This window comes from Helianthus annuus, chromosome 8 (genome assembly GCF_002127325.2).
Source record: "Helianthus annuus cultivar XRQ/B chromosome 8, HanXRQr2.0-SUNRISE, whole genome shotgun sequence".
Lineage (NCBI taxonomy): Eukaryota > Viridiplantae > Streptophyta > Magnoliopsida > Asterales > Asteraceae > Helianthus > Helianthus annuus.
Window position 1 is genome coordinate 64093267 of NC_035440.2, and position 72089 is coordinate 64165355.

Consider the following 72089-nt stretch of genomic DNA (forward strand, 5'->3'; position numbering starts at 1 on the left):
GGGGGAGACGATGTTAGTAAGTGAGCTCAAAATTTTCAATCAGGCAGGTTCTTGTGTGTTGAACAAAAGATTTTTGTGTGTTAATGATAAGTTGAAAATGCTTAATCTGTGATACAGTTTAACCGATCTCTTGAAAAGAAAATAATTTAGTTAACTTATGTTGAAAAATTCTTATGGTTTCTCGAGATGTTTGTTTTATAGTATACAGATTGAAGCAGTTTGTTGCTGAGAAGTTGCCGTGAAGTGTGAAGATGAGAGTTTGATTGGATGCATGGTAGAACCTCCATTCTATATTGCAGACAAGATTGAAGAGTTTGAAGATTGTTGTGCAAATGCTAAACTGGAGTTTACTCAAACGCTAACGTGTTGAAGATTTGGTGATTGGATGCATCAGCTTAGGGGGAGTCTGTTGCTGACAGAGGCTATTGAAGCTGAAGCTATCCAAAGACCAAAGACAGTGCAAGACTACATGAAGATTGCAAGAAGACTGAAGACAAAGTTTTGACTCAAGACAAAGTTTTTATGAAGCTATTGTCAAGGGGGAGTTTGTTGGTGCATGTTTGTGACAACAACTTAGATTTGGTCTTTGCATATCTTGAAATTAGTTAAACGATAAACGATTAGCGGGTTTAGCTTTGTATTAGTGAGATAATAATGTTTGGGCTAAACTAAACCCAATTGGATGTAGGGGGACGAATTGGGCCTTGCCCATGTAGGAAACCCTAGTCCAATTAGTAAACCTTGTGGTATATAAACAAGGTTAGGCTTTAGGGTTTAGGTTAATCAGTTAATCAGCCAAAACAGTATTTGGAGAGATAGAATTTCGTGATTACTCTAGGGTTTGGACGAAATTCTGGTGGTTAGGGTTTTGATTGATTGTAATACTTTGAGTTTGATAATCAATAGAAACCCGGTTTGATTGAATTGCTGTTTCTGTTCATCTACTTGTGTCTGTTATATTCTGATCAAGAGGATTCCGCACTCTTGATTGGAAAGACAATTCTGTGAAGATCCATATACATCAAAGGGACCTACAAAACCTAGCATATTTTGCGTTGGGTACAAAGTCACCCCGAGGTCCGTTATGCTGGGCCTGGGGCTGGGCTCGCTACACCCAGATAGATCTATCGCTACTGTCCCTCGGTCCTACAATGAGGATTAATAGCCACAAGTTGGGCCTACCCACTCACATGACCTAAGTAGTAACCCTCCTTACGCTAACTGTCACACCCCGACCACGTAAAACAACAAATCGTGGCGGAAACGTCGGGGAGTGTTGTAACAGAATTATTGTTTCACAACCATGGTAATTAAAAGTTATGTTTTATTCATCAAGCAAAGGTTACATAGTCTTAAATTAACTGAAACAAAGTGTTCATCACATAATTAAACTAGTTCCATCTTTATTTTAGTCTCTAAGGCATAGGTCCGCCCTAGTGTGTCACGAACATCCTAAGCAACAGCTCCTGAAAACACATGTGAAAATAGGTACGTCAGCATAAAAATGCCTGTGAGATACATAGGTTTTATGAGAATAGGATTCATGACTTAAGTTTTAAGAAAATGTTTAATAAAATTTTGTCATGAACCTTGTAAATTGTTTTGTTTCGTAAATTATTTGAAAAGCGATAAGATCAGAAGGTGTGTATAAATGAAAGAATAATATATGGTTAAATGAATAACCAAGTAGTATGAGTTTGTATAAAACAGACTACTTTGTAAACCAAAGTCTTGAAAAAAAATATGTTGTTGTGTAAAATGTACAAGTCCAAAAGTAGTCAACAAATGTTATGTATGGTAAGCAAAGTGTCGTCACCTAAACCAAATGTAAAAATGTACAAAACAAAGTATTTTGAATATATCAAAAAGTTATGTTTTGCAAAGTAAATGCATGTTTAATTGATACTAACACTTATGTGGTAAGTTAAACGCATACATTCAAGCCTTGAGACAGACGGATAACCCTAAGTCAAGGTTATCAAAAGAAATGTTTTCGGATTCGGTCATTCCTTACACCCAAACAAACCTAGGATGTCAGGAACGGGATTTGTCAAGTCCTATGGTACCATTACTTACTACCGCGCGGCGTATATAATGTTAATGAACGTATATAAGTCCCGTTTGCACAAACCAAATGTTATACCAAATGTAAGCATGTTATATGAAAACAATGTACTAAGTATGCTAAGTAAACATACATAGCAAGACAATATAATGTAAATCATGTACTATAAGTGTACTAATGAACATAGCAAGTATATGACATGAAAATAGGAAAGCATGAAAGTAACAAGTAGGCACATGTGTTTCACCCCAAAACATTGGAAAACAGTAAGAGAGGGGTCTATGTACTCACAGTAGTGCGTCTTGAATCGAATCTCAAACCCTGTCCGCTACACGACAACCTACAACGTACTAATGTCTATTAGACGAGCGGGTCGTGCCTTGGCTTAGAGTTTAGTATTTTGGGTCACGTTTCTTATATTGTTCCGTGTGGTAATTATTTGTTAAAATAGTTAATGTTTTAACTTAACCATATGACATGTTGGGATATTTGTTAATTCAATGTTCTGGTAAACTTTTGTCTAGAATATATTTACTAAGTGTTGGATTTTCGGAAAATTTCGGCAGAGTATCCTCTGTAAATAGAGGTGTCCATGCTTGAATAGCATATCATTTTCTTTTATATAAAACCAATAGTTCATTTTCAATCACCAAACCGACATATCGACAAACAAAACGTTGCATACATCATTTCAGCTTTATAACTCGAAACCGGACTGTTTTCGAGGATTTTTATAAAATAGTTAACCCTTTCTAAAAATCACCAAATTTTTACAGAATATGACATATGTTCCAAAATTTATTGTGTAAATATATCAAAGTCCAATTCGTTACCCATATTTTATAAAAAATCATTTTCTCGACTGCAATCAGATTTGCTACCTTCTGATCGCAGTTTACGGAAATATTCGCTAAAAATCAACCGTAAGTCCGTTTGACGAAATTCCAGTTGGAGGGTCGTCCTGACAATGGTGTCCATCTACTGTAATAATTCCATGGGTTGATTTTATTCAGGTTTTAAGTTGTGACTCCGAAAAGGTCATACTTTTTCTGCAATAAAAATGCAGCTTGAGCTGCTGTCCAAAAATAACCTTTTAAAAATAGTAAACGGTCTCGAAAAATTATGATTCCAGTGCCATTTGCTTAGTTATTCCAAAACACTCATTTTAGGTTTTAGAAATTCTGTTTTTCGACTTAAAATGACCCCGTTACAGCCTGTTGAAGTTGGCTGGAAATACAATTCAGCAAGCTGTTTACATGGTAGAAGTTACTAAAACGCATCAACGAAGACCCTAACCATGGTTTATTGATGATTTAATGTTCAAACCTCAATCATGCTTTAACCAACCCTAAACCAACCAGATTTCAACTTCTTACAAACTTTTTATATAGGGTTTTTGTGCAGGATTTCATGTTCATCTTTTTAGTGTTCATTTTCTTGTGTTACTTGATTATCGTCATCATAACAAGGAACAAGATGAAACAATGGTGTGAAGGGACTTACTACTAGCACAAGGCTAGGGTAGAAATTCTAGTGTGAAGATGATGGGAAGCTTGAATCACTAGAGAACACCTTGAGATCACCCTTGAATCTTCACACCACTTGAAGGTTGCTAGAAATAGTGATGAACATGAAGAACAAGAGTTTGAAGGTTTGAAGATGGAGAGAGAGAGACGGGGACGGTTGGGAGGGAGGAGAGAGAGAGGTGATTGTTGAGTGAAGTGTTGTGGGGAGTATGGTGGTATTTATAGGCAAAAAAAGGAATCTAACAAGATGTTCCATGATTACAAAAATCTCAAGGAATCCAAGAAAGATCAAATGTAATCATTTCAACATCTATCAAGAAATTTGGTGGGTCCCTCTTGATATGGCTGAAATTTTGATGGGGGAGGGGGTCCATGTGTAAATTTTTATATAAATATGCCATATGTAGGCTAAAACGGGTGTTTAACTAGATACCGGGTATTTTATCTAGCGTTTAAATCCCGATTTATGGCGTTCTAAATTATTTTTATTACTCTACAAAAATAAACCTACCAAAATATTGTTGGAATAAAATTTCAGTTGCCAAGACTGGCTGCGTTGTCTGCGTTTTGCAGTAGAAGCACTGTGTCTCGCAGAAACACGCGGTACGCGCTTAAACTTGAAAAATTAGCGTTTTTAGGCGTTTTAATTCATTTTTCAACACGGACCTGATAAAAATAAAGTTTTTAATCATAACAGAATATTTTTGGGATTTAAATATTATCCGGGCGGTCACCAGCGTTAGTTTCGCAGTTTTGTCGTAAATAGTCCTTTAGTTCAAATGAACATTTTTTTGCCATACAGAATCCTTTGGAACTTATTTCTAAGTTATGTAAAGGATACTTAAGGTATGTTAAGCTTACGTCATAGTTCCGGAGTGTACGTTGCGTTAAACTGATTGCGTTTATGCACCAGTTTTGCATATAACCCTCTAGAAAGCGATTTAAAGCTTGAAATCGGAGTCGAATCAAATTGTAAAATCATCAAACATAAATACACACATAATAACACCAAAGCACATTGTTTTATTGATAATTCACATTGTTTTACATTATACGACGCTTACAGAACACAGTTGTCACACTAACCATACCATGTAAAAAGTACTTGTAATCATAGTAACATGTATTTCACCCCCGCAGTTTAGAAAACTGAAAATAGTTAAGAGAAAAGGGGGATATGAACTCACAGTGGTGCGTCTCTAACAAGTAAATCCCCTGGTCAATCTGCTGTGCGACGACCTACACGTACTAACTTCTATTAGACGGACGGCCGTGCCTTAGCTTAAGGTTTAATGTCTTTGGGAAATAGTTAGACAACTATTTCGTGTGTACACTTCGTAATTATTTTGGTAAATATTTTCCTTCACAAGGATGGGGGCTTTAATACATGTCCGTTTTCTTGTAATTCCGAAAATATATTATTAAGTCACACTTAAAATATATTTTAATTCTTTCTCCAAAATATAAATATTTTTCTCAAAAATATTATATTTTATTCCAAAAAAATTTTCCAAAATAACATCTTTGTCAAAATACACGCTTATGAGTATTTTCCTAAAATGCGTAAGTTACGTTGTAAGATTCGGGTGCTATTAATAATACTGGTGTAACTTAAATATTTATTGTTAAGTCGTTAGAATTATTTTGGAGTCGTTAACATTCGGTAATATTATTTTTACCCTAAAAATAATATTTGTATAGTTCACAAAATAATCATAAAATCTCACAAGTGTTGTTATGAAAAAATATATACAAAATATATATTTATCAACTTCTATTTTGTGAAAATCCCACCTCCGACACTTAGAAATCTTGTGATAAAAATCGTGGCGAAATTAACATGTTTGAAAACAAGTTAAAAATATATTTATAACACTTGTGATAAAATATTTCCAAGTGTTAGATTTTTGGAAAAATTTCGCCAGAGAGAATTTCCCCTGTAACGGGAGGTGGCCACGCTTTCAAGCGTATCATTTTCTTTTATAATTTCAAACAACAATTTTCTCAATCAACAATAAACAATATTTAAACCATCAAACTAGTCAAACTAGAAATAAGTCGCAAAAATACATGACCTTGTGGTTTGAGTAAAATATGTAGTAATTTCCCCATATTTGTAGTAGACCTTTTTATAAAGAAGCTTGGTTTCTTGAGAATCTTGTTTTTAAAGAAAATACATTTCCACAACTTCTTGTCAAAATTTACAAAAATAATTCTTTGTCAAAACTTCTTGTTACACAAGTGTCTACACACTTGTGTGTTCATAAAAATCACCTTTGTTAAGAAAGATCCGGTTTTAAAGATATGATTTCTTTTGACACTTGGTCCTTTGAAAATACCAATTGTACATCCGTAGATCTACTAGTTTACAAGTCTATTTTATAAGAAAAATTATTTTTGCACAAGTTCATGTTTAATATGTTCACCATTTAACCTCTTTCACACTTTAACATACTCTAGGTCATGTTACATGAACATGACTTAGCCGGGTTAGATGACGATCCGAGCTACTACTATCATAAATCAACACTAAATAATCATAATAAAACAAGTCCCACAAGTTTTAAACAATTATCCATTTATTAACTATCATGTTCATTCTTTTACAAGACTTTTAGTAGGTGATTTCGTATGTTCATGATTTCCACCCAACAAAGTTCATATTAACCACTTTAGAATAGATCAAGAAGGCGTTTAGAGTCACTTACTACTAACTCGAGGCTAGGGAAGAAACTAGTCGAAAAATGGGTGGTTAAAAGCAATGTAGTGAGGTCCTATGCAATCCGAGTGCACCGAGCTTCCTTATGCGTGATCCTTCACACTTGTGGATGCTTGGAATGGCTTGATCAATATCGAAAGGTGGTGTGGTGAAGATGGTTGTTTTCGGCCGAAGCCTATCGCAAGGGGAGAGAGAGAGTGAATTTTGTAAAGTGGTTTATGAAAGATAATGAGGGACCTTTGGTGTTATTTATAAACCATTAAGCAAGTTTATCCAATGGAAACTATGCCATCTAGATTTCAAACATAGGGATTATTATAATCAAAAGTTGTAAGTGTTTGTCCCCTTGGGGAGCCGATTTCGTTGGGGGGGGGGGTCTCATGGTTGGTTTCTAACTAAATGGTTAGACATTAGTTGTTAAGTAGGAGGTTAAGACTAGATATTAGCATGTAGTGTCTTGTGGTGGGTGTTAGGGTATTCGGGGACCCTAACTGGCTCACAAAAGGAAAAACAATGTTAATGACAATATTTTTATGTTCCGGGTAAAGTCCGGTTGTTTGGTTGGATAGTGATCCGTTAAAGTGCTTAATAAGCATTTAAAGTGTCGTTATTATTATTTTTAGTGACACAATTTATTCTCGACACTTTGGAAAGTGTCAAGTAATACTTTTCTCATGTTTTAGCACTTTATTAGTTAGCTTAATGCTGAATTTTGTACTTAAAGTACGTTTTAGCACATCCGGTCACTATAATTATCACCTAGTGACACAGTTCTACAACCCTCTTATCCCTACACTCTCTACTAGTGAAGTAAAACTATCTCTGGCTCATACAGGCCTTAGAGGCAGTGTCTGCCTGATGCTTGGCTATGTCAGCATGTTTACTGGGTTATCCGTTCATTGTGCTACTGTGCTTTTGTGCATCAAGTTTGTCACTAGGGTTTTTGTGTAAGTAAATGGAGTGACAGCAAATAAAGTATGAGGCATGGTTATATATATTTCAGAAATCATGTAGAAGTTTATTTACAACTGTAAGCAAGCACAGTAATTGAGCAGTAATTTAATATTAATTAATTCGTACGGATACCTGGTTTGGTGAGGGTTGTCACATTCTCCCCCCGTTAAAGAAATTTCGTCCCCAAAATTTGTGCTACCTTAACTCCTTATGGTCACGTCACACATGTATATATATATATATAAATAACATCGAGGTAGATAGTCATCAAACCAAATCAAACCTTACTCACACTTGGTGGGTCCAAGAATATTTAATAACCCGTACCCTAGGATAAGCAGGTGGGTGCTCATAGCAGTTGATGTCAGAAGTACAAAACGTACTTGACGTATAGCCTAATGTATTCCAGCTAGCAGGGGGTCCACAAGAGAGGAGTTTCTACTAATAAGATCCTCAAACGATCGATCGCAGTATCCAAGCGAGTTTTCACGAAACATAGCACCCGCTATATGAATTCAAAAATCAACAACTCAAATGAAATGGTAAATTGATCTGTCAACTCCCAAGTAGACGAGTGGCAAGGTTCAGTGCGTTGAACACTTTGAATTGCGAGAATACACCGAATGAAATACAAACGAATCTGGTGTATTCTTGCTTTGATTTGTAGTTGCATCGGAAATGTTTAAATGGCAGGTCAAACGAGAAGATATGCAGTTTGGTGTAAAACGGTTGACCATGATTAGTACAATCTGCAAGTTTGTAATGACACCACCAGGTATTGCAACGACATGATTCCATAATAGCGGTGACTGAACAAATTCACCGAGTTTGAGACCAGATGAAGGTGTACCGAAACAAGCCGGAAGATGAAACTAAGTACTGCAAGGCGTTTGATTGATAACGAAAGAATCGTTAGGAGGTACACCATGATATGAAATGAATTTATGTACTTTTGACTCAGCACGCAAGTGTGTTGAGAGTGATTTAATTGTGATAAACAAAACGGATTTAGGGCAAGTTGTCATATAATCAATTAAATCCGTGTACGAAGTGAGTAGTCAGATAAGCGCAAGCTTCAATTCTATGAAAGTATCACTATAAGGTATCGAAATCTATCAACAATTTAATGGAGTCATAGACCAAATATGTCTACTACGACTCGAAACAAAAGAATCTGTGCCAAAGTATTAGAATATGATGCTCTCAATACATCATATGGCGTCTCAAATCAAACATGTGAACTGGATAAGTTCAAGCAGTTGAACTTAGTTTCAACGTAACCCAACAATAAACGTACATATCAACAAGGAAATCTTGGTATGATAGTAAACACGTAACTTTAAAGAAAGTGGTTTCATGAAAGTATGTTGACTTGATAACAACAGAGTCATCAATGACAAAAATGTAGGTTATTTGAATCACAAACTAGTAATTAGCATTGGCAACGTAATATCTGAACTTTAATGGAGCGTTTATTCGAAATGAAACCACATGCGTAGCAAACGGTGCATGGGTTATACATAAGTTTTCAAGTGATGAAGCGATGCGCTTCTACCAAAAGAGAGAAGTGACCAAGTATACGAAGCAAGCGTGTGTTCGCTCTCAGCGAAGGAAAACAACATGATGCAACTACTTGAGGGGAGTAGAAATGCAAATATCTACTTGTGAGAAGTGAAAGTGAAGACTTCGACGGAAGAAAATTTAAGTACTTTCGGTTTCGGTAACTGCAATGACAAGTTGGTCAAGTTAATGATGTTTGATTGAGTTGACAGATGTGGTTCCTAGTTGTAAGGCTTCTAGTTTCTCCGTATTCCACATCTCGTGTATCTAGTTTATACATTGTGTAGGAAGCACCATCTTGTTTATGTCTAAGCACAATCATTGTCCCACAATTTCATCCTGGTATACCCCCTGAATTTCTCCGCTAACGATGTTCGATCGTTGATCAGTCGTGTAGTAGCAGTTGGGTCCTCATAGTCAGTTATGTAAGAGGTCCGTTAATCCTTAGTAAGAGTCACTGACTCTGGTTGGTTAGCTTGGTCGGCTCCTGGTAGTTGATGTTTACTTGGTAATCATCATCCTTCTTTTTGGCGAGCAGATATGGGGTTACCCAACAGGGGATATTTGGTCTGTTATCTTCCTTCTCCATCAACTTTTGAAACTTCACTGTCAACCCTTGCATTTCGGAAGATGTAAGTCGTTGAGGGGTATTGACTGCAGGTGCGACGCCGGGAATTTATCTGATGTGAACGGGATTAGCCGTGGGAGAGAACATTCTGGCAAATCCTCGGGGAAGACCTTAGGGCATTTCCTGGTAATAAGAAGATCTTCGTGCTTTAGTTCTTCGGCTCCTCCTGTCCCCGAAATATGCCAAGAAACAACATATTCTTTACGCAACATCCTCCATGCCTTCAAGCAATTTGTAGTTTGTAGAGGCGTATCTTGCCTCATGAGTCATGATTGCTTCGTCGTTCGACTCCGGGATGCGGATAACGATCTCCACTTGGTTGCTCGACCGCGGGTTCATCCTAGTTACTACGTCGAGGCCGTTAATTAACCAGTCTCATTAAGAGTGGGTCGTCTAACTTACTCTCTACTAAATTAAGTATATTCCTAAATTCATGAGATGCGAGGCTATGGTCGGCACTGTTATCAAATAACATGGATGCAAAATTTTGGGTTGTTAAAGGACGTACCAGCGACCATATCTGGATCCTGGCATGCTTCACTAGCTTCGATGTTCGATGCTCCTTCATGGTCTTGGTTAATCTCCTTTGGGCAATCTTTCCCAAGTTTCCCCATACCACCGCAGTTATAACCTCCCTTTTCTTCCTTTCCTCTTTACGTCTCCTGCCAACACGTTTCCCTGTTGTGTCCCCTTTTACCACAGTTGTCACACTTCCTATTACCGCATTGCCCGTTATGATGGCGCTGGCATTCTTCGCACTTAGGTAGTTTACCCATGTACATCTTTCCCTTTTTGGCCTTATTCTTTTTATTTGCCTGATCACCTCCCTGAAATTCACCGAGCTTTCTTTTGTTCTTCCCAGATGTCTCCACTGGAGTTTCCTTCTTCTCGTCCGGGATTGAAAGTTTCACCAGTCTAAGTGCTTCCTTAGTGAGCTCCAGTCCTATCACATTGGCAATCATGGGTGATGGTGGCGTTGATACCATCATCAAGCTCAAGGCTTGAGGTGTCAGTTCCCAAATAGATTGCTCCATTCTCTTCAACTCGGGTTCCACCAGGTACGAAACGACTCTCGACAAATCGTAAAGCCTTCGCACGTGCTCCACCACATTTGGACCTTCCTTCTATAGTTCCCAGAATTCTAATTCTAGCCTTTGGATATCAATCTGTGAACAATACTCCTTCCGCATTATTTCTTTCAGCTCGCTCCATGACATCGCATATGCTACAGCCTCGCCCAATTCTCGAACTTTACGGTCCCACCATAACAGAGCCCCATCTTGTAGCAATCGAGAAACGTATGGGACTTGTTGCTTTGGCGTACAACCACTCGTTCACACAACGGCATCCACATTCTCAGCCCATTTTACAAAAGCTATGGCACCTCCCGTGCCACCGAAATTCAGGGGTTTGCATTCTAGAAAATGCTGGTAGGTACAACCTGTATTCAAGAATTCATCATTACAATAGAAAATGCTGGTAATGTATTGTATTTGAAGTTTCCCTTTGTTATGTCAGCTCAAGCTTCAAGGTTCCGCGACTCATATCCTTTACTACAGTTAATGTTACAGGTTATGCGGGCGCCGTCCTGGAGCATCTCTACGGGGTGCGGGCATATCCACCTGCGGAGTATCACCGCTTGGGAGCGTGACTGACCAGGATCAAGCCACCAATCATATCGAACAATGTAATTAATGTCAGTTATAATAAATGTAAACCAATCATTCAATACGATTGATGTTTCCAACAAAACATAGTTTATGTAGCGGAAGCGTAACAATGAGAATCCAATGTATTTAAATAGTTCAAGTGTTGTATGTGTAACATAACATCCACGATCCAAGCTCCACAACGACCTGCTCCTCCCTGTGCAAGCTCCATATGTACCTAATGTCCTGCAAGGCATGCAGCAGAGAGTCAACAACTAGTTGAGCGAGTTCACAGTTAACAGTTCAGTAATAGTATAGCGTGAGTAGTAGTATGTTCGTTCGTTATGTCATGTATCGTATTAGTTTCCATCGCGGCCTCCCAGGCAGGTATGCGAAGATATTTGGGGGTGTTCATCCCGTGTATTCTAGACTAGGTGTATCCGTATCGCGGCCTACCAGGCAGGTGTGCGAAGGTTAGTAAATTACAGTTCGCGGCCTTCCAAAGGCAGGTGTGCGAAGTCAGTCATAATATCGCGGCCAACCCTTGGCAGGTGTGCGAAGATCAGTTCAATAAGTGTTACTAGTCTAGTAGTAGTTCTAACAGTGGAGTATGTACCATAGTTCATCAAATCACATCACTAAGTTCCATTATAGACAAGTACCAGTAAATAATCAAATCCCATTCCCACCCTGGGAACCCCATGCATTGGCTGTGTGAACTCACCTTGGTTTGCTCGGTATGCTATGCTCTAGGGTTTATCAAACGTCTAAATCCGTTACACACGACCTAGGATATGTTGCACATAATACGATGTGAGTGTTTGCATCAAATTAGGGTGTGCGAGTGATTGGTAACCAAGCAACTATGTTTAGTGTGTGTATTGTGTACATGATGATATCACATAGAATGGTCACACATGCACGATCATACGATTGCGTTCAATATCATACAATCATATACATAGAATCATATACCACATAAGCAGATAAACAAAGTCGTGCAGTTCACGTTTCACGTAGGTGTCATTTACAGTCCGCACTATCATGGTTGTTCATATTGTACTTGACAGAGTTAGCATACGTAACGAAAGTGATAAATTAACAAACTTAGTAAGTTAACACATTCACAACTCATTAGGGTTTCGTGTTTAACAAAGTTAAACCAGAACCATCATACTAAACAGAGTTTACAACTTAACAGGGTTGCATACGCACCTTCACAGAGTTAACATAACATTAGAATTGATATCAAACTGTGTTTGTTGAATGAACAGAGTTAAGCATATAAATATTACATCAGGCTAGGCATACATTCCAAAGGTCGGACCATTACATGTTACACCAGAATTGGACATAACCCACATTAACAAGTCGAATACAATGTTACACGCTTAAAAAGTCGGACATGGGGGTTTTGGGAGTTTAAACTCGGACCAAAGGGCCTCCCCCCCTCACAAGGTCGGACAAGGGGTATCCCCTTCACAACCTCGGACAAGGGGTATCCCCCTTCACAAACTCGGACACTAGACATGATAAAAAGGTCGGACCAAGGCCTTGTGGCCTTAAACTCGGACCCCATGTGATAAGTAGGAAACTCGGGTCACCTTCAAGTATTAAACTCGGACCACATTAAGTATTAAACTCGGACCACATTCAAGTATTAAACTCAGGCAACATTCAAGCATTAAACTCGGGCAAGATTCAAGCATTAAACTCGGGCAAGATTCAAGTATTAAACTCGGGCTAGTGGCTCCCTTCATAAACTCGGACCAGGTGAGGATGGTTAAAAACTCGGGTACATGAAGCATGTGAAACTCGGATCCTTAATGCATTATTAAAACTCAGACTATTATACACATAAGGGTTACAAACTCAGACATTAACAATACGTTTCACAGAATCAAGAATATCAAATCAGTTACGTTCTATATTATCAAAACCCTAATTCATACACTTCGCAGAACGGCAATTTATCATCAGGCAATCATTCTAACATTCCTTGTATCTTAACATCATGTAAATGATCATTCACTAATCAACATCCTCATCATAATACTCAGAATCAAATCAAAATCACAGGATACTTATATGAAGAATTAGGGTTTCACCAAGAATTACAAGAAACAAGAATTAATAGTAATCAAGCAATCAATAAACATAAATTATTTACCTTGTGTTGATTCTAGAGAAAATGTAGAAACAAAAGTGATGAATGTCTTGTCAATGATTTGGTGATGATTGCTAGGGGATTAGAGGATACAGTACTTTGATTCTTGTGAAAAATGATTAGTGAACAAGGAATTAGGTTTAAGTATGGTTTAGTTTTCACTAATTGCTCTACACACCCTGAATTACTAAATCTTACACAAGTACACCATCTCACATCAATTTCACAGTTTCACCACCAAGTTCATATATTTACCAATTTCACAATTAAGAAACAATCATGCACAATCAAACAATCAAAACATATATACTCTCATGGCAATCAATTATGCAAATAAACGACTAGTCAAAACATGAACGTGCAATGAATGCGAAATAGAATTTTGGAAATTCGAGTTGTCACATCCTGAAAGAAAGTGATAGGCATGATGGCGCAATGGGCGTCGATCTTCACAAGGGAAAGGAGCGATGTTAGTGGTTGCGGGTGTAAAAACGGACATCTCAACAAATGAGGAGATTGCCTGATGTAGGTAGTTATAAGGGGTGCAACGTCTGGTAGACTAAAAAGGAACAGGATCGTGACCACGTAAAGGTATAGGTTCAGCAAGCGCAATATCGAGCTGACCCAATTGGTGTAGCAGCTGGCTCGAGTGCAGACTCCGGGTCATGTAACGGAGTGGAGAGCATCAGCGGTGAGTGTGGGAACAAATGTGCATCCATAGGAACTAAAACAGGGCTGAAACAGGAGCCACAAGGGGGTGTCACAAGAAACTCGAAAGATGGGTAACCATTAGCATCGTCTATCCGCCCACTTCGGGTGTGCGCGTGTCGATGTCCAAAAAGGTGCATGATCGAACTGCACAGGCACAGGGTCAGGAAGAGGGGCAACAACAGGATCAGCAAGAATGTCAGCAATGTGAGGGGCATCAACATGAGCATCAACAGCATGATCATCCCCCAACAGTGGAGCAACAATAGGATGATCGTCAACAGGTACGTCGTCAACCAAGGGAGCAACAACTGGTACATCGGCATGATTAAGGTCATGCTCTGAGGCAAGGACAGGAGCATCAACTGGCTCAGGGGCCACAACAGGCTCCAGATCATCTAACTCCATCTCGAAATCAGCGGGATCAACAAACATAGGGTCAACAGGGGCTACGGGATCCTCCACTGGCTGATCTAAATGAATAAACTCAATGTCATGATCGGGATCAAACCCGGTGGAAAAACAGGATCCGTATCATCATCAATGTCAATACCAAACTCAAAGCTAGGTGCAGGTGCAGGTGCAGCGGATGAGGCCATATTAGGGTCCGTGTCGTGCGAATGATGCTGCATTCCGAGTGCATGTGAAGGTGCAGATGCCACAGACCCAAAGGAATCTAGGACAGGTGAATGGATGGGTGCCTCCTCCGTAGGAGCATCAACGAGAAGTAGGAGATCACCGGTAGCAATAAGGGCCTCGCCCTCCATGTCATCCTCGAGTAGGTCCTCATCAAACAAGTCGACGTCGTCGTCAGCGCCTACATCAAGGGGCATATCAACAATAGGGTAAGCGACAAGGGGTACAGGGGCATGGATCACCGCGAGCGGCGAATCCCCAGCGATAGGGGCCATCAGCGGGCTCGGCGACAACATCGCATAGCGCGAAGGGCTGGAAATCATCCTCATCTGTGCTGGTGGTATCCGAAGTGTGTACCTCACTCTATGACATAATCTCATCGTCCAACACGATCGCTAAAGGATCCAAGGTGTCCGTCACTCCAGTATCTGAAGAGGAAGACATGTCGTCTTGTAACACAAACACACACATGCACAAATAATCAATCATATAGTCAGATAAACATATTAGTCACCAATTAAGTAATCAAATAGTTATCCTAGTCCCACTAGCCTCCCAGCCTCTCAGACTGATCTTCCTAGTCCCACTAGCCTCCCATCCTCCCAGACTGCTCTTCCTAGTCCCACTAGACAACTACCTCGGTCTCCCAGACCGAGCCTCGGCCTCCCAGACCGAGCCTCGGCCTCCCAGACTGAGCCTATAACTATTAAATAAGATGTGCTCAACATTTGTTTGTAAAAACGTTTTGGATCTGGACTTAAGTGGTATGCAATGTAAAAATGTTTTCGTGAGAGCCCTAGTGATCATAGTCTAGACTCGAGAAGGAATCCTAGTTCGCTATGATCAGAGCTCTGATACCAAGCTGTCACACCCTGGCTTTGCGGAAGCGTGGGTTAATTTGGTGTGACTTCTTAATACCATAACTTAATCACAACAAATCTATATGAAAGTAAAACCATGCAGATCATCCATTGATTTAAGTTCTAAAATAAACGTACCACAACATTGTTTTAAAGTGTTGACACATGCAACGGGAATTACAACCTAATAATATAAAAACATTGTTCAGAAATCATATCCACAAACATAAAACAGACGAAGTTTAAGAACTGTGACTCGTCCAGGTAAAAGCCACAACCCCTAAACTTGGATGATCCAATAACTTTTAAGCAGCGTGAAAATGTAGCATACCATGCCAGATCCTTAATTACCTGAAATACATGTAAGTTGGAAAAATCAACAAAAATTGTTGAGGAAGTTCATGTGTAGTGAGTAAGTGAAACCTTTGTAAGTATAAAAATCCTGGTATGTAGCAATTAAGGAAAAGAGATCACCAATGGTTTGCAAGGCCATTGATATATGTGAAGTGCTGTAGGAAGACTCAAACCTAGCATATTTTGCGTTGGGTACAAAGTCACCCCGAGGTCCGTTATGCTGGACCTGGGGCTGGGCTCGCTACACCCAGATTGATCTATCGCTACTGTCCCTCGGTCCTACAATGAGGGTTAATGGCCTCAAGTTGCGCCTACCCACTCACATGATCTAAGTAGTAACCCTCCTTACGCTAACCATACGATGTAAAAAGTACTTGTAATCATAGTAACCTGTATTTCACCCCCGCAGTCTAGAAAACTGAAAATAGTTAAGAGAAAATGGGGACATGAACTCACAGTGGTGCGTCTCTAACAAGAAAATCTCCTGGTCAATCTGCTATGCGACGACCTACACGTACTAACTTCTATTAGACGGACGGCCGTGCCTTAGCTTAAGGTTTAATGTCTTTGGAAAATAGTTAGACAACTATTTCGTGTGTACACTTCGTAATTATTTTGGTAAATATTATCCTTCCTAAGGATTGGGGCTTTAATACATGTGCGTTTTCTTGTAATTCCGAAAATATATTATTAAGTCACACTTAAAATATATTTTAATTCTTTCTCCAAAATATAAATATTTTTCCCAAAAATATTATATTTTATTCCAAAAAAATTTTCCAAAATAATATCCTTTTCAAAATACACGCTTATGAGTATTTTCCAAAAATGCGTAAGTTACGTTGTAAGGTTCGGGTGCTATTAATAATACCGTGTAACTTAAATATTTATTGTGAAGGCGTTAGAATTATTTTGGAGTCGTTAACATTCGGTAATATTATTTTTACCCTAAACATAGTATTTGTATAGTTCACAAAATAATCATAAAATCTCACAAGTGTTGTTATGAAAAAATATATACTAAATATATATTTATCAAGTTTTATTTTGTGAAAATCCCGCCTTCGACACTTAGAAATCTTGTGATAAAAATAGTGGCGAAATTTACATTTTTGAAAACAAGTTAAAAATATATTTATAACACTTGTGATAAAAATATTTCCAAGTGTTAGATTTTTAGAAAAATTTCGCCAGAGTTTCCCCTGTAACGGGAGGTGGCCACGCTTTCTAGCGTATCATTTTCTTTTATAATTTCAAACAACAATTTTCTCAATCAACAATAAACAATATTCAAACCATCAAACTAGTCAAACTAGATATAAGTCGCAAAAATACATGAGCTTGTGGTTTGCGTAAAATATGTAGTAATTTCCCCATATTTGTAGTAGACCTTTTTATAAATAAGCTTGGTTTCTTAAGAATCTCGTTTTTAAAGAAAATACATTTCCACAACTTCTTGTCAAAATTTACAAAAATAATTCTTTGTCAAAACTTCTTGTTACACAAGTGTCTATACTTGTGTGTTCATAAAAATCACCTTTGTTAAGAAAGATCCGGTTTTAAAGATATGATTTCTTTTGACACTTGGTCCTTTGAAAATACCACTTGTACATCCGTAGATCTACTAGTTTACAAGTCTATTTTATAAGAAAAAATGTTTTTGCACAAGTTCATGTTTAATATGTAGTAGTGTTCACCATTTAACCTCTTTTACACTTTAACATACTCTAGGTCATGTTACATGAACATGACTTAGCCGGGTTACATGACGATCTGAGCTACTACTATCATAAATCAACACTAAATAATCATAATAAAACAAGTCCCATAAGTTTTACATAATTATCCATTTATTAACCATGGTGTTCATTCTTTTACAAGACTTTTAGTAGGTTATTTAGTATGTTCATGATTTCCACCCGACAAAGTTCATATTAACCACTTTAGAATAGATCAAGAAGGCGTTTAGAGTCACTTACTACTAGCTCGACGCTAGGGAAGAAACTAGTCAAAAAATGGGTGGTTAAAATCAATGTAGTGAGGTCCTTTGCAATCCAAGTGCACCGAGCTTCCTTATGCGTGATCCTTCACACTTGTGGATGCTTGGAATGGCTTGATCAATATCGAAAGGTGGAGTGGTGAAGATGGTTGTGTTCGGCCGAAGCCTATGGCAAGGGGAGAGAGAGAGTGAATTTTGTAAAGTGGTTTATGAAAGATAATGAGGGACCTTTGGTGTTATTTATAAACCATTAAGCAACTTTATCCAATGGAAACTATGCCATCTAGATTTCAAACATAGGGATTATTATAATCAAAAGTTGTAAATGTTTGTCCCCTTGGGGAGCTGATTTCGTTGGGGTGGGGGTGTCTCATGGTTGGTTTCTAACTAAATGGTTAGACATTAGTTGTTAACTAGGAGGTTAAGACTTGATATTAGCATGTAGTGTCTTGTGGCGGGTGTTAGGGTATTCGGGGACCCTAACTGGCTCAGAAAAGGAAAAACAATGTTAATGACAATATTTTTATGTTCCGGGTAAAGTCCGGTTGTTTGGTTGGATAGTGATCCGTTAAAGTGCTTAATAAGCATTTAAAGTGTCGTTATTATTGTTTTTAGTGACACCATTTATTCCCGACACTTTGGAAAGTGTCTAGTAATACTTTTCTCATGTTTTGGCACTTTATTTGTTAGATTAATGCTGAATTTTTATTTAAAGTGCTGAATTTTGTATTTATAGTACGTTTTAGGCACATCCGGTCACTATAATTATCACCTAGTGACACAGTTCTACAACCCTCTTATCCCTACACTCTCTACTAGTGTAGTAAACTATCTCTGGCTCATACAGGCCTTAGAGGCAGTGTTTGCCTGATGCTTGGCTATGTCGGCACATTTACTGGGTTATCCGTTCATTGTGCTACTGTGCTTTTGTGCATCAAGTTTGTCACTAAGGTTTTTGTGTAAGTAAATAGAGTGACAGCAAATAAAGTATTAGGCATGGTTATATATATTTCAGAAATCATGTAGAAGTTTATTTACAACTGTAAGAAAGCACAGTAATTGAGCAGTAATTAAATGTTAATTAATTCGTACGGATACCTTGTTTGGTGAGGGTTGTCACAGAAGGGTTGCAATTCCCCTCTCGGTTAGGAATTTTACGGTGACCTGACCGACTGAAACATCCATATAGAACACACATTGACTAGGCTTTCCTTTGATTACATCATAGCTGGAACGTGTGTTGATTACTACAAAACTAGGAGGTTGGATCCTTTCCATCCTACCTTCACTGAAACGTACATCAAGGGTCAGTTGCCCTAAGGGCTTGAGAGGTATGTCAGGAATACCTTTTATGGAGATTCCCGAAGGTTGAAGCTTTGAACGTTTCTCATTGCTCAAACGATTGAAGAACCCTTCGAACATAATTTTTATGGCTGCACCGGTGTCTATGTATGCTCTGCTTGTCTTTAATGGACCCACAGTCGCTTCGGCCCCAAGAGGGTTTCAGAGAGGGTTCCTTTCTGTTGGGGGAAACAGACAAACACACTGAAGCTCCCAAGCTTCCAACCATTGTTGTTTGTGGGGAACCTCTCCATTAAAATTCACCATGTTAACTTCCTTGCTCTTTCCCTCGCCATCTTGTCCCTCACCCCCTTTACTAAGTGAGCGGGTTCTCCGGACTTGACGACCTCCTCAATCCTCTTTTTGTGCTAAAAGCAATTGTTAGTATGGTGACCCTTTTCTTTATGGAATTCACAAAACAGGGTGGAATTCTCGTTCCTTTTGCTTTTAGGGAGAGGTTTAGGAGGTCGGAAGCTTCGTTTTACTTCCTCCACATCAATTTTCTTGAGGGGTTTTCGTAATGGCTGTAAAGTTTATGGCCCTCTCCCTGCTTGGAGGGTTCCGAGCTTCAGGCCTTCGTTGTTCTGAACCCTTTTGGCGTCTGTCATAGAAAAGAAAGTTTCCCCTCTTCCTAGCAGGACTGCTGCTTCGCCAGTTAGATCCTTTTTTCCTCTACTCCTTTATGTATACAGCCTCCTCTCCTCTAATGTGGACTTCAACCCTTTCGAGAGCTTCTTCTAAGGTCTTTGGTAGGACTTGTTGAAGTCCCTTGTGAAGTATTTAGAGGTAATGGCATTCATAAAACCAGCCACTCTCATTTTCTGGTCTCCCCCACATATGTTAGACCATCCTTTTTATACCTTTCTATGAACTCTCAAAGGCATTCATCATCTCTTTGTTTTATCTGAAAGATCACCGTGACATCTTTAACGTACCGCCTTTGCTGGGAGAAGTTGGCTAAGAAACCTTTGCTGAGGTCATCGAAGCTTCGAACGCTTCTGGCGGGTAAATCATTTAATCATATTCTGGCCGACCCAATGAGGGTTTGCGTAAACATGAGACAACACTCTGCGTTAAATCATTTAATCAATTCTGGCAGCACCAGTAAAGATCTAGAGATGATCCTCTGGATCTTCAGTCCCATCATATGTTTTGATGTGGGATGGCATTTTGATCTTTGTTTGGAAATCGTAATCATCAATTTGCTGAGAGAAGCATGACAAAAATGGGTGAAGCCTTGAAGGATTTCGGGTGCATCTGGGCAGTTTACCCCTAAAGTGGTGGTCATCACAGCACTTTGTGCCAAGGGAAGCACCGACAAAGCTTGTTAGTACATTCATGTCTATAGCCTTCGTCAATCTGAGCCGTAGCGAGAAACAGAAGAAAGCGAGATTAATATTGTTATAATTAGTGATAACTAGACAAAAGGCAAGGTGGCATAATAGTAATAATGAGAAATCTCATTAAATTCCTTAGACTATAAATAGGGAGCTTTATGTTTAGTTTACAACTTTTGCTACATTTGTCACTTGGAGGTTTCTAGAGCTAGAGAGAGAAACTAGAGAGAGAAAGTGACATCGCGATTCAGGTTCTTGTACGTTTTCAGATTTGATTAATAGAATCACGTTTATATCACGTCACGTGTGTTAGGTCGTGTTCGTGTACGGATTCCGCACGTTATACGTACGTTTCGCAATCGTTTCGGAGTCAAAACCGGTCCTAACAAGTGGTATCAGAGCAGGAGCTCGATTGCACTGATCTTTCACACGATTTCGCACAGGATTACATCAGATTCAGATCCAATTTCATCTTCTTCTTCATCATTTTCACATTTTTCATGGTTTTTACTGATTTTCGTCGAATCGAACAGGTTTTCACGATCCGTTTCAGCTGAAATTTGGATATGCTGTGCGTATATACCTGATCTACAACCCTACCAAGTTTCAGATCGAAACTCCTAGCCGTTTAGGAGAAATCGAAGGATTTCGGTTCGTTTTTGCGTCACAAGTCAGGTCCGCTCGTATGAACTTGCATAGGTTCGCTCCAAAATAAGTGTATGGTCTGCTCATTGATCACTGTTGAGGTTCACTCATAGGGTAACTATTGTGATCCGCTTATAGTGTCATAACAGGTTCGCTTATTGGACAAAATTATAAGGTTCGCTCGTATTGGTCATATTATTAGGTTCGCTCTTTTGGATCATTAGAACCGCTTATGAGTCATCGTCATCATCATTTTGTCTGAACATTGTTGTCGGCAAGTGGAAAGTTTGGCACTATAGGATAAATCGTCATATGATTTGAAATTGATTAATGTTATAATCAACCCACTAAATAAATAGCGGCCCAATGAGAATATTTTGCACTTAATGTAGTTGTCAGCTAAATGAGTTGAACATTGAACGTTGTCGGCCACCTTAAAAAAATCAGAATATTTAGCACTTAAAAACCTTGTCGGTCCTATCATATATTTACAACATAATTGTCGGCCCATGTGAGTAATAATTGTCGGCCTAGTGATTTTTTCGGTCCAATAACTGTTGTCGGTCACTTCAAATAAAGGTCAATCACGTGAATATAATAGGTGGGGCGGCCCAATGAGAGTTCATGTGTAATATAATTTTGTCGCCCATTTAACAAAAGGAAGGGTCCTATTAAAGTTGATTGTTAGCTACCAATCTTCATGTGAGTGTAAAAAAGGCCAAATCAATAAAGGTAAACCAATTAATTGAGGTCCAATAAGCTTGTATTGTGAGCTGTAAAAAGATTTGTATTGAACTTTAAGGCGGATTACATTCAAAGGAAGGCCCAATCATGCATTGCCGTTCATGTTTGTTGGCCCAATCAGCATTTTGTTGCTTCTTGAATTTGAATTGAATTGTCGGCTAGCTTTAATGGCATGTGATTTAGTTTACTATTCAATGTTTGCTGCCCAATGCATGTATATACTATATTAGAAGCGGCCCAATCAACAAGTGGTAGCTAGTGGCTCTATAGAATAACTCGGTTGGGTGTATTAGTTGTTGGCCCTGTAGAAGAATTGTGTGCTTTAATAATTACAGCCATATAACTATTTTTGATTCAGATCATCCATTGGTTCAAATTGTCGGCCCAATTCTAGGTTAAACAAGCGGCCCAAGTCACAGCCCATGATTATTTCTTTTTCTTTAAGACCCAAAATGTTGACAGGATATTGCAGTTCGGGACTCATTTGATCCAGTACATTAGTTTCAGATTGCAAAGTCATTTGAAAGGGTCAAGGTTGTTTGAAAGTGAATTCTGTGTCGTACGATTTAAATCCCAGTTCGAATCAAGTTCAGTTCGCACGGTGTGTCAATCTACAGTTCGCACAGTCTGTCAACCTTCAGTCCGCACAAAAATATTCACCAGTTCGAGTATTTTGTTTCTGTTGTTTGATAGTGTTTGAACTGATAAGTGTTTGTTTGTTTTGTGTGATTCAGGTAATTTGAGATATTCAAAGTGAGAGATTCAAGAAACATTGTGAAGATGTCGGATTTTGGCGAAGAGTTTTACAACACGTTTTATAACGCATCTACTAAAGTGATATCAGAATGTTTGAGTTACGACAATGTGTATGGAAATCATCAGAGACCAACAAAGCTCATGAATATGGAAGATTATCACTGGTGGTATGAAAGATTTGAAAATTGGGTGCAGGCTTATGCGTATGATAGTTCGATTTGTTTAACTTTAGGATATGTAAAACCAACAAATGAAAGACGTGAATTGATCACACTGAAAGATTTCACAGCAGATGATAAGAGAGAACATTCAGCAGAATTGAGAATGAAAACTCTACTTCAACAATCTATCAGAGAGGATATTTTCTCACTGCTAAGGTATGGTGAAACGTCTAAGTCAATCTGGGAAGCATTAAAAGTGAAAGCTGAAGGAGGGAAAGATATCAAGAAAAACAAATTTTCATTGTTGAAAAAGGAGTTTGATATGTTTAGCTGCATGAAGAATGAAACAGTTCGTCAAATGATTGAACGTTTCTGTCACTTAAAGATTGAGCTGGAGAGATTCGAAATTAACAAAGAAAGAGAAGAGATGGTAGATAAACTGGTTGAAGCTTTACCTCATGAAGATGATTGGAAAACATATGTGATCGTGTTGAAAAATGATGCTAATTTTGACAAACTGACTTTGGATCAACTGATAGAGAAGATTGAGGGGCATGATCTGTTAATTCAAAAACAAAACAAGATGTCAAGTTCTAACTATCAACAAAATGTTGGTTTGTACTATCGAAGAGGGTTGTTACAAAACAATGAGTCTTCAAGAATCAATGAGTCTCCAAGAATCAAAACGGGTTTTACGGCAGAAAAGACCAGTGACACATCAAAGAATACCTCTTCAAGTTATGATCCAGGATATCATGCATCATCTGCATCTGGATCATCAAATGCAAATTCCAATTCTGATTGGAAGAACTCTCCATTGCTAAACAATGAATTTGCTCAACAGCATATGAGTTTCTTAGCCTCCATTCTGGTATCTTACGAAGGGTTAATTGTAGGAAAGATCGGAAATCCTAACATGACGAAAGAGGATTACGATCAGGTGGATCTAGAAGAGATGGAACTCATGGATATTCGTTGGTGCATGGCAAGTGTCATTCGAAGAGCACAACGATTCATGGAGATCACTAGCAGAAGATGTTTGGAAGGACCTGAAACGAAGATGGGTTTTGACAAGAACAAAGTAACTTGCTTCAAATGTAAGGAAAAAGGTCACTTCAAAAGAGAATGTCCAAACAACAGAGCTGATGAAAGTGTAAATCCGTTTCGTGAGGATTATTACAAAAAGGCAATATATCACAAGAACACTGATCAGCCAATCACAAAGCAAATTGATGGAGTATCATCCAAAGAAAAGAGAGTTGATTTGTCATATTGTGATCAAAATGTGGATAGTATAGATGATGATTATGAATCTATAGTTCATGGTCTTGATTGGGAAGAACGGTGTAAAGAGGCAAAATCACCTGGTTTCATAATCTATGATGATGAAGGCTATGGTTGGAGTCAACATGACGAAGAGGTTGCTGAAGTGGAAGTTAAAGCAATGATTGTTGAAATAACACTTACTCGTGAAGAAAGACATGCACGTCTAAGATTGGATGATGTATATGATGCTTACAAAGAAGCTACACGAGCAGGCAGGTGGAGCAAAGAAAAAGAATGCTATGTTGATCCTCAAGGAAACCCAACGGTTGATCCGAAGACGGTTGATCTTGATGCATTAGTTGCGGCAATACCTACTGTGAGTGTTTGGTGCAACGGCCTTAGGGAGATTCCGAGGTACAAAGAGCAGGTTGAAGAAGGTATTCGAAAGGTGATATTTGCTAGTCTGGTGAAGAAAAAGAAGAAGACAGTTGAAGAAATTGTGACTGAGAGTGAGAAGATGGTGAATGAATTGAAGAAGGTTGAAGAGAAAGCTGAGGAAGTTGTTGAAGAGAAAACGCAAGTCGTTGAGGAAGATCAGATTCAGAAAGCAGAGGAAACCACAGTGCCAGTCACTCACTGAGGTAATTATTCAAACTGATACTTCTGATAAAATTGATAATGTAGCTGACCATCAATGCCAGAAATGCATGGAAACGTGCAGTTGTTGTATTGAAAAAGATGAAAAAATCAACAACAGAGACATTGAATTCACTAAAATAGAAAAAAATTTCAAAGAAAAATGTCATGAGATGATTGAAAATCAAAAGTTTTTGAAACAAGAAAATGAAAAATTAAAACAAAAATGTGATGATCTTGAAACAGAAAACAAGGTTTTAAAAGAAAAGTGTTCAGTTGATTGCAACGAATGTGTTCCAAAAGACATCAAAATTCAAGAGTTGCAAAAAGAATATGATGTAATGAAATTGTCATATGAAACTGTAAAAGAAGTATATGAAACTTTAAAAAGTAAAGTCAAAAGTCTAGATGATAGATTGTGTGCTTGTCAAAGAAATACTAAATTTCTTGAAGGTAGGTTTGAAGATAAACAAAGAGTGTTAAACCAATATATTGATGATGTTGCTAAGCTTAAACAAGAATTGGCAGACAAAGAAAAGTTGGTCGATAAATTGCAAAGCTATCATTCATCTTCATATATTATATTCTGGAACGTATTTTCAACATCACACCCGATGAGAAAGCGTCTGAAAAAACAAAAAGGGAATAGGGTCTGAATACCATCAAGTTCCACCACCGTTGGAGAATAATTATACATTCTATGATGGCAAAAAAGTGGAAAAAGTAATCAACATGTTTGATCAGTTACCCGATAACATCGATGTGACTTATACCAAATCTGATGATATCAGTGATTCAGAGGTGGTAGGTAAGGTTGTTGAAAGTGTTTTCAAAGAAGAGTCGGTTGATACAGGTAAAACTGAATCACAAGATGAAAATGAAGGAAAATTTCATGATGGATATCTGAAAAACACAAGATCCGAGATAAATTTGAATGATGATTCAAAGGGATTGGTTTATACCATGATTGGATCAGACAAATTATTCTTAGATGTTGTATTCCCGATTCAGAATGTGATTTCAGATAAAGTTGATCAAGTTTTCAAAATGGTTGAGATTGAAAAATCTAAAATTTCGAAGTTTGCTGGTAAAGGTCACAAAACTTTTTATAACAAACCGGGTGTCAAAAAGAAGAACATGAACGCTGGGTTGGGTTATAAGAAGAAACAGAATCGAAAGAAAAATGAAGTGCCAAATTATCAGGCTAAATTGAGTTTTGTTCAAGGAAACAGTTTAGCTGAAGAGAAAGAACTCCAAATGAGACAGTCTAATGTTGAGTTGGAGGCACAAAAGAAAAAGCAACAACCACAGGTCAAAGATGTGTCCATGAGAACATGTTTCAAATGTGATCAAAAAGGACATCTTGCACGCAAGTGTCCAAATCTAAAACCTGTGGATGTTGACGACAAGAAGATTGATGCTGAGAAACAAAAATCTAAGAATGTGAGACAAAGATCAACCAGATTTGATTCAAAACAAACTTGGAGGTACAACACAAACAAGTTTGCTTCGAATCAAAATTGGAAATCAAACCCGAATAGGTTTGATTCAAGACAAAACAGGAATTCTCACACACGCAGATTCAGAACAACACAAAGTTGGAAAACATCAGTTGATATGACAAAACCCCAAGAGTTTTGGAAACCAAAAAATGTTGTTGAAAACCAAAGTGTTCAAAAAGATTCACATTTTTACAAACGTGGTACACCGAAAGGTCAATGGAATGTTAAGAAACATGTTGATTCGGTAAAAGATGAGAAAGCTGAAGTTAAAATTGAGAAAGTTTTTGTGAAAAATGACAATGAATTTCCAGCATTGAATGAAAATTATTGTGTTGAAATGCCTAAGGTCCAACAGACCTGGGCTAAATTGTTCAAGTAATTGAGTTAGTTTAATGTGCAGGTGATCAAGAATTCTGAAGATTGTAAGTTTGGAAATTGGAGCAGCCTGGCACACCAAGAGGAGGAGAAGGCTGCTGGACCCTGGTTTTAGTTTGTTAACATTTGAAAAACCAAAAATATGTTTGTTTTTTAATTTTTGTCAAACATAGAAAATTCCAATAATAAGTGTTGATGGAATACGCCGAAACCCTCACGGCTGAACAAGCATGATTACTGTCACAGACTGAAAAAAGGTTTTCAAACTGTAAAAATCAATGTGTTGTAAATCATGGGGGTAATTACTGCTTTGAGTATAATTCAGTGCATGATTAGCAGAACATGGATGGCGAGACAAAGCTATCAGTATCGGTTTGTCAAATTTCTTTAATGGTTTTGCATTTTAGGGGGAGAAATATTGTTAGAAAATACAAAAACATTAGAAAATTTGAAAAAGCCAAAAACATGATAAAATTAAAAAATTTGCGCTTTGCGTAAAAAGAGGAAATGATAGAACATCAGTAGACAGTTACTGTACGCTAAAGATTTGTATAGTATAAAGTGTTAAACAGTTTTACTGATGATGTGTTGATAGATTTTCACACATTCAGTAGATTTATTTGGGATATAAACCTAAAATTTCAAACTTGTGAAATTCGTGGGGAACACTACTTGGATATATAGGTAACCCCTGAAATCTCGTTTGAAAGGTTTCTTATTCTGATATACTAGGTTTTTCTACTATTTGATGTCTGGGGTATTATTCCGGGACTTCTGCTGAACGGAAGTTCTGACCTAGTCCTTGGATAATACTTTGCCTCAAATGCTTGAAACACAGCATTAGCCCTCAGTTGATTAAACAATAAAATTGATAATCATCTGTTGTAACAAAAGATCCTCTAAAGGGGACATACCGAAAAGTCGAAATTGATATCTCTCTGCGCATACGGAAGTATCGACCTGAGATCCCTCAGTTTTCGCATGTCCTAAATTATGTACAGACATCATTTTAGTACAATCACCTGTGTGTCTTAATTTGAGATTCTGGATACGGAAGTATATTTAAGAGGTGGGACACATGAATGAGCTAAGTTCATAAGACATATAAATAGTATCCTGAATAGATTGAAAATTGTAAGAGAATTTAGAAACAGTCTATGTAAATTGTTTAAGTCTGAGTATGAACTAAAGCTTAACGGTGCTAGTAATTTGTCAAAAACTGATATGATCCTCTCTCGCATACTCAAACAAAAATATTGTCTGTAAATATATTTGTACATATTTCTTTACAGCTTTATATTTTCAGAAAATACAAAAAGATTTTGATTTCTGCTTTATTTTCGATAAACCGATGTCTAACATGCAGAGTTTCAAAATCTGAGAAAGCTGATTGTGTTTCTGAAAATAAAACAAGTTCCTTAATTTGATACTTGAATTAAAATCAAAAATTTTAAAAACAGTTTGTGATATCTCCAAGGTCATTAGCTTGAACTTGGATGATAAACTGTGAGGGAGTTGGATTCTTTAACACTGCCAAATCTATAAAGTTTGTTGATAGGGGGAGTGAATTAGAGAATTTGATTGAATGATCAAAACGTTGTTACTTATAAATGTTTGAGTGTTGCAGATGTTATACCAGACTACGATCCCGAGAGCCGAGTCTAAGGGGGAGTCTGAAGACGAGCTCAATGCAAACAGAAGCGTGCAAAGATCCAGGTATTGTTCCTGGAAGAGCTTGTAACTGGAAAGCCAGGTGTAGATCCTAAAAGCATGGAAGCTTGACGAAAGGGGGAGCCTGATGAAGTGAAGAGTTTACCTAAAGGGGGAGCTGAAGCTAAAAACAGATCCACGGGGATTCTGTTCAAACAAGAGAGAGTCTACGTTGATGAAAACGTGTTAAAGTTTCAAGAAGACTCAAAGAGAGAAAGACAAGACGCTACAAGATTTACTGCGGCAATATCCAAGGGGGAGTCTGTTAGTACATTCATGTCTATAGCCTTCGTCAATCCGAGTCGTAGCGAGAAACAGAAGAAAGCGAGATTAATATTGTTATAATTAGTGATAACTAGACAAAAGGCAAGGTGGCATAATTGTAATAATGAGAAATCACATTAAATGCCTTAGACTATAAATAAGGAGCTTTATGTTTAGTTTACAACTTTTGCTACATTTGTCACTTGTAGGTTTCTAGAGCTAGAGAGAGAAACTAGAGAGAGAAAGTGACATTGTGATTCAGGTTCTTGTACGTTTTCAGATTTGATTAATAGAATCACGTTTATATTACGTCACGTGTGTTAGGTCACGTTCTTGTACGGATTCCGCTCGTTATACGTACGTTTCGCAATCATTTCGGAGTCAAAACCGGTCCTATCAGGAAGGCTTGCTACTGGAGATTGTAGGAGCTGGTCCAAAGTTAGCTCGTGCCCCAAGGGAGCACCGACTGGGAAGAAAAGAGTGGGAACGGTGTTGGATCTGACCTTATGTTCAGATAAGGGTTAGGATTTGGAGGTGGATTGCTAGGACCAGCCTCAATTCGTGACACGGTAGGTTGTGAACTTGCAAAAGGAAGATTAGGAGCCCCAGAAGAAAATGATGGCTCCAGTTCGTCATAATTCAACTGAATCCTTACCCCTTTGTCTCTTTCCTCACTCACGTATTGGTTGAGGAGAGATCTCAACTCTAAGAAGTTGCAAGCAACCCCTTCAGGGAAATGATCAACACGTGAGGGGTGTTAGATATACTGACGTTAGGGCATGGAATCCCTGATGTTGATGGAGTCGGAGTTTTGAAAGTGAGGAACTCAGGAGTGTTTCCTGGTGTCGAGACAAGAGTCTGCACAGCCGTGCGTGTTTGGCTGATGTTTGGGGTAGAGGTACGTGAGACCTGGTTTACCTCTCCTGGAGATTCACTTTCCGACATGATGATTCTGAAAGAATGGAGCTACACTACTAGGTCTTTTTGGAGAAAATTAGTGGGGTAGCCCCACGGTGGGTGCCAACTTGTTGATGCAACAAATACTAGACCGATGGTAGTAGCTTGGCTGGTCAGATAAAAGGGTTAGAGGGTTATGTTTTGCCTAACGTAGGTCGTGGGGTCGCCCCACGTTTGCAAGACGTGGAGAGAGGTTCACTAGTTAGATTTTATTGTTTGCTCGAGATCCTTTGCTGAAGTGTGTTCAGCTACGGATGTGAAAGCAATGAGAACGTGTGTGTTGAATGTGAGGAAGAGAGACTTGCATGGAACAAGTACTCAAGAGAAAAGACCAGAGATCCCCATGGAATCAAGGCTGATTGGAATGTCCCCTCCTCACTAAATGAAGTGTCAATTTATAGGGAAGAAAATCACCCGAACAAGAAACCATTGACTAGTGGAACATGCTTACAGTGGGGGAGTTACCCTTTTATGGGTTTAAGCGTTTGGACCTGCGGGTAAAAGACTACATCCTGTGCACATGTCTTCTTTTACGGCTACGAGAGGCTGGACACGTAATCAGAGAAGTGACGGTTCACTGTTCACACAATTTTGTTGTTTCAACAACGTTTACGAGATTTGAACCTTTTAACCTTTCAAGCATTTATATGTCATAGTCATTTTATTTGGTCTTGGGCTACCCCTGTCATCAGGGATCAAACACAACCCAAATTTACTCATTCATAAGTGTAAATATATACAAGAAACAAGATAAAAAGAAGATATGAACATTAAAATTTCATTAATCTACCTAGAGCCATTGTTAGCAAGACCACGCAACCAAACATCCGTTGCTAGGTGCCTCACGACATAAATCCTTCCAAGGCAGCATCACTCCACTTTCTAAGGTTCGATATATTCACCATGTCATCATCCTACAACTGTTAAACATCCTATAACTGCTAAAGAAATTAAGTATTTTAATACTAACTTAATTTGAATGAACAGTTTAAGAAGTTATAGGCATTACAAATTTACTTTAAGAGAACCAGTTCTTAGTTAATACCAAAAACAAGAAAATCAACATTTTTCTCAGTTAACCACATGAATAGAGTATGCGAAAATACTTAAAGAATCACAAGTTATTACATATCAACAATGCTTGAGCACCTTTCCCTCCAAAATAAATAAAATTAAACAAGAAAAAGGTTAGTAAATATGAATCTATTAATGAACATTCAAGAACAGAAAAGTTACCTTTGTTATACAAAGCATCTAGACTTCAATCCATCACGCTTTCTTTATCCATAATAGTCAATAGTACCATAGCAATAGTAGTCCAAAGATTACCAACACCAGCAACAAAGAGTAATCCAATTCAAATTGAGTTAAAAAGGCTTGAAAACCTGTGTTATCTGTCAAGTTTGTTTTGTTAACACCACCTAGTTGCAGCAACTATTTTCTATTTGTTGTTAACTTTTTTAACCATTCAGATCCTGCCACTCATTATTCTTGATTATACTAAAAAAAAGAACAAACTAAAAAGAGGTAAAAATTTCATTCTAATCAGCTGTCAAATGTGAATCCCGCCTGTCAATTCAACAGGTGCTCTATTCTATACCTGGACATATTCCCTAAATTGTAAATCTAGCTGATGGGATTCACGTTACCTTGATCAAAAGAGTGTGGTGAAACCGGTTGTGATGCTCGAAAGTGATAGTGAATAACTTCGACCCAGTGATGAATCTGGAATGGAGAGGATGAGGTGGGTGGCAGAAGCAGAACCTTCAATTACAGTTTTCAATATGATATTGGTCCTTCAATGGTCGTCTTGAATGAGGTAACTGGAGACCGTAGGTTTAAAAATTGAAGAACTGATTAATTTCAACATTCATTTAATATAAATCAATTTCATCATTCAATAGGGTTTTTTAATTGAAGACCCGATCTCTCCCTCAACACCACATTTTCAATTGCATTTAAAATGGAAATTGAATTGATTACACATATCCATAATCCAAGAAACATAAGCAATCATTGAAACCTCATTAAATTAGGGGCATATTTGAGAGCATGGATGAAAATCTAGGGAAACAAAGGCATGAACTGGATGAGCGTCTTAAAAAAACATGGCTAAATTGCATTTTGGTTCATTGGAAATGCTTTATATAGATGTAAAGATTAGTAATAAGGAGAGTGCATGGGTCTAGTAATGCGATTTTGGATCCCCTTGGCCCGTTTTCTAGTAACATACATTATTAAATAAAATTTCCCAACTTTAGTTATACTAAAAACTAACAAATTATAATAAAACATGAAACAAATAAATTATGCTTTAAAGAACCAGATTTTACGAAAGTTCACATAATTACACACAATGCATGTAAATACCGAAAACATATAAATTCACATAATATATTCATTTAACTTTTCCGGAAGTATTATTTCACTTAATCACGAACGTCCAGGGACAAAATCATGTGCGGTTTGTTGATTTGTTTAATTTATGAAATTATTGTTATGTGGGTGTTCGTGTACTAACTACTGACTGACACACTTAATTAATGTTCGTGAGAATGTTAAAGATAACAAATTGGTGTTAACGAAGTTAACCTAGAAATGTGGGGTGTCACATCGACAATTGTAATATGTTTGTTCGTGTGTGTGTGTGATGGGGGGAGTTATTTTCAGAACTTTAGATATTGCGAGAACAAGTGAAAACTCATGAAAAACTCAATCAAAATCATTTTGTATCCTATTTTTATTATTTTGGTTTTTACTATTTTTGTTATTAAATAACAATAATAAAAAAGAATTTACTCTTTAAATAATTCATCATTTCTCCTTTGAGAACTACTCTTAATATGTTTTATACATGTGTAAATAAAAAATTACACATGTGAATTTTTTTTATTTACAAAGGAATACATGTAAATTTATTTTTTAGTAGTGTAATCTAATAATAATGAGACAAGTTCTCGCTTTTCACAAAATATATGAGTTCTCAAGATAATTTCCCTATACACACAGGACACATATGTATATGTGTGTGTACAGAGGGAGACATAAAATCACTATACATATGAAGGTATAGACCCACACGTAGTGTTAGTTGCAAACATACATAATGGATGATATCTAATTTTGCTTTTCTTTGTCTCCTCTAAAATTATATAAGTTCTTTTCAATCATCCCTATATCTCGTAGGAGTACTAGAATTGAAGCCTAGTAAACTGATGAGGTTCATGGAATCACATGTGATGGTTGCTAGTATAAGTTTTCTATTGTTGTTTATGGCTTATCAGTGTAAGTTCTCTACCTATAACCCTTAAAAAATGTTAAAATTTTATATAAGCATCCTAATAAATATATCATTTCGGGATCTATAGGTGCAAGAAATGACCTTGGTTATATGGGAGCATTCAGGGTTTCACCACCAAAAGATTGTGTTGCGCGTTGTATTCCATCAAAAGTTTCAATAGGTACTTTCTATTATATATGCTGCGGTGAAGAAATCCATTTTAAACAAGTGTGTCAACAGGTTTGTGAAAATAAGAAAACTTGTTGTCAATATGATAAAACTTGTTGTAAAATACAATCATAAATGAAACTATAAAGTGGTAGATATATGAAGAAGATTAAAGATATATTTACTTCACATATTGTTAACATATATTTATGATTTGAAGTATGCATATAATTTATGAGGGTTGATGAATAGTATTATACTATGATTGGTAGAGGTGGTGTAGTGTAACATCTGTGCCTGTAATCATTGTGAACAGTTCAATTATCAATAAAATAATGTTATTTGATCCCAATGTTTGTTTGGTTGTGTTTTACATTTTTCGTGTTTTGACTTTCGTTCAATTTCAAACTCTACATCGTTTCTTGAGAATTATACGCTAACTGGTGCTTAAACTTACTCAGTTTAACGCGAAAAATACTCCGGAACATCAACATATACTCAACATACCTTAAATAACCTTTACATAACTTAGATATAAGTTTTGAAGGCTTTGGTATGGCAAAAACAAGTTAATTCGCTTACAGGGACTAAACTTGACAAACTGCGAAAGTATGCCAATTTGAACTGTAACAAACATTCCGGAACATGTCCGTAAGTTAAACATACCATAAATATCCTTTACATATCTTAGAAATAGGCTTTGAGGGGTTTGGTATGCTAAAACAAACTTTTGGATCATTCAGGGGCTAAAAGTGTCAAAAAGTGCACAAGTTTGCACTTTTGCGCATAACTTACGTTCTGAATACATCCGGACATCCAAGAATTTATGTAAGCATCATTATATTATGCCCAAGTGTATGGCATGAGAAAAATCCATTCGTCACGCAATTTGGATCGTCTTTCGCGCTTATGCGCATTCCGTCGTAATTAACCGAACATCGCGACCGTATGGCCAAACGAACAGACATCCGACATATTTTTGAGCACATTTTAAGTTCCCTATACTTTAACTTCATTTTAGAGCGTTGAAATGGGGTTAACGGGGCATAAACGTGCCAAAAACGCATCAAATACCAAGTTTTGGTGCTGCAGGGACCAAAATGGTAAATCTGCCAAACTAGGGGCTTACGGACCGTAAGCCAAAGCCCATACGGTCCGTAAGGGGTCCCCAGTACAGCAGAACCCACATTTAATTCTGATTGGCTCTTCAAATGGCGAAAGGTCCAATTGCCTTTTCACCCAATCAAAGGCCAAGGGCCATATTCAGTGAATCTAACAATGTAACACATGTACGCACAAGATCGTGGCAAGATATTCGATAAAACGATCCTAACGGTTCCACTTTTCCTATAAATACCCTCCCCCCCCCCATTTTGCTCAAAACCCACACAATCTGATCTTAAGGCTCTAAGTTGGAACCATTGTTTCATACCTGAGCTATTTTGATCTAGATTAGCATTCGGGGACCCTCCGTAAGTGTTATTTCGTTCTTTTATTCGCTTTTCGAGTCCGAAAGTCGACATTTTGTTGACTTTCTGCATTGACCAGCTTATGGTCGATGCACAGTTCGTTCGAACTTCATAACGTGAGCGTGATCACGATGGTTATAGTTCGTAGTGACTATACCTACCGATCACCATGTTATCTAGGCTCAGTGACGAGTCGTAGTTTCGTCCAAAACGTGCATTCTTGCATGTTTTGTAACCAAACTACTCGTGAGCATCAAAGCCGTTTGTTTTGATGCCAAACCTGTTTTCTAAACTTAGTTAAGCATGTTCTAACATGCTTAGCTCGTCACTTTTAGTATAGTGCTTATATAGGGTCGTAAGGTAAGCGATCTAAACCATCTCTTATACTTTCGAACCCGACTCATTTGGTCGATCATTAGGATCCGACCAAACACATTAGGTGACCATAGCTATAACCTTCCGAGGTTATACCTTGTGGTCGCAATGTTAGGCGTTCCGAACGCGTTCTACGCGAACGACGCGTTAGGGTAGCATAAGCTACCTAAACGGGTCGTGATGGGGCGTAAGCACTTAGGTTAGGTTTCATTTTAGTATGTAGGCTTCGTTAAACCATATTACACGAGTCTCCATACTCGTTTGGTTTACGAACCCGCATACTATCCGATCCTTTCGATTTGGTCTGTTATATTGACATAGCTACCTATTAGGTGCCGTTTGATATCCCGTGATCTTTAGCATTATCTGGTTATTATACAAGAACTCCAAAGCAATCTCAGGTGAGTACATAGAACCCCATCTTTTACTGTTTTCCAACTATTTTGGGGTGAAACACATGTGCCTATCTGTTACTTTCATGCTTTCCATGTTTTCACATCGTTATATCTGCTATGCTCATTAGTACATTATAGTACATGATTTCATTACATTTTATGCTATGTATGCCCATTGTGTGTGTACTTAGTACATTGATTTACATTACATTTCTGTTGCATATGTTTACTCAGCATATGGACACATCGATTTACATGAACATTTCTGTTGCATATGTTTACTCAGCATATGGACACATCGATTTACATGAACATTTCTGTTGCATATGTTTACTCAGCATATGGGCACATTGATTTACATAAACATTTCTGCTTCGTATGTTTACTTAGCATACTTAGTACAATTGTTTACATCACATGCCTTCATTTTGTTATGACATTTGGTTTGTTTAACATGGGACAATACATTCATTAACATTAGCTACGCCGTTCGTTAGTAGGTAGTGGTACCATAGGAATTGACAACTCCCATTTCTGAAATCCTGGGCTTGATAGGATTGGAAGGAATAACCGAATTCGATATACATAACTTAGATAAACCCTTAATTTGTTTAAGGGTTTATCGCCGCAGTCTCAAGGCTTGGATGTATGCATAGTTTACAATGCCGCATAAATGTTAATATCAATAAGAGCATGCATTTTTTTTCCACAGAACATAACGTTGATTTAAACCACGTTTTACTTCAATGACTTGTTTTGTGCATTTTACATATGGTTTAAGTTGATACATTTTGCTTACCATACATGATACATTTTGGGATACACATTACATGATTTACATTGAACATAAACACGTTGACATTGACATACACATTTGGTGGTTTACATTGAACATAAACATTTGACATGATTTACACAATAACACTTGACATTTGGTTTATACATGAACAATTTACATGGTGGATTGGTTTGGGTAAATGGTTTGAGTAACGTGGAGTAACTAATATGATGCAAACATGGTGGATACGCCGCTGGTACTTCCTGTATATAAATGTTTGTATAATATTACATATCTTAGCGTTATCTAAATCATTTCAGTTTAGACATATAACATTTTATACAAATAACATACTTTTCATAAAACATTGTCTTACAAAACAACTTATTATATACAACTCATTTTACTTGGTTACTCGTTTAACCTTGCACTTATCTATACATATCATCTGATGTTATCGTTTTTCAAATGGTTTACAAAGCAGGACAAAGTACAAGGTTCATGACTGACTGTTATTAAACATATCTTTAAAAAATCAAGTCATGAATCCCACTTTCAGAAAACCTATGTATCTCACGGGCATTTTTATGCTGACGTACCTACTTTCACATGTGTTTTCAGAAGCTGTTCCATAGGATGTTGATCACGATACTAGGGCGGACCTGTGCCTTAGAGAATAAAAATGAAGATAGACTAGTATAATTATGTTCTGAACTCTTTGTTTTCCTGTTTAAGACAATGTAACACCCTTGTTTAATAAATAAAATGTAACTTTAATTTCCATGGTTGTATAACAATTAATTCTGTCCACAACACTCCCCGGCGTTTCCGCCGCGGTTGCATGTTATACGCAGCCGGGGTGTGACAGAAGAGTTGGTATCAGAGCCATTGGTTATAGGGAATTAGGTTATTAGTAATGCTTTGACCTAGACTATAACTTTCTAGGACCCTAACACAAGTTATCTTGTGTTAGAGTTTAAAACATGCACATGACCTATCCTTAGGTGATAACCACAACGGGAACTTCGGTTCCGAATCCGCTTTGAAAATTAATAATCTGTTCTAGGATGATTGATTACTAGGTTTTGAACCTCTTTGGATTTCAAAAAATCCCGTCAAAGTTTTGGGTTAATAGTGTGAACACGTGCGAACTGGAAAAGTGAATGCCTGTACCCTGGGTTTTTTGTCTAAGGCTAGAGTGTTTGTACAAATCCACATAATCGGACCAGTCACTCTTACCTGGGAACTCTTGGGGTGAGTGTTCACTTATAGGCGAGCATGTCTTCGCGATACACTAATTCTGACCCATTTACTTTGACTAGAGATTTCATGTCTCTTGTTTGCTTTGCGATACATAACCGCCATCTTTGCTTTTGTTGATTTTGCTTCATCTCATTCTCTTCATCCAATCATCTCACTCGTTTCATTTCATGTTTTTCTCTTCTAGAACGCCTCCTCGACGCGACAACCAGATAGCTACTGCCGAGCTGGCGGAGATTATTGCGCAGTAGATGGCTGCTCAATTCCCAAATCTCTTCGCTCAATGGAACCAAGCTAACAACAACAACAATGGTATATGCAAATACAAGGATTTTAACTCGGCTAAGCCACTCAAGTTCAGTGGTTCTGAAGGAGCAACTGGGCTTCTTCAGTGGTTCGAGAGCATCGAGAACACTTTTCGCCACGTGTAGTGTCCGGATAATCGCAAGGTCGAGTTTTCTTCAAGCGTGTTTTAGAAGAGAGCTCTTACACGGTGGAATGGGGTTATGAGAGATCAAGGTGCAGAAGTTGCTCTAGCTCAGACATGGGCTGAACAGAGAGCTCTTATGATGAGGGAGTTTTGTCCTCGTCATGAACAACGAGCGTTGGAGAAAGAATTTGATTTTTTGAAGCAAGATAGTGGCAAGCACAGGGCTTATACTGATAGGTTTGAGGAGTTGAGTCTGCTTTGCCCGACTATGGTTACCCCTGTGACAACCCGCATTCTCAAGGTTAGCGACGTTTAATCTCGTGATCATAACTTCGATCTTAACCTCCATTCTCAAGGTTAAACGTTTTGTTCGTATATCTCCGTTGAACTTACAAATACAATAATTTGATTTGTAATGTGCCGCACACCTTCTGGGCCACATTTTCACACTTAGAAATCCGACAACGTACCGGCCCACAACACGGGTCACCTGAGCCCATTGCATACTTCTTGTTTCCACTTTTGTTGAATTGGATCTCGGCCCACTGCCCAACTATTATTGTAACAAGATAACCGACCCACTTTGTTTTATTTGGGTTTATAACTAGTATACATAAGATGTTCATGGCCTTATTTCCTTTCATGTTGTGCGACAGCCCAAATAGATGGGCTTGAGCCCACTTTGATTGTTAATGTAAACCGCCCAACCTCCACTATTATATGAATACGTAACCTGATTGTCGATTGGACAAAACTTAAAACACAAGTCAAAGAACCCTAAAGCTCCCTCTGATCGCACGATTCTAGTGGAGACCCCCCCCCCCTCGTGTGATATCATCCTGTTAATCAAGATCTTGGTTAGTGAATCCCTACTATGTTGTTTATTGCTAGGATTGTTCTTTATGTGTTGATTGTACTGATAATATATATGTTAAATTATTGGCCACTAATGTTTCGCATTGATTGTATATATCCTGCTCATCTAATAAATTGTCACGTGATGTTCATTCAACGGCTCAATTAGATTTTATTAACTCAATAGTGCGGCCCAATAGGAATACTATGGTGATGTGTATTGTCGGCTTATATCATCTTCACAAGAAATAATGTCGTTAAGTAAAAAGTAATCTGCATGTATGTCAGATATTTTAAATGGTTGCATGTCATAGTTAGCTCTCTGATCTATGTTAACAAATTATATGAATTGGTTATATGAATTGGTGAATTAAATTGTGCCGCATAAGTGAGTAGTTGGGCCGAGGTTTAACACCTGTGGTTTAGGGAATCAGTGGTAAGTGTAAGGTTAGAGTTGAACTGAATATGGGTTGGCATGATTTATTTATTCCTTAGATTGTATGATTTATGGTTATGTGATAACTGTTATGAACATTGAAAGCATGATCTGGGATTTCTGATTTGTATTTGGGCTGAATATTTCAACAGGTTGCATGCATAGTAGTTGGGCCGATATATCATGAATACATGTTATTAAATTTGCCTTGATCATATATGATAATTTAATTAATCGGCCATGCTCATGAAACTGACATATTATCTAATGGATCAATACGTTAACATTGAAGTAATAGTTGTCATATTAACCTTTGGGCCACACACTTTCCGGGTTATGCATGAGTGGGCTGCTCATCCGTATTAGAACGTGTATTCATAAGGGGGCCTAAAACTTGATACCCGAATCACACAATAAGAACTAACCGCACACCTAATTGTGGGCTACATACTCTCGTTGGGCCTTAGAATAAATGGGATGCATTCCTGCGTAATGAACGTTATGGACGATTAAGGGTATGTTTGCACAATAAGTTTGTAATGTAAACTTGTATGACATTCAAATATTTGTCGTGTGATTTAACGATGATAACGGACTAAATAATGCATGATCAACTTTTACGATTTGCATGGTGATGTGTGTATGTTACTTGCATAATATGTGGTACAACTTGCGTTATGTGATTAAGAAACTGATTGGTTTTGATAACCATGCTAGGATTTGAGTGACCAACTTGAATACGTAGATAAACATACCGAGCAAACCAAGGTGAGTTCACACTCTTTCCAAGGCATGGGTTCCCAGGGTGGGAATGGGTTGGATTATTTATTTGTGTTTACCTAGCACATGGAACTTAGTTATATGGTCCTCGGGTGAGGAAGGGTTATTGATAAGATACAACTAGACTAATGGTACCAAATTGATCTGATCTTCGCACACACGCCAGGGTTGGCCGCGATATTATGACTAAGCATTTGCACACATGCCTAGGAAGGCCGCGAACTATACTCTAAACTTCGCATACATGACGGGTGGCCGCGATACAAACATACCTAGTCTAGAATACTTGGGAACTTCCCCAATCATCGCATACATGCCTCGAGGGCCGCGATATGAACTAATACGAATACATGACCTAATGAACGAACATAAGGTTTACCTTACTATTACTAATTCTGAACTTTTTACTGTGAACTCGCTCAACTAGTTGTTGACTCTCTGCTGCATGCTTTGTAGGACCTTAGGTACATATGGAGCTTGCACAGGGAGGAGCAGGTCGTTGTGGACAAGGATTCGTGATTTCAGTGTTGAACACGTATGACATATGAAGTTATTATTTATGTTGGGTTTACTTACATGCTTCCGCTACTTAAACAAAGTTTTGTTTGAACATCAATTGTATTGAATTGAGTTTTACGAATTACTTTAACTATTATACATTATGTTCAATATCATTGATGGCTTGATCCCGGTCATGTCACGCCTCCAAGCAAAGGTACTCCGCGCGTGGATTTTGGGGGTGTGACAGATTGGTATCAGAGCCATTGGTTATAAAGAACTTGGTTTTAATATGGGAAAAACGATTTTATTAAAACCAGACTATAACCAGAACAGTGCCCAACAATCCACAACGACGCTTCGCTCCACGTGCAAGGCTAAACCCTTTAGATGGTATGGTCTATGATTATGTTACCTACTTGTTAGTTATATTTGCATGGTGTGTTGTTTAGGGTATGCTTAGTTAACGTAGTAGCATATTGCCCTTATTAGCCCTAGTGTGCTCGCTTTGACACTCAACTGTTTACTTGCAATTTGGCAAGTGGTGGTCAAATTCTTTTCTGTTCCCTCGTCACCCCACTGCGACAACTCTTTATGCGTCCTACTTATTCATATGCTTATCTCGTTATGACGTCGCCATCTGACCCTCCGTACATTCGGTTTGCACGTCAACATTCATGAAGACCAGACCTGGCTCAAACGAACTTGGGTTTAGGAGAACTACACCTATGCATCCCGGTTGACGAACCCTATCACCTTCGCCTGTCATCGTCACCAGAAACGAAGCAGCCACAGTTACACGCGTTCGTCGTTTTGCAACTCGCAACCTTACCCACCAAACTCTGTTTTGGACAAATGATACACTCGCGCGACCACGATGTAACAAACTTCCCTGTTGTGCCATGCCGCCATGCACCACTACTAGAAATTACTTCTAGACAATAGATTAGCTGGTCGAATCCTTCGATTATTAGTGGACCCCTACTTTCACTCGATTCTTCGTACGAACCTCATTAATTCCCTGTTTCTTTGATTGGCCACTGATATAACGAAACGCTAACAACGATACCATGATTTCCACCGATCACAAGATTAGCCCCCCCCCCAAGCGTTGTGAGGTATCTATAGATCGAGTTCATCGGAACTCACTACAAGCCATTGTTTTAGAACAAATTTCGGGACGAAATTTCTTTCAAGTTGGGGATGATGTGACAACCCGCATTCTCAAGGTTAGCGACGTTTAATCTCGTTGTGACACCTGTGTCACCACCACCATCAAACAAATACCAAGCCAATGAAATATTGTATTTCATACTTGGGATCTGTATAAATATGTGTATCTTTTGCACGTACCATTTCTTGTTCGATTTCGGGCTTTAAATCGCTTTCTGAAAGGTTATACGCAAACTGGTGCTTAAACGCAATCAGTTTAACGCGACGTACATTCTGGAACAGTGACGTAAGCCAAACATACCCTAAATATCCCTTACATTACTTAGAAATAAGTTTCGAAGGATTCGGTATGGCGAAAACATGTTTATTTGAACTAAAGAACTAATTACGACAAAACTGCGAAGCGAACGTTGGTGTCTGCCCGGATATTATTTAAATCCCACAAATATTCTGTTATGATTAAAATCTTACTTTAATCAGGTTCGTGTTGAAAAATAAATTAAAACGCTTAAAAACGTTATTTTCCAAGTTTAAGCACGTACCGCGTGCTTCTGCGCGACACAGTGCTTTTACTGCGAAACGCGGACAACGCAGCCAGTCTTGGCAACTGAAATTTATTTCAGTAATATTTTTTTTGGCGAGTTTATTTTTATAGAAAAATAAAAATAATTTAGAACGCCATAAACCGGGATTTAAACGCTAGATAAAATACCCGGTACCCGATTAAACACCTACTTCTATCTAATTTACCATCAAAATTACACATGGACCCCCTCCCCCTTTCAAAATTTCGTTCACCTTAGGTAGCCCCCACCAAAAATATTTACTAGATCTTGCAATATCTTATTTGATATTTCTTGGATTTAACAAGATATGATGGGATCTTGTGGAGATTCATTCTAGATCTTGTTCTATATAAATCACCTCATTTCTCACTCAATACCACACTACAACCTTCTCCTCTCTCTCCCCTCCCCAACCGTAACCCCCACCTTCATCACCATTATCATCTCTTCAACTTTGTTCTTGAAAATCAAACCCCATTTCAAGCAAACTTCAAGTTGGTGTGAAGATCCAAAGAAGTTTCCAAGGTATTTTCAAGTGATTTCAAGCTCCATATCATCAAAATCTCATCAACAACTTATTTGAATCTTGAAGGTATAAAATTTATGTTTAAATCATACTCTTGATTCTTGGTTGTTCTTGATGATTTGAAGTTACTCTTGAATCTTTGAATTTTTCACTAAACTTGAAATAAAAAAGAAATGGGTCTTGAAACAAATAAAAAATGGTGGTGATATATATGTATGTATAACCGTATATATATGTGTGTGTATGAGTCTTGAAGTGTAGGATCGTGTGCTGACCCAAACGAGTCGTTCAGAGGTTTGCACTTGCGATTCAGATGCGGAATTATAAGAAAAGCAAGTAGATATAGCACGTTCTTCCTTCTAACTCTTTTTTGTATTGATTTGAAACGTTTTACAGCTCAAACATCACACCGGCAGAGCTTCGGCATGGAAATCAAGGTCTCACCAAATGAATCGCTCATGGGCTATTTATAGGAGACTCGGGCCGCTCATGTGATCATGTGACACATGAGCGGTCCAACATTGTTCCTAAAAGCGACCCATGAAGTGCCATAAAAGCGATCCAGACTCTCTATGTTCATATAGGCGACCCAACAACCTAAAACCTATACAGACTTCCGTTTTCTCGTATTTCGAGCCCTATGCTATACAATATGATATAAGACATGATCCTAGACACCTAGACGGAATCAACAGATGTAGTGCACCAACTGACTCCCCCTCAGATGTTGATGAAGTCGTACACACACATTTCTAAGCTGTGTCATCATATTGTCTGGCTAGATCAGCCTCTGGGCTTTCTCCTCTTTCATTCTTCAGACTCCCCCTCTCGATTTACTGGTATTCTCTTGTTCTTCAGTAACATCTTCAAGATCTTTATCTGGCTCTCGAATCTTCTAATTCTCTTGATCAGATCTCTTGATTCCTTAAGTTCATCAGCATCATCAGAATCAGGATCGATCAGACTGGCTCTCCTCAAAATTTGATTTCTAGAATTGAAATCTGGCAACCTACATGGTCTCAACCCAGAAATAAATTTCTTTCACATATATTTCAACTATCTGTGTATCAACATATAACTCCCTGTCAAATAATCTATGATGAACCACTTGGAGAAGGTTAATTTTGACTAAAACAGTTAGATTTACACAAACACTCCCTCTCAAATGTTTTTCATCATGTTTAGCATTCGGAATTTTGCAAATCAGATTTCTAATATCAGATGTCGAAAATCTTTTTGGCTTTTTCAAAATTTAAACTAAAAACACACTAAAATCTTTTTGGATTTTTCGGAACATTTGTTGACACCACTTGCAGATAAACATAACGAAAAATATTTACAGACCCTATTTTTGTGAGTTTGTGCAAGAGGATCATATCAGATTTGAGATCTATCACAACACCATTAAGCTTGATTTCATTTTAAGTTTTAAACAATTTTCCTAGATTGTCATTATATTTTTAACACAACTTTCAATCGATTTGAGATATGATATTAATGTTTTAGAAACTTGGACTTAACTGTGTATCACTCCACTTGAATATACTCCCGTATCCAGATTTCAATATTCAGATTCACATGTAAATATATTACAACTGATATCTGTATATAATTTAGTATGCGAGGGCTGAGGGATCTCAGTTCGATACTTCCTTATGCGTAGAGAGATATCAGCTTCGACTTAAAAGAGTGTCCCCTTTAGGAGATCTTTTCAGCTACAACAACTGATTATCAATTTTATTGTCTAATCAGCTGAGGGTTTAATGCTATGTTTCAAGCATTTTGCAGCAAGTATTATCCGAGGACTAGGTCAGAACTTCCATTCAGCAGAAGTCCTTGGATAATACCCCAGATATCACAGAGTATACAAAACTGATAAATCAGAAAACGAAATCTTTCAAACGAGATTTCAGGGGTTACCTATATATTCAAGAATAGTTACCCACGAATTAAGCAAGTATAATTTTAGTTTATATCTCGTTTCAATCTACTAATTGTGCAAAAATCTATTGACACATCCGCAGTAAAATTGTTTAACACTTTTTAATCTTTTCAAATCTTTAGCGTGCCGTGATAGTCCACTGATGTACTATCATTTCCTCTTTTTTCACAACAAAAACTCATTTTTGAATTTTATAATGTTTTTTTTTTTAGATTTTTCAAATTTTCAAATGCTTTTGGATTTTCTGAAAATTTCCCTACTCCCCCTAAAATGCAAACACATTTCAAAGAGAATTTGAAAACCTCTTAAACTCTAGACCTAACTTGTAGACATAAAATGAAACATAAACTGTACAGAAACTTGACAACTGATATCGAATCTCATCAAATCTCAATTCTTTCTGCGTAAACAATCAGAACTCCCCCTATCACAAATCATTTTCTCATTTAGATTTCAAAACACTTAAGTTTGTTTTAATCAAAATGATTTTTCCAGAAAATGAATTTGTGTTAATAAAATCTACTTGTAGATTTAGAAACCGGGGATGTGGTTCATCATATTGTCTATCTTTTGATCATTAATAGTAAATCAAGTACAACTTAATGTCCCTGATTCACCATTTGCAATTAAGATCAAAATCACAAATACCACCTATAAAACCAAAGTTACCACTTGTAGGAACAATGGTTACTACTTATAAATCTAATCACTTGTAGAATCTATATTACCTCTTGTAGGAATATGACCTCTACATTACCATTTTTACCAAACCAGGATGCCGATTCCTGCTTCGCATTAACCATCCTGGAAGCTCCGGCATAGTCACTTAACCTGCAATAACATCCAAACATTAAACACAATCATTCAAACAAACTTTTAGCAAAAACTAGAATGATGCCGATTCCTGATCCACGATATAAACTTGGGATCTCCGGCGTAGTCCTGCGACTATTGTGGGAAACACACTTCCCTCCAAGTCATTTCAGACTTGGTGTCTTTCAGCTCTTGCTCAGTGGGACTATATGTTGCCTTCTTGATGGCATATAAATCTTTTACCCCTTTAGCTTTCCCATTTAGCATTTTCACAAACATCTTCTTAACATTCCCACTGAATGCTTTTTCAACATCAAACTCTTTTTCTTCTTTAGAAAATTGATTTGAAATATCAATTTTACCAACTTCCTTTTTAACTTCTTCAAATTTCAGTGATGGCAAATCATCATCTACTGAAATTTCTTTCACAACTTGTGGCTCTTCTGGCTTTGTGGAACCAGATTCATCGCCGACCTTTTCCTCAACCTTTTTCACAACCCACACTTGGTTGTCTTTGGTGTTCTTATGATACAAAGTTGTCTTTGAACTTTCCCCAATCTCATGTTTTGAATTCTTAAAAATCTTAGACTTTTCGACAACTTTCTCTTTCATCCTCTGAGAACCTCCCTGTTTTGCATTGTTATCCGTTGTAACCTGAACAGCTACATTGTCTTTAACACAGGTTTGAGTGTTTCCCGGATGAAATACTCCTGTTCCATTTCTTTTCTTCTCAGCCAGAAACTCTTTGTTTGACTGTCTCCAAAATGGTTTCTGCTGTTCCTCTTCTGAACTTCCACCTGAAACAAATTCAGATTTTGTTTTAGAATTTTTCACATTTTTATCATTTTCTGGTGGAACAAAGCCTAAACCTTTCTTTTTGTAGCTACGATTGTGGTTGGGTTTCTTAGGAAATCCAGGACCAGAATTGTAACCCATTTTCTTGTTTAAACGTTGTTGAACTCTAGAAGTATATTTTTTAGATTTTTCAAAACTTTTCAAAATTTTTAACTCAGGAATATTAACATCTACTAGTTTAAAAGTTTTGTTGATTAATTCAGTTTTAATACTCATAATAGGAAATTCTTTGTTGTAATATAATTTGTCCGAACCATTCAAAGTATAAACAACTTCGAATGTTTCATCATTCAAATCAGCTTTTGATAACAAAAACTCTGTACTATAGGACTGTTTAACCGATGAATTTAAACTGTTGACTGATGACTTTGGCTTTCCAGACTCAGATTTTGACTCTGTCTCCTCATCAGTGTCCAACACCTGATCGACCACCTTTTTTATCAACTCAGACTCATGATCAGTATCGGTTGAGGTAAACGTCACATCAATGTTTTCTGGTAAACCATCAGTTGTATCGGTTTTAAGCTGTATATTGACTGCTTTTGCAAGTTGCTCCTCAATTGGTTTCCTAGGTGAATACCCATCCCAAATCGGAGGTGGACACTTGTTATAACTAACAGTGGACTTCTTACCACAATTTTTCTTTTCTTTCTGCTTCTCGTCTTGAAAAGCTTCCATACCTGTAACAGTTGGACAAACACGATCAATAACATAATCAGAAGTAGAATAACTCAACAACAATCTCCTGATTCTCTCATTTTCAATCTTTTCTTTTTCCAACTCTTGCTTCCATTTTGTACTCTCTTCAATATAGAAATTTATAGCTTTTTGCTTCGACATCAAAGTTGCGTTCATCATTGTCATCGTCTGTTCTCTTTCAGTGTTTGTTGTTTGGAGACCAGTTACTGTTTTGTTCAATACATCGTACGATTCCTTTACGTAGTTGAGATTGAACAATAACTGATCTTTCTTCTTTTCATGCTCAGCAATGATGTTGTCTTTAACTACACAATCTTTGCATGCTTCCAAACACTTTTCACACAGTTTTACAACTTCAACAATCTTTTCAACTTCAATTGTTTTCACAATTTCTACTACTTTCTCGACTTCGATCACCTTTTCCACTTCAATCACCTTTTCTTCTTTCACAATCTCTTTTTCTTCATTATCTTCCTTTGTGATCTTCTCAGCAACACTATCAAAATTTTGAACATCTCCCTCAGATTCAGATTGCTCTTTTGCAACTTGTTTCTCCGCCAGTTTCTCCATTTTATCTGCAAAATAAAAATGAAAACTATCAGGAGACATATGAGATTTTGCAATATTGATATGTTTAGCTTCCTCATCATCACTGCTGCTTAGATCAGGTGATTGATCAAACTGTACAGATTTTTCAGAATCATCATCAGAAACACCAGAATCAGACGGTGTTTTGTCAAATACAACATCCTGTTCTTGCACAATTTCATCTTGTACACTATTCACTGAACTATCAGAAACATTCTAAGAATGTTCTGAAAGTTTATCAGAAATATCTGAATTCTCATCAGATGACTCAGATTTTTCTTCATCACTTCTCACATTCTCTCCGATTGATCTCATCCAAGTAGCAAACAAGTTTGGCTCTCGGACGATCTTTGCAATGAAAGCTTTAAAACCTCCCTTTTCATCTACAAACATATCCCAACTGAAACCATCTGGTAGTTTCTCATCATCTTGATCAATAATGCGTTCTGCTGTAGTATCAGATGATATGTAATTACTCCAGCTGAAATCTACCAAACATGCTCTTTTCGGATCTTCAATCTTTCTTCCATGAGCTGTTTGAGGTTCCTGGGATTGACCAACCTGCTGATAGATAGCTTTGCGGTAGTAGTCATCTTTTCCGAATGGATTTTGTGCTCCACTAGCTTCTCTTCCTTTGCATTCCCGTTTGAAGTGGCCTTTCTCCCTGCAACGAAAACAAGTAACTTTAGATTTATCAAAACCTAAAGTAGAAACATGTGCATCAAGAAAGTCATTTCTCCCGGTAATGGTTTTGAATTTCTCAGCTCTACGAAGAACACTCGCAAGACACCATTTGATATCCATAAGTTCGATTTCCTCTGCGTCTATCTGATCGTAATCCTCTTTAGTGAGCATAGGATTTCCGATTCGTCCAGCAACTAGACCTTCATAGGATAACAGAACAGAACCTAGAAGTGCCATATGATCTTTCGCAGTGTCTTCGGAAAAACTTTGACCTTCAGGATGATTGAGAGCTATGTTGCACTGAATCACGTATCCGTTTCCTGTTTTTGTACTCTGAGACTGAAAGCTTGTGTTAGTCTCCTTTGGACTCACACTCGGAAACGATGAAAACCCGCTGCTACTTTTGTTTGAGCCCTGATCAGCTTTCTCAGAAGAATCACCAGCACTGAAGGCGGTTTGAATTTTCAGGCTTCTTTCAGAATTAGTAACTGGAATACTACCCTTGTAATACATCTTCACATCCTGTTAACCACTCGGGCTGTTCATTCTAGCTATCTTTTGCTGCTCAAGATCTTGACTTTCGATTTTCTCAATGAGCTGTGAGATAGTCAACCCATCGTACACACCCGTATTCTTCAAAATCATTAAGTACGTTCCCCACTCTTTCTGAGGTAACGCATCCGCCAACTTCTCAACCCATTCTTCACGACCTTTCTCAACTCCCAACATTGATAACGATCGCACCAAGTGGCAGTATCTCTCAATTAATTTCTTGGTATCCTCGCCCGGCAAACTATTAAACAGATCGAATTCCTTTTTCAATAAAGCTTTCTTGCTTTTAATCATGTTCTCGCTACCTTCGAACTTGACTTTCAATGCATCCCAAATCGATTTAGCAGTTTTGTCGTGTTGCAATAAAATGAATATATCCTCTTTAATCGCTTGCTGCAACAAACTAATCATCATTTTTTCAGCTTTATACATTGCCCGTTCTTGATCGGTAAACTCAGAAATCTCTTTAATGACTTGCAACTCGGTTCGAGGTAATGTATACTTTTCCAAAATACACTCCCATGATCTCAGATGGTTAGCTTGAACCCAATTTTCAAATCTATCCTTCCAACCATAGTACTCCTCGATGCTCATCAATCTAGGGGGCTTTTGAGTTGTCCCCGTCTCATTTTCCAAGTTCATTGCTTGAGCAATTGCTGCTGGAGTGGTCGATGTAGCAAAAGCGTTGAAGAATTCTGAATTCATTTTGATTTAGCACGTATTTCAAGATATCAGACAAATAAGCGGTTCACCAACAGTCACAAAAGCGATCTAGAACAATCCTTTGAAGCGATCCAGAAGACAAACTATGAGCGGTTCAATAACTTGATTTTCGAACGGTTCAACACTTGTCTGAATGAGCGGTTCAGAAAGTGTTATACGAGCGGTCCACACGAGTTCAAATGAGCGGTCTACAAATGTTCACTCTAGCGGTTCAAGATATGTCTGAATGAGCGGTTCAGACAGTAAATTTGGAGCGGTTCACCAAGATTCACACGAGCGGTCCATAAGGTTCTTTTGAGCGGTTCAAAGGATTAACTTTTGAGCGGTCCAGAGAATTGAAGTAATGAGCGGTCCAAACTAATACCCTACGAGCGGTCCATGATGATGTCATACAAGGGGTTCATATTTCGAACAAATTTTAATCTGTTTATAGGCTGAATTTTGGTATGAAACTCCCAAGGGTTTGTCTCGGTACTATAATGAACAGTCTGTGAAAATTTGAACGATTTTTGACCATGAAATCTCCTCGAAATGAGAAAAGAAGGTGTAGAAGTGAGAAACAACACTGAAAATCGGCTATATTCTGTAGAAAACCTCCTCCTAAGCTCTGATACCACCTGTAGGATCGTGTGCTGACCCAAACGAGTCGTTCAGAGGTTTGCACTTGCGATTCAGATGCGGAATTATAAGAAAAGCAAGTAGATATAGCACGTTCTTCCTTCTAACTCTTTTTTGTATTGATTTGAAACGTTTTACAGCTCAAACATCACACCGGCAGAGCTTCGGCTTGGAAATCAAGGTCTCACCAAATGAATCGCTCATGGGCTATTTATAGGAGACTCGGGCCGCTCATGTGATCATGTGACACATGAGCGGTCCAACATTGTTCCTAAAAGCGACCCATGAAGTGCCATAAAAGCGATCCAGACTCTCTATGTTCATATAGGCGACCCAACAACCTAAAACCTATACAGACTTCCGTTTTCTCGTATTTCGAGCCCTATGCTATACAATATGATATAAGACATGATCCTAGACACCTAGACGGAATCAACAGATGTAGTGCACCAACATGAAGTTTGACTTCTTGTTAAGTACTTGTTTATGTTGTTGCATGTTCTTGAATAATAGGTTAAATGCAAGTGATTGATGATCTAAGTATGATATGTTAAATTCCTAAACACATCAGCAAATAAATCTGAAAATATCATATATTTGATGCATTTAGATTAACATAAAATGTTGATGATATGATAGTATGATTTAGGCACTTGTACATGAAGGAATATGTCGATTTAAAGCTCAAGAGATGATGAAAAATGGTTATATGACAAAAACTGTTTTAGATCAGGTTACAAGCACTAAAAATAACATTATTTGGTGTAATATAATGGCATAAAACTTTGACATAGGTTTGGTAGCATTGCGTGTTGTACATATAGCTTAAAAAGTGATAAAATATGTGAGATTTGCATGATTTATATGCTCTATTTAAGACCTGCACTATTGTGAGTATAACCATTATTTGATTCAGTAAATAACATGGGTTGTGTCAAAATTTCAAGTCGTTTCGATTTCGGATGGTTCGGGTAACGTTTGATGCAAAACTATGCGGTAAAACGGTTAAAAATCGCCTTTTCGGAGGACTTTTACAAAACTGTTTTAGATCAGTAACCAAAATGATATTTTTGGTATAAAAATAAGTTTTGACTTATATTAAGTTTACTTCGTGTTTTGTTAGTCATACGTGGCTTCCGACGTCCAAAAATGTTACCGAAACGCTAAAATAAGTGTTTTTCAACATAACTAGAATGAGTTGTTCATAAGTAAATTTAATGTGTCACTGATGTGGTAAATGTGGTCTAATAAAAACTAAACCTACTCTAGACACCCTAGTTTTAAATTTATAAACTAAGACTATGCTAATGCTAGACCACAAGACAGGCAAGTGTACCTATCGTACGTAGTAAAGCCTAATGAAGTCCGAGTATCGAACCCACGAGACACTAGCGACGCTAACTAGACTCTGACTCAACTAATACTTAATTGGTTTTAATTTGTATTTTTGAGTTTTTTCTAATAAACTAATAATCTAATTAAATACTTAAGCAAGTAAACAAGAGAACAGAACAAGCAAGCAAGATGGAGTGACGGAAAGCAGACAGTGATGAGAGAGAACTACCTAGGTATCGAATCCCTAGAATCATGCAATGCTAATGTGACAATGATAATGGTTAAATATCTATTTCCCTCAATTGACCCCCCGCTAGGGATGTCCCAAATGAAGAAGCAAGACTAAATGTGAAGTGCTAGAACGAACCGGCTCGAGCTATCGATACCAAATCCTACGAAAATAGAATCCTTTTGACCTCAGAGACAGTTATGTTAAGAGAAGATCCCAAAATCGCAAAGCAAACCCAACTTTGATAATTGAAATCCTAGGAAACCTTAATTACGATGCAATAAACGAGCCCGAGCTATCGGTCACCCAATCTACCCACCAATAATTAGCTAATAACCTAGCTCACCCTAATCGTCTTTCGAGTCACAAGATGAGGATGCAAGTTTCAATATAGTGATTTTAATTATTAGTCAACTTGGTCAATTTCTCAACACAATACCTAACCCGAAAACCCTAAGATCAACGAATTAAATTAAATCCTAAGTCTAGGGGGAATTTCTTCGTGCCTAAACCGTTCAATTTATTGACTAATAAAATAACCAAAACATACCAACATGCAATATCAAGATCAATATCAAAGAAAAGTTATGTAAATCACATCAAATAACCGAGAACATGTCACAAACGCATTACAATCATCAAGTTCATCTAAACCCAGGTAGCATGAAAGATTAGCCAAGAATCATAGTCGCTAAAAAGAAATAAGTCTCAAATAATAAATATATCATAGTATCAAATCTGAAAACACAAAGTCTTAACAAAATTGAATACTAATAAATATCAAACCCGGACTTAATCTTGATCGCGGCTTGAACCCTCGAACCACTCTTTTCTTTTTTTTTCCTGTCGTTGTCGCCTCCTTTTGTCAAACTCTCCTCTCAATTGCTTGCTGTCGTCTGGTATATGTATGCCGTCAAAAAAAATCCCCTCAATCTTTCACGAAGTGGGCTCTAGCCTATTCTTTTAAAAGGTGAAGTGGGCATGGCCCAATGACCTTATGAAACGTGAACAGCCCCAAATCTGTGCCTCCCCCTTCTGACTTCATGTCTTCTTTTTTCTTTTTATTGTCATTGCTGTCGTCCAATGAATATTATATTTGTATAATATGGCTGATTCTATGTGCATCCAAGAATCTAATATTGATTCAAAAGAACAATACATGGACTTACGAATTCTTCTAGGCTTTTAAGCCTTTCATGGCCCCCACCACACTTATAACATCAAACATGGCCATGTGATGATATAATATACCAGGAAATGGCTATGGCTGCAAATTATTTTTCGGTTCATGGCACTTCATTCAGCCCAACTGGCTGGTTATTTTAATATTACTCGTTTTTGCTCCATTTACACCAGGACCTGCCAAAACCCCAAATAATATAATATAATACTAAAAACTAAATAAAACAAATAAAAACTATACAAAAATTATACATTTTACACGGGACAAATATGTGTATTTTTCAACACATCAAATATCCCCACACTTGAACCTTTTTCGTCCCTGAAAAAAACTTATGCAAAATCCCAAGCAATATGTTCAACTTAAACACTTAACAATAACGCAAGTCTCAAACAAATTATAACGCGAACTACGAAATCATTAAACACAGCGGTTTCGCAAGACTTACAACGTTCAAAAGGTTGACGAATCATAATATTTAAATGAAAACGGGCCTACCTAATCAAGCTTTTCTTACCTTCAAGCAACCAATCATGCACTGTCAACACCCCTCACAATGTCACTCATCTCTCGGCTGATAAATATGTAATTTTTTTGAGTGAAGTCTCAAAACCAAACTATGAAGCATACTATCATAAGCTTGTACGTCAATCAGATTTTCACCTATTTGTTAAGATTTAACACGGATCAAGAGGGCTTTATTGGGTAGGTAAGGGCTAAGGGTAGGTTATATTTTTTTCATTTTTTTTTTTGGTATAAGTGGCTAAACACAAAATCACAAGGTAAACCGGATAAGCACGAAACAAATACCAACATATTGGTCATTTTCTTTTTCCTTTTTCTTTTTTTTTTCTCTTTTTTTTGTTTTTTTTCCTTTTTTTTTTCATTTTCTAGATAAAGATAACAATACAAAATATGATCCGGCTATCAAATCACAAATGGGTAACAAACGAATGGCTAGGCTCAAAGTGGTGTATCTAAGGGTAGTGGTGAAACGGGTCAAACACAAAGGCTACATAAACAATCCTAATGCCTCTATCATATCCATGCCAAATCCTAACCGAAGGTCTCAAACTGTATCAAAACACACAAGTTCTAAAGTAATGCAACAAAGTCGGTAAACACACATGAAACGAAAGTAATGAACATATAAATATAAACATATAAAGGCTCAAATCTCACTATCATGTGGAAAATAAGGGCTAACGATATCAATAATGCATGATCAATCAACTCTCCGGCTCAATCCACTATCCTAGGCATCCCAAAACCTTTTACTTCCCAAAAACAGAATCAATCAACCTACTATCCCGCAACTTAAAGAAACATGTGCTCTCCAACTCGCAAATTCTACAGTTAAACCGCTTTTGACCGACGTTTTGAAAAGGTTTTTCGTTTTCTATGCGCTAAAGGACCGGGACTCGCAACTTATTTTTTTTTCAATTTTTTTTTTATTTTTTTTTTTTGATTTTTTTTGACTCAAGACTCTAGTAACTAAATACAAACGATAGTTTCCCATCCCCACACTTAAACTCTACATTGCCCTCAATGTAGGATGGAAACTGACTCAAAAGACTAAAAATAAATAAGAAATAAAAGACTAAGGGCAAATTGGAAAGGACTTAGCTGGTTTTAATAAGGCGTATGTTCCAAAACTCTCGTCCAATCCAGCTCGATCGTATAGCATTTCGGTCGCGATCGGCTTTGACTCTGACAGGTATACTTGGAAAATGCTTGATATCTGCTTAACAGCTCCGAAATCACCCGAATGGAGATTGAGTACGGGTGGTCCATATTCAAACCTGCATAAACAAAAACAAGCAAAACCAAAGCAGTGCCGACTCTAAAAAAACGACTCAAAACTACTAAATTAGACTCATGGTACAAAATAAACGACTCAAAATACAAACTCTACAAACCTCCCCACACTTGAATTTAATCAGGAGGTTTCTCCTTTATCTGAACCCGGTCTAACCCATTTAATTCCACCCGGTCCTCATAAAAATTAAAAAAGTTTTTAGTGGAATAATAAAATATTTTAAAAAACCTTAACGGGTCAGACCACCGAAACTTAAATTTACCTGGACCAAACCTGATACGATGCATGTAATGAGGAAGATGGTTGTCTTTACACTTCAGTTTCTCCCTTTGCTTCTGTTTACACCATCTCTGAATCCTCGAACTATGTTGATCCAAGCATTTTTGTGCCTTCTCCCATGATTTTAAATATGTTGGCGATCCAACTTCTAGCTTTTCCACGGGCCGGCTATCAAACTCCTCAGCCACTTTCACTTCTTCTTTGTTTGGTATATATTTGATCTCCATGGTTGACGTCTCTACAACTAACGTCTCTAGATAGGCGAGATCACTAACCGGGTCAAATTCTTCATCTTCAAGAGTTGGCAAACCTACCAACTCATCACCAAACTCCTCCTCCCAAGATGGTACATGCTCCTCAATTTTCGCATCTTCCATCTTGTCTAGTGGCTCACTAGCTTCTTCATTTCTAGGGGACGTGGTGTAGTCAGGCACCTCCAACTCTGCCTCTTCTACTACCCCCTCATCATCATCACTCCAAAAGCCATCATCGATATTCCATGGCGTGGGACACCAATAGCTGGAATTAACGACTTGTTGAACCGGAGGTGGGACTTCAACGTCCATTATCGTCTCCGGTTCAGGAGTGTGATCCTCATCTTCTTCATACACGGGCTCAAAATGTGAAACCTGCACGTCATCATCCTCACAAGACAAGGGTAAATCTGATTCATGAGAATTATAATTATTAAAAGTAGAATCGTAATATTTACCTGACTGTGAGATCCCCATGCACACTTCTCCCCCCGGATCTAAAATTGTGTAATCCATCTCACCATCAGCCGTTTGATATCCTAGATAATTCCCATTCACATCATACGTGTAACGACCTTGGCTCTTCAAGCTCTGTGAATTTAACCTATCAAGTGCGGCTCGAATTCCCCTTTCTCTTTCTTCCTTAGCAGCCTTAACCCAGTCACGGAAGCTCTCTGGTGTTCGTTCAGGTTGCCTATTCCAAGACTGATATGATTGTGGCTGCATAAGAGGGTTAGCATCGAAAGCTATCGGTCACCCAATCTACCCACCAATAATTAGCTAATAACCTAGCTCACCCTAATCGTCTTTCGAGTCACAAGATGAGGATGCAAGTTTTAATATAGTGATTTTAATTATTAGTCAACTTGGTCAATTTCTCAACACAATACCTAACCCGAAAACCCTAAGATCAACGAATTAAATTAAATCCTAAGTCTAGGGGGAATTTCTTCGTGCCTAAACCGTTGAATTTATTGACTAATAAAATAACCAAAACATACCAACATGCAATATCAAGATCAATATCAAAGAAAAGTTATGTAAATCACATCAAATAACCGAGAACATGTCACAAACGCATTACAATCATCAAGTTCATCTAAACCCAGGTAGCATGAAAGATTAGCCAAGAATCATAGTCGCTAAAAAGAAATAAGTCTCAAATAATAAATATATCATAGTATCAAATCTGAAAACACAAAGTCTTAACAAAATTGAATACTAATAAATATCAAACCCGGACTTAATCTTGATCGCGGCTTGAACCCTCGAACCACTCTTTTCTTTTTTTTTTCCTGTCGTTGTCGCCTCCTTTTGTCAAACTCTCCTCTCAATTGCTTGCTGTCGTCTGGTATATGTATGCCGTCAAAAAAAAATCCCCTCAATCTTTCACGAAGTGGGCTCTAGCCTATTCTTTTAAAAGGTGAAGTGGGCATGGCCCAATGACCTTATGAAACGTGAACAGCCCCAAATCTGTGCCTCCCCCTTCTGACTTCATGTCTTCTTTTTTCTTTTATTGTCATTGTTGTCGTCCAATGAATATTATATTTGTATAATATGGCTGATTCTATGTGCATCCAAGAATCTAATATTGATTCAAAAGCACAATACATGGACTTACGAATTCTTCTAGGCTTTTAAGCCTTTCATTGCCCCCACCACACTTATAACATCAAACATGGCCATGTGATGATGTAGTATACCAGGAAATGGCTGCAAATTATTTTTCGGTTCATGGCACTTCATTCAGCCCAACTGGCTGGTTATTTTAATATTACTCGTTTTTGCTCCATTTTCACCAGGACCTGCCAAAACCCCAAATAATGTAATATAATACTAAAAACTAAATAAAACAAATAAAAACTATACAAAAATTATACATTTTACATGGGACAAATATGTGTATTTTTCAACACATCAGTCACAATGTGCTATGTGTTTTACAATATGTGTATGATGATGTGTTAGTATTGACAAGATTATGCGTATTACGCTTGAGTATATGTATATATACAAATACACTAAAATAATAAAAAATAATAACTTTTCGAGAAAACTCAAAGTTATGTGAAAATTCTAAGTATCGGAGAAACTTCGGTATTTGTGTGAATTTTGAGTATTAAAAATCATCCTTACTTTATTTAGGACGCATAAACAATTTGAGGGATTGTGTTAACATTTAAAAACGCACCCAAGGTGAGTACATAGTACCCCTCTTTTACTGTTCTTCAAACATTTTGGGGTGAAACACATGTGCCTACTTGTTACTTTCATGATTTCATGCTTTTATATCATATCCTTGCTATGTTCATTAATACATCGATTTACATGACATTTTATGCTACGTATGTTCGTTTAGCGCATACTCAGTACATTGTTTTACATGACATCTTCATGCTATGTATGTTCATCATACTTAGTACATTTATTTTACATGACATTTTCACGCTATGTATGTTCATTATACTTAGTGCATTTATTTTACATGACATTTTCACGCTATGTATTTTCATCATACTTAGTGCATTTGTTTTACATGACATTTCACGCTATGTATGTTCATCATACTTAGTGCATTGTTTTCACATGTTTACATTTGGTATAACATTTGGTTTGTTTAAAACGGTTCTTTATTACATTCATTAACACCGATCATGCCGCTCGGTAGTAGGTAGTGGTACCATAGGACTTGACAAATCCCGTTCATAAAATCCTAGGTTTGTTGGATGGATGGAATGACCGAATCCGAAAACATTTTACTTTGATAACATTTACTCTAAGGTTATCCTGCTGTCTCAAGGCTTGGATGTATGCGTTAACTTACCACATAAATGTTTGTATCAATAAAACAAGTGTTTTTACTTGGCAAAACATAACTTTTTGATTTATTCAAAATACTTTGTTTTGTTCCTTTTTTTACTTATGGTTAAGTATTCTCATTTTGTTACTTACCATACATAACTTTTGTTTACACATAACTACATGACTACATTTTGGGTTTTAAACATTGACAATGGTTTAGACAAGAACATTTGATGATTGGTTTGAACATGAACTATATGCTTTGGTGGTTTGTTTAAAGTGACTTAAGTAACGATATGTGTGTAGTATGCTACAAGCATGGTGGATACGCCGCTGGTACTTCCTATATATAAGTGCTTGTGTTGTATTACATTTCATAGCGTTATTTAAATCATTTAGTTTGGACTTATACATTTTTACACGAATAATACATTTTTCACAAGACTTCGTTTTACAAAAACAACTTGCTTTATACAACTTATTTTACTTGGTTATTCTTTAACCATACAAAATTCTTTTATTTATACATATCATCAAATTTTATCGTTTTCAAATGATTTACAAAACAAAACATTTTGCAAGGTTCATGACTAACTTTTATTAAACACTTTTCTTAAACTTATAAGTCATGAATCCTATTTTCACAAAACCTATGTTACTCGCCGGCATTTTTATGCTGACGTACCTATTTTCACATGTGTTTCAGGAGATGATGCATAGGATTGATCAAGATACACATAGGCGGACTTGGGCCTTAGTGACAATAAAAGATGCAAGACTAGTTAATTATGTTATACTTATTTGTTTGTTAAGAAATTGTATCTCTTTTAATCAATAAAACAATATTTCAATTTTCCATGTGTTATGAAACAATGATTCTGTTACAACACTCCCCGACGATTCCGCCACGTTTTGTTGTTTTACGTGGTCGGGGTGTGACACTCGTGATCATAACTTCGATCTTAACCTCCATTCTCCAGGTTAAACGTTTTGTTCGTATATCTCCGTTGAATTTACAAATACAATAATTTGATTTGTAATGTGCCGCACACCTTCTGGGCCACATTTTCACACTTAGAAATCCGACAACGTACCGGCCCACAGCACGGGTCACCTGAGCCCATTGCATACTTCTTGTTTCCACTTTTGTTGAATTGGATCTCGGCCCACTGCCCAACTATTATTGTAACAAGATAACCGACCCACTTTGTTTTGTTTGGCTTTATAACTAGTATACGTAAGATGTTCATGGCCTTATTTCCTTTCATGTTGTGCGACAGCCCAAATAGATGGGCTTGAGCCCACTTTGACTGTTAATGTAAACCGCCCAACCCCCACTATTATATGAATACGTAACCTGATTGTCGATTGGACAAAACTTAAAACACAAGTCAAAGAACCCTAAAGCTCCCTCTGATCGCACGATTCTAGTGGAGACACCCCCCTCGTGTGATATCATCCTGTTAATCAAGATCTTGGTTAGTGCATCCCTAGTATGTTGTTTATTGCTAGGATTGTTCTTTATGTGTTGATTGTACTGATAATATATATGTTAAATTATCGGCCACTAATGTTTTGCATTGATTGTATATATCCTGCTCATCTAATAAATTGTTACGTGATGTTCATTCAACGGCTCAATTAGATTTTATTAACTCAATAGTGCGGCCCAATAGGAATACTATGGTGATGTGTATTGTCGGCTTATATCATCTTCACATGAAATAATGTCATTAAGTCAAAAGTAATCTGCATGTATGTCAGATATTTTAAATGGTTGCATGTCATAGTTAGCTCTCTGATCTATGTTAACAAATTATATAAATTGGTTATATGAATTGGTGAATTAAATTGGGCCGCATAAGTGAGTAGTTGGGCCGAGGTTTAACACCTATGGTTTAGGGAATCAGTGGTAAGTGTAAGGTTGGAGTTGAACTGAATATGGGTTGGCATGATTTATTTATTCCTTAGATTGTATGATTTATGGTTATGTGATAACTGTTATGAACATTGAAAGCATGATCTGGGATTTCTGATTTGTATTTGGGCTGAATATTTCAACAGGTTGCATGCATAGTAGTTGGGCCGATATTTGATGAATACATGTTATTAAATTTGCCTTGATCATATATGATAATTTAGTTAATCGGCCATGCTCATGAAAGTGACATATTATCTAATGGATCAATACGTTAACATTGAAGTAATAGTTGTCATATTAACCTTTGGGCCACACACTTTCCGGGTTATGCATGAGTGGGCTGCTCATCCGTATTAGAACGTGTATTCATAAGGGCGCCTAAAACTTGATACCCGAATCACACAATAATAACTAACCGCACACCTAATTGTGGGCTATATACTCTCGTTGGGCCTTAGAATTAATGGGATGCATTCCTGCGTAATGAACGTTATGGACGATTAAGGGTATGTTTGCACAATAAGTTTGTAATGTAAACTTGTATGACGTTCAAATATTTGTCTTGTGATTTAACGATGATAACGGACTAATTAATGCATGATCAACTGTTACGATTTGCATTGTGATGTGTGTATGTTACTTGCATAATATGTGGTACAACTTGCGTTATGTGATTAAGAAACTGATTGGTTTTGATAACCATGCTAGGATTTGAGTGACCAACTTGAATACGTAGATAAACTTACCGAGCAAACCAAGGTGAGTTCACACTCTTTCCAAGGCATGGGTTCCCAGGGTGGGAATGGGTTGGATTATTTATTTGTGTTTACCTAGCACATGGAACTTAGTTATATGGTCCTCGGGTGAGGAAGGGTTATTGATAAGATACAACTAGACTAATGGTACCAAATTGATCTGATCTTCGCACACACTCCAGGGTTGGCCGCGATATTATGAGTAAGCATTCTCACACATGCCTAGGAAGGCCACGAACTATACTCCAAACTTCGCATACATGTCGGGTGGCCGCGATACAAACATACCTAGTCTAGAATACTTGGGAACTTCCCCAATCATCGCATACATGCCTCGAGGGCCGCGATATGAACTAATACGAATACATGACCTAATAAACGAACATAAGGTTTACCTTACTATTACTATTTCTGAACTGTTTACTGTGAACTCGCTCAACTAGTTGTTGACTCTCTGCTGCATGCCTTGCAGGACCTTAGGTACATATGGAGCTTGCACAGGGAGGAGCAGGTCGTTGTGGACAAGGATTCGTGATTTCAGTGTTGAACACGTATGACATATCAAGTTATTATTTATGTTGGGTTTACTTACATGCTTCCGCTACTTAAACAAAGTTTGGTTTGAACGTCAATTGTATTGAATTGAGTTTTACGAATTACTTTAACTATTATACATTATGTTCAATATGATTGATGGCTTGATCCCGGTCATGTCACGCCTCCAAGCGGTGGTACTCCGCGCGTGGATTTTGGGGGTGTGACAGATTGGTATCAGAGCCATTGGTTATAGAGAACTTGGTTTTAATATGGGAAAAATGATTTTATTAAAACCGGACTATAACCAGAACATTGCTCTCAACAATCCACAACGACGCTTCGCTCCACGTGCAAGGCTAAACCCTTTAGATGGCATGGTCTATGATTATGTTACCTACTTGTTAGTTATATTTGCATGGTGTGTTGTTTATTGTCACACCCCCAAAATCCACCCGCGGAGTTCCACCGCATGGAGGCGTGACATGACCAGGATTAAGCCATCAATCATATCAAACATAGTATTTAATAATATAAGTAGTTAATGTAATTCATCACGACATGATTGATGTTCCAAAACCAAACATTCTTTAAGTAGCGGAAGCATAATAATGTAAACCCAAAATAGTTATAAGTTCAATTATCGTTCTTGATCTTTATCCCACAACGACCAGCTCCTCCCTGTGCAAGCTCCGCAATGTACCTAGGGTCCTGCAAGGCATGTAGAAAATAATCAACAACTAGTTGAGCGAGTTCACAGAAAGTAAGTTCATAAAATTGTGGGTCCCCTTGATGTATTATGGATCGTCACAGAATCGTCTTTCCAATCAAGAGTGCGGAATCCTCTTGATCAGAATTAGCAGAAAAGTGTAGAAACAGAAACTGCAATTCACTTTCAAACCGGATCTTTATTGATTATCTATCAATCTGATTACAATCAATCCAAGATCCCTAACCAAACCCTAATTTCGTCCAAACCCTAATGTTCTCACGAAATTGCTCTCTAACAACTGTTTTGGCTGATTAACCTTAACCCTAATGTCTAACCTTGTTTATATAACACAAGGTTCACAACTGGGCTAGGTTAAAGACTCCTGGGCTGCGAATTGGACAGGCCCAATTCGCCCCCATCACCCAATTCCTTGGGTTTAGTTAGCCCAAACATAACAACTAACTATTACAAAGCTAAACCCGCTAACTGTTTATCGTTTAACTAATTACAAGATATCCAAAGACCAAATCTAAGCTGTTGTCACAAACATGCACCAACAAACTCCCCCTTGACAATAGCTTCATAAAAACTTTGTCTTGAGTCAAAACTTTGTCTTCGGTCTTCTTGCAATCTTTATGTAGTCTCGCACTGTCTTTGGTCTTTGGATAGCTTCAGCTTCAATAGCTTCTGTCAGCAACAGACTCCCCCTAAGCTGATGCATCCAATCACCAAATCTTCAACACGTTAGCGTTTGAGTAAACTCCAGTTCAGCATTTGCAAAGCAATCTTCAAACTCTTCAACATTGTCTGCAATATAGAAAGGAGGTTCTACCATGCAGCCAATCAAACTCTCATCTTCACACCTCACAGCAACTTCTCAGCAACAAACCGCTTCAATCTGAACACTATAAAACCAACATCTCGAGAAACCATAAGAATTTTTCAACATAAGTTAAATAAATTATTATTTTTCAAGAGATTAGTTAAACTGTGTAACAGATTAAGCTTTTTCAAAATCATCAACACGCAAAACATTTTGCTCAACACACAAGAACCTGCCTGATTGAAAATTTTGAGCTCACTTTCTAACACCGTCTCCCCCTATCAGTAACAATTCCTCCAAGAATAACAGTTTTCCGTACGTTAAGAATTTTAAACAGAAAAAGACACTATTTTTGGATTTTTATATTTTCTAAAAGCAAGTAAATACAAAAGCAATAAACACTCTATATTTGTGAGAATCACTGGTAAGAAGATCATATCAGCACAATCAAACTGTTTCACACAATTAGATAATTCTTTATGTAATTTTTCATGAAAAGCAGTTCAAGACGATTACCAGTATGTTTGTCCACTTAAACAAAATGCATGAACATTTCAAGTACCATTACCATATGATACGTTAAGGTAATTTTAATTACTGAAATATTAGTGTGTCCCACTTCAGGATATACCCCCGCGATCAAGGTATGCACAAAGATTCATCGTAGTAGGTGAGTATACTGATGTCATATTTTAAGATATCCTGACTGTGTCTAGTTCTGCATATAATATGTGTTATCATGTTTTAATTGCTTAACTATGAACACCCAATAAAATATAAATCAAATCCTGGAAATATAAACAGCACACTCTATCATGCAAGTATCTTCCCTACCACATATTTCACAAGTCCAATCCAGAGTTCTGAAATCTTAACTAGGAATAGGTTTAGAAGAGAACAGAATAGATCTTTAGTAGAGATGGTATAATATACAAATCAAATGAGATTTTCTCAGTTTGATATAGGTTTCTTGGGTTTCTTTTGGGCACTTGAGGGCCTCTTTCGGGTGTATTAGATCTATAGTGCGACAACGTACAGCTAGGTCAGCATGTATCTGGATGCAGCAGAAGCTGTCGTTGCCTAGCACCTCCAGGTCAGCATATATCTGGATGCAGCAGAGGAGGTACACGACTTTTTTCAGAGAAGATTTCAGAATCAGATCAAAATTGTGTGTATCGGGAAATATACAGACATTCTAATAGAAATGAGCTAATTCCAAGTGACTATCTTTCCTGGGGTCATGTACAATTTTTGTTCTAACAGACAGACAGCCAAGATATCCCTAGATGAAATAACAGTATAAAGACCCAAAACTTCAGATGTTGGCAATCTATCAACGCAAGAATTAAGGTCATTAAACCATACATCACTAATGTGTTCCCCACTCATATTCAAATCATTTAAGTTTATATCACATAGGTAAGTTGATTATTTCATGCTTTTGCCTACTGGTACATCATATAATGAAGCTGCTATCACACTTAAGCAATTCATGTTCAATTTCAGTGTGACAGTCTAACTTGCTGATGTACTATCATTTCTCCTTTTTCACACAGTGATATCTCATTTTTGATTTTCTATATTTTAATTTATTTTTTTTGTTTTTGATTTTTCAATTTTTTTTTGTGTTTTTGATTTTTTAAGAAAAGCAGTAAACTATTTACAAAAATTCTTATGAAAAACCAGTTATTCAGGATTCCTCATCCCGTTGAGTTCGACTAAGTGTTCAAAGCGAGCCCTGTCAAATGCTTTAGTATAAAGATCTGCCAGGTGATCCTCTGTGTCAACTCAGCACTTTGAACTTCAATTTAAATCATTTTAAAAAAAATATCAACAATCTCACACCCCCCTTCATGTGCCTGAAGCAGCCAATATCAACATAAGTTGATACTCCTCCTTAGCAGCTCCTGCACACACTAACTTAAGAAATTAGTTAGATTGGGGGACCCAAGCCTTAATGGTCTTGGGTCGTCCAAATTCACCAACCACTGGAACATCCATCCAATATCCATTACTCCTAACTGGAGTCTTGGATCTTAGACCTGTTGATGGAAATGGGTTTTGATTTCCACTAGGCCTTTGGTCCTGAGGGTTCCTATATACATTTGGACAATTTGACCTTTGGAAATTTTGATTTTGACTCCAAGAAGCATTATAGTTATAATTTCTAAAGCCATTGTTATAAAAATTTCGACCACCATTATTCTGGTATCGATTTTGATATTGACTTTGACCTCTGAAATTATTTGAATTAAAATTGTTCATTTTAGGTGAACTGCTTCTAGGTCTCTGATATCTGCTTGATGGAGATCTAGGCTGAAATCTTTGTTGATTTCTTTGAAAACGAGGAACTTGAGGAGTTCCTTTTTCAGCCTTATCTACACCAACAGCAACATTCTGTGGTTGCTTGGGAGCAGATTTCTTTGGAGAATTTGAACCTTTCTCCTCACTCACCTGTGCTTCATTCTTTTTGTTAGGACAGCAGCTAGCTACATGTCCTTTGGTGTGGCATTTGAAGCACGATCTCTTTTTCGAAAACTTCTTATTGGAAGTCTTTGAACTGGATTCAGATTTCTTTGTCTGACAACTTGATTTCACATTATTGCTTGACCCAACCTGATTCCCGTCAATAACTTCGTCAACTTTTTGCTTACCTTTCTTCAAAGGACAACAACTCGCCACGTGCCCTTTGTTGTGACATTTAAAACAGGATATTTTCTCTTTGTTTGATCCCTTTTTAAATGTGTTGGTCTTTTTGTCTTCAGTATCCTCATCCACTTTATGAGGTGTACTGTTAGACCCAACAGATTCTTTCAAAGAAACTGGACTACTTGGCAAGTCCACAGCTATCGGATCCACTACATGTGCAGTGGTTACAAAATCAGTTAGCTCATCTTCAGTTGGTAAAAATGAGTAGTCAGAAGATGAAGCTTTAGTAAACCCCACCCCTGTTTTATCATTACTTCTTTTTAAACCTTTTTGAATGTGAGTTCTGACTAACGAAGAATTCCCAAAATTATGTAACTTCCCCTGAAGTTCTACAATTTTGGCTTGTGCATCAGCCAATTCTGTGCACTTTTCTGAAAGCTCGTTATTCGTTTCTTTCACAGTTTCACGAGCCAAATCAATGACCTGTAACAGTTCATTGACTTTGCTTGTTAAACTGCTAATTTCCTGTTCATTTGATTTGAGTTTTTCCAAACAGTTTGACTCTCGTTTAATCAAAAGAACATTTAACTCCGATAGTCTGTCAACTTCACCCTGTAGTTCAGTGCAATTATGACACGTATGACTTACAGGTTCTGGTGTTACCTTCACCTCTGTTGTAAGTTCATTCACACCATCCATGCACTTTGAAACTTCTGCAGCCTTCTTCTCAACCATCTGTTCAAGAGCTTTCTTCGTCTCCTCTTTCACAGCAACTGCTTCTTCATCTAACGCACGATCTCCTACACTCTGTCTTGATGAATTCTGATAACGTTTTCGTAAAGCTTCCCACAGATCATAAGAATTCCCATAGTGCTTGATGGTATGTTTAATTCCCTCAGGCAGGGACATCTTTATCACTGCTAAAGCTTTCTTCTCAGCATCAACCATCAGTTTCTCAGATTCATCCATCTTGTCATAAGAAATCACTTTTGTCCTTCCTTCAACACGACGTGTAGGAGCCATGTATCCATCTATAATACAATACCACATTCTGGTATCTTCGCTCTTCACAGCCAATTCAAACTCCTCCTTCCAGACAGCATATTCGTTAACATTTGTAAGCTTTGGCCACTTCTCGACATTGTCCACTTTAATCATCTTTAAACACGTTTTACCGTAACTGTACTGATAAAACCGTACAAAAGTTGTCCGAAAACAGTGGTTACCAAATTATACCGTTAGAATCGTCTCGAAAAGACGAATCCAATGATATATAATGTCAAAAACCGAATTCGGGATTTTCCAGAGTCACACGAGTTCAACGGTGCAAACGGTTCTGTCTAACGAGTAACGGATCAATTTCTATTTGCAAAACACCGAAAAATTTCCGACGCTTGCCAACTGAAATTCCACCACTTGGTTATTAATTTCGCTAGATTTAAATTTGCTAGCCTAATTTCGCTGGTTATGAAGGTTAATTTCGCTGGGCCTTTTAATTTCTCTGGCAGATCAGTTAAATTTGCTGGTCAATTTCGCTGAACTGTTAAATTTGCTGGTCAACTTCGCTGCCAATTTCGCTCAGATTAATTTCGCCGGGTAACCAGTTCGCTATTATAACGACTGGCAAAATCGCTGAAACCGTGATAATTTCGCTGTGGAAACTAACACGATTACCAAAGTCGCCTTTGGATTTTAAATTCGCCGATCACCGTGAAATTATGTCCCAAATTCGCTGGTAAATATGCTGAATCACTTAAATTCGCTGGTCAGTCAGCAAAGTTAATCAATTTCGCCAAATCAATATGGAAATCCAATCTTTCCGAAATTTTGAAGATCTTATCTCCTCTCCAACACAAATCTGCACAATCAAAACAGCCAAATATCAGTGATTTTCGAAAATTTTAACAAGAAACAGAACGAAGAACGCGAAGAACACGAAGAACAATCTTCGAATCTTCAAGTGTTTCCAGCCAAAATCCCTCAAACAATCAACCAAAAACAGTCCTGCAAACCCTAAAACCTGCAAAACAGCAATCACACAGACCAAAATATCAAAACAGCCAACAAATTTTCGAAAATTTTATCAAACACCTAAAAATTTCGAAAATTGTATAAACCCTAATTTTCAGGTTTAACAAAAAAAAATCGAAATCACTCCCTGTTTCTGCAGCAAACAATTCTGAACCGAGCAATCAAGAGCCTAAAGCTCTGATACCAATTGTGGGTCCCCTTGATGTATTATGGATCGTCACAGAATCGTCTTTCCAATCAAGAGTGCGGAATCCTCTTGATCAGAATTAGCAGAAAAGTGTAGAAACAGAAACTGCAATTCACTTTCAAACCGGATCTTTATTGATTATCTATCAATCTGATTACAATCAATCCAAGATCCCTAACCAAACCCTAATTTCGTCCAAACCCTAATGTTCTCACGAAATTGCTCTCTAACAACTGTTTTGGCTGATTAACCTTAACCCTAATGTCTAACCTTGTTTATATAACACAAGGTTCACAACTGGGCTAGGTTAAAGACTCCTGGGCTGCGAATTGGACAGGCCCAATTCGCCCCCATCACCCAATTCCTTGGGTTTAGTTAGCCCAAACATAACAACTAACTATTACAAAGCTAAACCCGCTAACTGTTTATCGTTTAACTAATTACAAGATATCCAAAGACCAAATCTAAGCTGTTGTCACAAACATGCACCAACAAAAATTAATGCGTAAGTTCATCTAGTGGGGGCTTCCCATACATGTATATACTACTGGTGAGGGATTCTCACGTCTATCCTTTATAATGGGGGCTTCCCATTATGGTACTTACTAGACTAGTGCAACCATGTGTTCTTCTTAAACCGAGAACAGGAATACGTACAAGGTCACGCAGGTTTTACGTGAGTGCCCTTCCCCGAGGACAGTGGTATGCGTGGGGGTTACGTAGGATTTACGTAAGTGTCCTTCCGACCCGGAAGTCAGTAGTGGGTATTAGGTTACGCAGGATTTACGTAAGTGTCCTCCCGACCCGGGAGACAATGGTAGATACTAATATACGTAGGTTTTACGTATGTGTCCTGACTATCCTGAGGACGATGGTCTATAGTCTAGTGATTGCGTAAGTACGAGTAATCGTTCCATATCAACATTCCAACCCAATTCCCAACCCGGGAATCCCATGCCTTGGCTGTGTGAACTCACCTTGGTTTGCTCGGCAGATACACAAAGGAAAGAGGGTTCTTGAACTAACTGTGGTCAACCACGTCCTAACAGGGTTACCACACAAATCAGGTTTGGTTCAAGTAATGCACATATGAATCACAGCAAACACGTATAGCACGCAAACAATCAAAGTATAGCATTCACCACTTATGTGATTCGGATGTCTAAGCCCGAACTATACCCGGCCCAACTTATAAGAGGTCCAACATAAAGGTCTCGGCCCAATTAACATAAACAGTCCAATTAGCAGATATGTATACAAGTCCCATTACTTGGCCCAATCAATTGGGCCCGTGATAGTGTAGGGTCCAAAACAGTGTGTGCGAATTAACTGGTCTCGAGTCGCAACCAACGATCTCGAGTCGCAACAGGAGATTTCGAGTCGCAGCTGTGGTTTCGGCTTATCATGGTCCGGTTTCGAGTCGCAACGGGACTCGCAACCTCGGTCTCGACTTGTGCTGCTTGTGCGAGTGTTGTGGTTTCGAGTCGAGACTAGGAGATCTCGACTCGCAACCCGTGTCCAGATCAGAATGTAACCAACTTCCTAATTTCCATAATTCGCAGCTCTATCAGTTTCCGTAATTTCAGCAAACATCTTTGGCAGTTTCGAAAATCAGATCAAATCAATTGTCATTCCATATTCAAACATGTTCATGATCATCATCAATCAACAATTAACAGTTTCATAGCATGCTAATACCCGATCAAATAATCAATTATATTACTAACTCGCATGAATCCTAGTCCAAACATGTGAACAACATTATAACATTTATACGGATCAACCCTATCATCTAAGCATATCATTCGAGTTCAACATCAGCCGATTACATGAGCACTTATACATCATCAATTAGCAACATCCAATCTAACATTATCATGCCATAATCCGAGTATATAACATGGTGGCCGATTAACATCCCTTGTGCTTAAATATCATGTTCATCATACGATACAAGATAATTCTAGTCTAAGCAATGAAATCATGTAATCATTCAATAAAGAAAACAATACAAACACTAACCGATTAGGAGGTAACAAAGGTGATCCGAGTAGTATGAATCTTCGGTTTGAAAGGTGTGTGTCGTCGGGTTTCCAAGCAAGACGAGAGAAAGAGAGAGTCTAGGGTTGTGTGTGATAGTGTTTTGAGTAACCAACTAACAATACCAATCCCCAACTATGGGATTTACACGGTTAAGGGAAGTGGGCCGAACCCACTTGGGCTGCCCTAATGGTCCGTGTGCAAAGTATAAGGCCCGAATGGGCTTGTGCGAGTGATACATGTTGTGCGTTTCATTTATGTTGTGCGGTTTGATTCGTTTAGTGTGATAATACATACACGTAACACGTAAAGCACATAATAACATAATCACATAATCATTCAATTAATAACGTTCCCATAACAACGTATCGTTACACGAAGTAGGTCTAAAGTTCGAGTTGTCACATTATCCCCAACTAATTAGAAATTTCGTCCCGAAATTTGGTACGCACTCACTGAGGAAGCTAGGTAAGCTGTATTGTTCACTGATATTCCTGGGGTGTCACATCCTCCCCCTGTTGATCTGGAATTTCGTCCCGAAATTCCGAAGTAGTAGCTTCAGCCTCAGTAGTGGTTGCATTGGTTCCGAATAACTGGGGGTACTTTTCTGTCATCCTGTCTTCGCGTTCCCAGGTGTACTCTGGGCCACGTCGGGAGTTCCAACGAACTCGAACAAGAGGGATTCTCTTGTGTTTGAGGACCTTCACATCCCGGTCCGTGATCTCTACAGGCTCCTCGACGAACTGCAACCGCTCGTCGATAGTAAGTTCTTTAAACGGAATGATTAGGGTTTCATCTGATAGGCACTTCTTTAGGTTCGACACATGAAAGACATTGTGAACTGCCCCGAGTTCAGCTGGTAGGTTCAATCTGTAGGCAACTGGGCCTATTCTTTCTATAATCTCGAATGGTCCGACATATTGCGGATTCAGTTTGCCTCGTTTGCCAAAACGCACCACACCCTTCCAGGGTGAAACTTTCATCAATACCCGGTCCCCGACCTGAAATTCCAAAGGCTTTTTACGCTTATCCGCGTAGGCTTTCTGACGGTCGCGTGCTGCCGCCATACATTGTCGTATCTGCGCAATCTTTTCTGTGGCGTCCACTACAATCTCTGGACCCGTAATCTGACTATCTCCCACCTCTGCCCAACAGAGAGGTGACCGGCACTTACGCCCGTACAATGCCTCAAATGGAGCGGCTTGTATGCTGGTGTGATAATTGTTATTGTATGAGAACTCCACCAAAGGGAGATGTTTTTCCCAGCCGTTGCCGAAATCGATAACACATGCTCGAAGCATGTCTTCAAGAGTTTGAATCGTTCGCTCAAACTGCCCATCCGTCTGAGGATGATACGCTGTGCTCATGTCTAACCTTGAGCCGAAAGATCTGTGCATTGCTTGCCATAGTTCTGATGTGAATCGTGCATCCCGATCCGAAATGATAGAGGTGGGCACCCCGTGCCTCGAAACAACTTCTTTGAGGTAGATGTCTGCGAGAGTGGAGAACTTATCCGTTTCCTTTATAGCCAGGAAGTGTGCAGACTTGGTGAGTCGATCCACGATCACCCATATCGTATCGTTCCCACGCTGAGATCTAGGTAGGCCTGTAACGAAATCCATGGAAATTTCTTCCCATTTCCATTGAGGTATTCTAGGCTGCTGAAGCAGACCCGCTGGTTTCTGATATTCAACCTTGACCCTCGCACAGGTCAAACACTTGCCGACATAAGTCGCGATGAGAGCTTTCATACTTGGCCACCAGTATGTTGTTTTGATATCGTGGTACATTTTATCCGACCCTGGGTGTACCGAGTAGCGAGACTTGTGTGCTTCGTCCATCACAAGCTCTCGTAAACCGCCATAGAGTGGGACCCAAGTACGCCCCGTTACATAGTAGGCGCCGTCATCCTTCCGTTCTAACCGTTGTCGTGAACCGCGTAAGGCTTCGGCCTTGACGTTTTCGGGTTTCAGTGCTTCTATCTGAGAAGCTCGTATCTGTGCAGGAAGACTAGACTGAATGGTAAGCTGTAGTGCTCGCACGCGCTTTGGTAAGGTGCCCTTTCGACTACGAGCGTCAGCCACAACATTGGCTTTGCCTGGATGGTACTTGATAGCGCATTCGTAATCGTTAAGCAGCTCGACCCATCGTCGTTGACGCATATTCAATTCCTTCTACTTGAAGATATGCTCGAGACTCCTGTGATCGGTGTAAATCGTGCACTTGGTACCGTACAGGTAGTGTCGCCATATCTTAAGCGCGAAAACAACAGCTCCCAGCTCTAAGTCGTGCATCGTGTAGTTCCGTTCATGAACCTTTAGTTGACGAGAAGCGTAGGCAATAACTTTATCCCGCTGCATCAATACGCAACCCAGGCCCTGTATTGATGCGTCACAATATACTACGAAGTCATCTGTGCCCTCTGGCAACGAGAGAATAGGCGCGCTGCAAAGCCTATCCTTTAGGTACTAAAAAGCAGTTTCCTGCGTATTACCCCATCTGTAAACGATACCTTTCTGTGTCAGTAAGGTGAGCGGTTGAGCGATCTTTGAAA